Source organism: Myotis nattereri, assembly GCF_964212035.1.
Source record: "Myotis nattereri genome assembly, chromosome: 6".
In the NCBI taxonomy this organism is placed as follows: Eukaryota; Metazoa; Chordata; class Mammalia; order Chiroptera; family Vespertilionidae; genus Myotis; species Myotis nattereri.
The window spans coordinates 72,667,005-72,739,093 of NC_138081.1; positions in this window are offsets into that span (position 1 = coordinate 72,667,005).

Here is a 72,089-nt window from a genome sequence, read left to right on the forward strand (position 1 = left end):
TATTGCATTAGTAAAGCAATCCTATATAATAAAACTCTAATATGCAAATTAACTGAACGGAGGAATGACTGGTTGCTATAACACGCACTGACCACCAGGTCAGTGCTCAATGCACAATCTGCCCCCAGGTGGTCAGTGTGCTCCCACAGGAGGAGTGTCACCCAGCCAGAAACTGGGCTTACAGCTGGTGAGCGCAGCAGTGGTGGCGGAAGCCTCTCCCACCTCCACTGCAGGCGGGCGGTAAGGAGCAAGGGGTCCCGGACTGTGAGAGCCCCGGACTGCGAGAGAGATGTCTTCATGCTGACCAGCAGGTGGACATCCCCTGAAGTGTCCTGGACAGTGAGAGGGCTCAAGCCGGGCTGAGGGACCCCCACTCCAGTGCATGATTGTCATGCACTGGGCCTCTAGTTTTAAATAAGGTAATAACCTTAGGTTAATTTTTTTCTTGTGATCTTTATGCCCAAATAGGTTAAAATATCATTTAGGTGGATTTAATATAATTAAAATACCATTTTAGACAAACTAAAATCTGAAAACTTAGGAAAACAAGCTATTTTACTAACAAGAAATTTTACATTATAATTATTTGTTGCTTATATGATATTCAATTTTAACTGCATTCCTATATTTATTTTTGATGAATGGCAGCCCTAATTCTGGGGAACATTAGGTTTATCATGTCACTAAGATATACAGTCACAGAATTCATTCCAGTGCTTCAAATATTCTAAGCTTTAGAGCTGAGGTTGACTCTGTTTAACTTCAGGCCTGTTATAAAATGGATTTCATGTCTAGATTGTCTAAAATAAATTGATATTCTGATTTGTTTATTTATATCCAGAATTTTCAGGAATAGACCTATGTTTTTTAGGATGAGGGTGTGACCCAGTTTTTGTAATACACCTCTCAAATTGCTATGTAAATAACTGGGTTATCTAGACCTACTGACAGGGCAATTATGATATCTTGACTGAAAATATTTTATACATGATAGGGAATATATTCAGTACATTATGAATAATTTTGATAATAACAGTACTGGATTATAGCTATGGTTAATTAAAGGATCCTTTAGCTTCTATTTTCTTTATTTTTTTCCATCACTATTTATCACCTCTGTATCCTCTTCTACCTCCACCCACCCCCTCACACCCCTCCTTGCTGCAATCATTACACTGTTGTCCGTGTCCATGAGCTCTCTCTCTCTCTCTCTCTCTCTCTCTCTCTCTCTCTCTCTCTCTCTCTTTCTCTCTCCAACAACAACAAAAAAGGTCCTTTGGCTTCTAACATATGGTTTCAAGCATGCACAACATTTCTCTACCTTGAAGAGATTCTTAGATCTTTCTGGCATTTGTTCCTAACAAACAAATGACATGTTTACTAAGATCTCTCCTCCTTTGTAGATGTTTTATTTAGAATCCAGTGTGACAGTTCTGCCTGTACTAAATGTCTTATTCTACAGCATTCATAAGCATGTGTTGCTTCCCTGCCAGAACAGAGGCTGTTAATGATGTCCATAATGCTCCATCAACATGACTTAAATTCAAAGATGCTTGCATGTGTAATAATCACACTGGAAAAAAAAGTGATAATTAAGATTCTGAAGTACAAAAGGGTAATGCACTGTCCTCTTCCCCAGTAGGGAAGTTCATTAGCAGTGGAATCATGTCATTTGCCCATCTGTTCATAATTGCATTCACCCCAGGAACTAAGTGAAGGAAGTGACATCACATGGTCCTTATATCCACAAGTCCTTAAATCACATGTATGTTCTCATCTGCATGGATAACTGGGGGAAAAGACAAGCAAAACAACAAAACCCCATCAGCAACAATAACAACTAAATGAGCCCTTTCCAAGCCTAGCATAGGCAGATGACCTCATTAATTTTATAATCTTGACAAGATATTCTATCTCTAGGAAATCTCACAGAAAAGTAAACTGCTGCTGCTTCTGCATGCTATCAAGGCCATATTGTGGGGATAATTATCTTTCAACTGGTTGGAGACACACCTCTTGTTTGTATGTCCTAAACATCGGGTGCTTAGCAGCTGCTGTAATATCAGTGGGTGAATGAAGCAGGCCCTCATTAGATTAGCACTGAGCTGATGGCTGGTGCCAGTCTCATTATTATTGGTGACTAAACTGGCAGATTGTCAGGATGTCTCATGGCAAGATGAGCTTTTGCAGCTCTTTGTTCGTAGTTATTATAAACAATGAAGTGAAAGCAATCCCTTGGGCACAGTCATGTCTCAGAGGAGTTTTGTATTTTTTTTAAAATCTGCGATCAGCTTGGTAAACAACTTCTTATTTTTAAGGAACATTATTAATTGAAGCATGGACTGTAGTTTGGAACTTGAACTTATTAATTCTTTAATGTCACCTGTTCTGATCAGGCCCACCAGTTGAAAGTGTACTCTGCCTGTCTTTAACACCAATGAATATATAGGCTTCCAAGTGGTGAAAACCTGTTTTTCATTTTAAATAATCTGCAAATGTGAGACATTACATCATAGTCTTAAATGCAAAGCAGATTTTCTTACTTTCCTTGGAAAATAGTATTGAATCCAAAGCCTGTACTCTGCTTCATTGCAAACAAATTAGAATGGGTTAGGTCACCGGAATAAAATTATCAATATATCTGGAAAATGATTCAAAAGTGTTTTGCTCACAGTGCCAAGTGAATATTTGAAAAATTAAGGCTGGCATTGGGATTATAATATCCACCTGAGTAAATGAAGAAATGTGTCTGATAAAATGAAGTTTGAAACAATATCTGTAATATATAAAATAAAATAAAAAGACGGTGGGAGCAGTGCCTCACTTCACTTTACCGGGGTTAACATATTCAGAAAGCTGGATGGCAAGTAGCTTTAATCAAATCTTCAGAAATAAAAATAGATTTTGCATATTTAAACACTCTTACACTTCCTGGATTTAAGGCTCAGAAATCTCTTCTCTAAATTTTATGTAGGTATTATTACATAGTAAACGAGATCTGGGGAGCCTAAACCACCCAATAAGCTTGTCATTGTTTTCATTTTCTAAGTATAAGGCAACCTCCAGAAGCTGAATATATTTTTTCCAGTAAGGTATCTATAAATAGCTCCAGAACTAAAACTTTTCCTCTTCTGATGGTTTGTGAGGATTCAATGAGAATTTCTGTCTTCCAGTAGACATACCTTTTGTAGGAACTCCTCTGTATGACAAAGTGGAGCCATCCAAAAAAATTAACAAGGTTCAACCATTTTCCCAGAGAGCAGAAATGAATGAACTATAGATCTTAATATGCACAATTTTGCTTTGCCCTTAAATGAAAGAGACATGTGACAGTTCAAACTGTGTATACACAGACCTTTATGATACAGGAACCTTCCTGCATTATCTCTGTTTTCTGTCTTCTGCAACCACCACGTCTAAACTCATTACTATTTATCATACCAAACACTTAAAAGCTCATCTACAACCAGTTAATTCTTTAAGGCTAATTTCCCCTTAACTGACTAAACTCTGTCTTTCAGGAACCACTGTATCTCCAGGGGGGATTTGTGTGCATTGCAAAGTGAGTTCTTCCTTTTGGTGGAGTCACATGACATTTACTTTACCTGGGATATCAATATAGGAACTCAACCTCTAGATTTTTCACCCAAGATATTTTTTAAATATCAAAACACCTTTGATAATGTTCATTCCAAGTGCATTTTAATATTTTCTCTTAATAAGAAAAATCAGTTTTAAGGCATATATTTTAGACTTTAGTATCAATTTTTTTATAATTACATAAACACTCATACTTTTTAAGAGTCCATGTTATTTTGGAGGTTGACAAAATACTTTAAAAATAATGTCATGGCTTACAACCAGGTTGACAATAGAGTTTGCTTTAAATAGAATTAAATTAAGACCAATATTTTTTAAAAATGAAAAATATCACTTTCAAAAGTTAAAAACAATTGAAAAACTACATTAATATGCAAACAATGCTTTGTTATATATAGAAAATACTTGGTTTTTTAAAACATACTAATTTTGGTAAAGTTTTAGATAGCAAAACATATATATACACATTTACAGTCTATTATGTTCATAAGCAAGCTTTCATTAGTTATCAAAAACTACCATTAGGAATATTTGAACAAAAATCACTTTTAAAAATGCTGCTAATAATAAATATTTATAGATTTTTAAAGGTTTAAACATTAGTATGATTCTTTTACTCCCCACAAGTTGGGAAACTTGCCTTTTCTAAACCTAAAGGAGAAAGAAGAAAACATTCTCACAGAGTATTCAAAGGCTTTGTCTCAAGATGAGATTGAATATGTATCAGAAAATATTTCCTCAGTTTTAGGTCATATTCCATAAAAACATAAGAAGTAGAGTAATATTCATTTACTGGTCATATAAATTCACAAGCTTCTGTTATTCTAAATTGAACTCCTATAGAGTATATGTTTTAGTCACTTCTTAATGTGTGCATACACATGAGTGTGTGTTTTAGGGAGACTTTGAGTCCATAAATATATTTATATGGAATAATGAATTAAAAATTGCCAGATGGATATAGCTAATGTTAATGATATTTCTTATTCATAAAATTGACTATATCAACCCATAGTGAAGCCAATTTTACAGACTACATAAAAACATTAATTAAGTGAAATGCCACTTCATAATACCAATCAGAAAAGGGGCAAAATTATACTGAAAAGGGAAAATTGGAATGTGTTCAGAAGAATATAATTAAAAATGTATTTCCTATGCTGTGTAAACTATTAATAAATTGCCTACAGTCTTACTATAAAAAGATTAATATTTAATCAAAGGAAATTAGAGTGTATTTAAAACCACTAATAAGACACCAAGCAAAGAATTGAGTAGTAAGGAAACTATTAGCAGTATATTTCGATGCATAAACATATTAACTAAACATAGGACGATGTTCTGCATCTGATTATTCAAAGGCATATTCAAAGTCATTGTTATATGCCCTGTTATATAAATGATATAAATAACCACGTGATTTTATTAGATTCAATTTTATAATTAGGTTCAATTTTACAATTTTACAAGGAGTCTGCTATATTATAAATAAGACAATCTTTGGAAAATATACAGTGCAGTTTAAAACAGATCTGTATTCCTTATTACCTATATAAAGAGATGCTTAGCACCTTCAGGGTACTAATATGTAAAATGGCAATATTTGCTAGTGGAATACTACGCTGCTATAAAAAAGAAGGAATTCTTACCATTTGCTAGCAGCATGGATGGAACTGGAGAGCATTATGCTAAGTGAAATAAGCCAGGAAGTGAAAGAAAAACACCACATGATCTTACTCATTTATGGATAATAAAGAACATTATAAACTGATGAATAAAAAGATAGATATAGAGGCAGAGAAACATTGAACAGACTGTCAAATTACAGTGGGAAGGCTGGGGAGTTTTGTTGGGGGGGGATAAGAGATCAACCAAAGGACTTGTATGCATGCATATAAGCATAACCAATGGACACAAGACACTGGGCGGGGGGGGGGGGCGGGGGGCGTTGAGGGCATGTGCTGGGGAGTAGGGGAGGCCGGGGGAAGGTCAATGGGGGAAAAAAAGGAGACATGTAATACTCTCTGCAATACTTTAAGCAATAAAATAAAATGTTAAAAAGAAACAAATGCATATTGAACTATATGGCTCATAAAAGGCATGCAGTATATACTGGCCTCTCTCCCCATTCCTCCCACCCACCCTTTAGTACTTTATATGAGAAAAAATAAATCCTGCAAGCCTTTTCGATTTTATTACTTAAAATGAAGTTTCCTAGCCTCGGATCTTATTTATTTCTTTTCATTATTTAGTTATCTTACAAAATGCAGATTATCGTCTTATTTGTGTAAGCAATGTAATCCTTAGAGACGTTATAATTTCAAGTATTGAGCTTCTGTATATCAACGTTGATAAAGAAGATTTTATGCAAGACCAGAGCCTATGTGATAATCTCAATATAGTTGCATTATTTCAACCTGAATCAGTGAATAATTGGGCATGGGGACACCAGATATATTTAAAGCATTTATTCTGCAAAGACTTTGCATGTAATAGACAGATTGAGCCCTTGTCTCTGCAGTGTTTATACTTCACAATGTCCCAGTTATAGTTTCTTTAGAAATTCAGTACTGACTCAAACCCTAAGGATTATCCCTTTTTAGCCAGATAAAATACAAGTCAGGATCAATTATTCCTTCAATATTGGATCAGTTTAAACCTAGCCTTACTCTGATCTTGAGTCTCCAGTCCTTGGATAGTGGTCCCATCCCCTAAATGCTTGGAAGTGAGTTTCTGTCTCATACTTGGGATACACTGAATGGAATTTGCATGTCCTTGGAACATTTTCAGTTTCCTCTTCTTCAAATTTCTTCTCTCTCTCTCTCTCTCTCTCTCTCTCTCTCTCTCTCTCTCTCTCTCTCTCCTCTCTCTCTCTCTCTCCTCAATGGCAATGTTTGGCGCTTTACCCCCAAACTTAAACAACATTCTCTGGTCTAAAGTCTAACTTCTAACCCCTGCTGTCAGATATCTCTAATGTTATCTGCTTTGATCCACTCTCATTCTTGGAAAGAAAGTCTGAACCCCAATTTAATACATTTGTTGATTGTATTTGATTCTACCAAGACTTAATCTCAAAGAGCAGATTCAGTTTTCTAACTTTCTTTAAATTCTTTCACTTACCTGAGCATCCTCAATTATGATTAATATTTAGAGATCTAGAAGGTTCTCTTGCTTTTCAAAACAGCCTTGAATTATTTTATTCTGAAAGCTATTGTTCTGAAAAGTGAATACATTATCTCAGAGAAAGGGCTGTCTATTTTGTATGTTTTTGCAGGGAAAAAATTTTTCTGTAAGCAGAATGCTATCATAAATGAAAGAATAGAGTAATTATAAACCAAACTAAGATACAAACCCAATGTATATGTTCACACTTTTGTTATTCTTTCAATAATTACACATTTTTTCACACTTCTAAATTGCTAATGTACCTGAAATGTAACATATTGCTAGCAGAAATATATATGCAAAACATCTATTATGTCACATTAAAATCTGCAGCCTGAAATCAATGGAAATTTTTATGCACAAATATGCAAATTGTGTAGTTCTTTTTTATACTGTCTTTTGCTTTTACTTATTTTTTATTTTTCCATAGTAAACTTTTGTCATTTTTATTGGATTTGCCCTGAATATACTATTGCTTATGAGGCTAAATGATTGGACTTTATGACATATTCATTTGGTGCAGTTTCTTGTACTTAAAATTTTGTTTAAACTATAATACTGACATATTTTCATGCTGTGTTTAATAACTGGAAGCCTGGGAGCTGTGACAAATTAATCTCTCTCAGAAGTGAACAATAACCATGGTTCAGATGGTGTGCTTCCGTTCCACACAGAACCATGACCTGACTAAACTTTTCAAATTATAAGGTATATTGGATAATTCCTTCTTACTGGCTAATGCATATGAATACTAAAGGCTATTTCTTAGAGTTATTCAGACCTGAGTTTGAATCACTTCTTATTAACTTATTAACTGAATAGCTTTGGCTTATATATTGAGACTTAATTCGTATCTACAAAATATAGACACACACACAACCTTCATAGGGTAGTTTTATAAAGTTATATATGTAATAAGTACATAATCTTTGGTCAATTAGTTACTAAATATTTCAAATGACTAATATTCTTAAAAAGCAGGTGCTTTTAAAAGTAAGACTATATTAGATTTTCTAATTTTATTCTAATATGCAATAAATACATCTGATAAAATATACACAGAAATGTGTAATATTAAAACTATGACTATTCTACTCATTCAGGTGTGGTTTTGCCCCAACCATGTTGCCAGATCTTATGAAGACATAGTGGTCCTTGCTTCTCCAGAGCTCTCAGTGATATTTGGTAGTATTTGGCTACTTTTCCCTTTAGGATTTAGTCGTAAGCCTCATCTTACCTTTCTGTATATTCTCTTTCTTGAGAATCTCAACAAAAATGAACACTCACGTCAGTTGAATATTATTAAACAATTCTAGGATTAAACTTACCTCTTTATTCACAGAAGAATTAGAAATATTTCCTGAGATGAGAATTCCTTTAAGACTTATTTGCTCACATAACTTGTCTTTTATGAAAGACAAAATTTCACACTGCTTACCAATGATCAGATCTTCTGATTAAACTCTGGCAATCATTTCTTCCCATTTTAAGAACACTAATACTGTCAATTGTTACTCTTTTCTAATCAACTATTCCCATATTAATATATATATATATATATATATATTTATCTGCATTTAAACATGTAGACTCTTATCTTTTGTGAACCAGAATAAATGGAAAAATAATAAAACTTTACCTGAGCTAGCAATTTATTTCTCTTCTATATGTCAAAGTCACATTTCTAAAAGGAGTTTTCTTCAAAATTTTCTATTGTCATTTTTCACTACTCATTAAGTTCCCAACTCCAAATCTATCTTGTTCTACACCATCAATAGAACAATTTTTGACAAGGCTTTCTGGTTGTCCATATAGCTAAATTCAGTTTAAAAAACAATTTCCCTAATATACCACTCTCCCCGTTTTTTTGTTTGTTTGTTTGTTTTTTATTTCTGATACCAAATTTCCTTTGGTTATTGTCTATCAATACTCTTCATGAATTCCTTTTTTTCTGTTTATAAGAGTTCCTATGAGTTTGGTTCATGACAGGTTTTCTTATTCTTTTACGATAAAATATTTTTGCAGCCCAGATTCTTATTTCAAATTCATAAGCCCAACTATTGCTATAAGGAATATATATACACTAGGGGCCTGGTGCACGAAATTCGTGCACTGGGTGTGAAGGGGGCGGGGAGAGTGTCCCTCAGCCCAGCCTGCCCCTTCTCACATACTGGGAGCCCTCAGGCGTTGACCCCCATCACCCTCCGATCGTCTGATTGGCCCCTTGCCCAGGCCTGACGCCTCCGCCAGAGGTGTCAGGCTTGGAAAGGGGACCCCCATCTCCCCCCGATCACTGGCTCTGGCCCCCACCCAGGCCTGAGGCCTCTGGCCCAGGAATCATGCCTGGGCAGGGGACCCCCATCTCCCTCTGATCGCTTGCTCCACCCCCCGCCCAAGCCTGACACCTCTGACCCAGGCTTCAGGCCTGGGCAAGGGGACCATCATATCCCCCCAATCCCCGGCTCCGCCCCCCGCCCAGGCCTGATGCCTCAGCCAGAGGAGTTGACCCTCATCACCCTCCGATCACCAGTCACCGGATCGGCCCCTTGACCAGGCCTGAGGCCTCCGGCAGAGGTGTCAGGCCTGGGCAGGGGACCCCCAGCTCCCCGCGGTTGCAGGCTCCGCCCCTGCCCAGGCCTAATGCCTCTGGCCTAGGCGTCCGGCCCAGGCAGCGGGGACCTGCAGTGGCAGCAGGGGGTGCCGCGATCGTGGGCTTCGCTTTAGGCCCAGGCAAGGGACCCCTAGCTCCTGGGACTGCCAGCTTCGACCGTGCCCAGCTCCCATCGCTGGCTCCACCCCTACTTCCTGCTATCACTGGCCAGGGCGGCAAAGGCGCCTGATTCTCCGATCATGGCTGGGGGGCAGGACAAAGGCGGCCCCAGGGCTGCCTTTGCCCTGCCCCCCAGCTCTTAGCTCCCCCCTGGGTTTCCGATCACTGTCAGTGGCAGGGGGCTTCTTCCTGCTTTCCCTTTCGCCTCCCTGCATTGTGCCTACATATGCAAATTAGCCGCCATCTTGTTGGCAGTTAACTGCCAATCTTAGTTGGCAGTTAACTGCCAATCTTAGTTGGCAGTTAATTTGCATATAGCCCTGATTAGCCAATGAAAAAGGCATCGCCGTACGCCAATTACCATTTTTCTCTTTTATTAGTGTAGATACGTATATAACCTTATACATAGAAAAGATCTCACATCTCAAGGTTAAATCTCAATAATCTTCTTTTCTACATCCACATAATTAGCCAAGATCAGTATAGAGGATATTTCTTATAGTCCAGAAGTCTTCTTCATTCCTATTTCTGGTCAATATTTTCACTACTCTATTTCACTGGTTCTTGGAACTAATATAAATGGAATTATATAGTATGTATTCTTTTATGTCTGACTTCTTTCACTCAAATTATTTCTGTGAGATCCAGCCATATTACTACATATAGTAAATTATTTTTCATTGCTTTGGATTTTTCCACTTCATGAATATACCAAAATATATTTTCATTTCAATTTGATGATGATTGGGTAACTTCAGAACATTGGCTTCCATTAATAAAACTTCGGTGGACATTCTTGTACATGACATAAGGTTATGCAGACATTTGTGTTTGGAAATGTTTCTCTACATGATGCATTTCTTTCCAGGCACTTAAATTACTATATTTTGAGATACTTTTTAATAGTTAAGTGGTTATTTGGGGGGAAAGGAAGTCAGCAAAGTTCCTCACACCACCATTCAGCTTCAATTTCTTTTTCTTAATCTATAGATTTAATATTTTGTTTTTCTCTTATTTGAGCTTTTTAGTTTAACCTCTTGTGTTATTCTTTACAAGATCATCCTTGATATTAAAATATGCATATTAATAACTGCACTGTATATCAAACAATGTAAGATTCTCAAATAATGCAACAATTTTTTAAATTGTTTAAATCCATTATTCTCCTCTTTGGTTTTATGGTACTTTTGCTCTTGCTTTTAAAAATAGTGTTTCACAAAACTCTGTAACTCACTCTTTTAAGTGGAAAATATTCCTTTCTTGGGATAGATTTTCTCCCCAGACTAACAACTATAAAATGGAGAAATTATATAAAAATGCTTTTCAAATAACTGGGCATCAAGCTATGAAGCAGTGTGGTTCCTAAAAGTCAAGAAGACAAGGTAATATCTGTGGAAGCCTAGTGGACTACTAGAGTTGAGAAAAAGTTGAATGTTCAGAAGACCAAAGCAGCTAGAGTTCACAGGATAGCAGAATACCTGGAGGTTGAGAACTGCACAGAAAGATTTGAAAAAGATCCAGGGATTTGAAAAAGTTCCCCGTGATTTTCAGTTGAATAGTCATTAGTACATGCACATAAGGAAAATATCCATAATCGGGAAAAGAAAAAATGCAGAAGGATTAGAAGTAACAGCACTTGGGGCTTCCAAAGTGTTGGTAATAATGCCTGCTCCTACCACCCAGACTGGAAAACCACGCATTTACAGAACATCAGGGTATCAGTCTGCTTAGGCTGCCATAGCAATACTACGGACTAAGTGGCTTAACCAACATCCTTTACTTTGTCACAGTTCTTAGAGCTCCAAGTCCAAGATCCAGGTGCCAGCAGCATTGATATTTGATGAAACCTCTCTTTTTGGCTTGCAAACAGTCTCATTCTTCTGACGTCTTTACATGGCCTTTTCTCTGAGCATGTTCTACTCCTGTCTCTCTATTTTATAAGAGCAAAACCCTAATGGATTAAGGCCCCATTATTATGACCTCTTGTAACTTGACCTCTTTAAAGGCCCTATCTAAAAATGCAGTCATGTTGGGAGTTAGGGCTTTAACATTGATTTGGGGGAACACAAGTCAATCCATAAGAATAAATGCTTTTGGAGGGTGAGTAATTTGTCTTAAGCAAAGACTATTCCAGGCCCTCTAAACAAAAGTTTTAAAAGTAATATCAGAAAGGATCTAACTCTTTTCAAGTGACTATACCCCAGAAAAATGTTCAAAAATATTGTGTGAATATACACATTTTCAGCAGACAACAAGTTAAAATTAACACTATTTGGCACCCAAGAAATAACAAAAGACATGAAAGAAAGTAGAAAATTATAATGAACAACAAGAAAACCCACTGCATGGGAGAACATATATGCCAATGTTATCTCTGATAAGGGTTTACTGTAATCTCCAAAATTTATAGAGAACTCATACAACTTAACAAAAGGAAGATAAACAACCTAACCCCCAAAAATGGGTAAAGAACCTAAATAGACACTTCCTGAAAAAGGACATACAGAAGGCCAAGAGACATATGAAAACATGCTCAAAGTCACTAATCATCTGAGAGAGGCAAATCAAAACGACAATGAGGTACCATCTCACACCTGTCAGAATGGCTATCATCAACAAATCAACAAATGAAAAGTGCTGGCTAGGGTGTGGAGAAAAAGGAACCCTTGTGCACTGCTGGTAGGAATGCAGACTGGTGCAGCCACTGTGGAAAGCAGTATGGCATTTCCTCAAAAATTTAAAAATGGAATTCCCATTTGACCCAGCAATCCCACTTCTAGGAATATATCCTAAGAAATCAGAAACACCAGGATATATGTGCCCCTTTGTTCATAGCAGCACAATTCACCATAGCTAAGATTTGGAAACACCCTAAATGCCCATCAGCAGATGAGTGGATTAGAAAACTGTGGTACATCTGCACAATGGAATACTACACCGCTATAAAAAAGAAGGAAATTTTACCATTTGCAACAGCATGGATGGAACTGGAGAGCATTATGCTAAGCGAAATAAGCCAGTTGGAGAAAGATTAATATCACATGATCTCACTCATTTGTGGATTATAATGAACAATATAAATTGATGAACAAAAATAGATCCAGAGACAGAGAAGCATGGAACTGACTGTTAAACCTCAGAGGGAAGGCAGGGGAGGGCGGTTAGGGTAAGAGATCAACCAAAGGACTTGTAGGCATGCATATAGGCATTACCAGTGGACATAGACACTGGGATGAGGGCATGTGCTGATGAGTGGGAGTGGCTCGGGAGAGGTCAGTGGAGGAAAAATAATATTGTAATAGTTATGTTTGGGCAAGGAGGGGTACTTGAAATATCAGGGGGACCACTCTGTAAAATATATGATTGTCTAACCAGAAAAAAATAAAATAAGATAAAATTAAATTAAAAAAGAAAATTATAATGATAATAACAAGGAAAAAAACAATATTGGATTGAATATAAAACTAAGATCCTATTATACCTATAAGAAACACTCTTTAAATATAAAAACAAATTAGGATAAATAATGTAACAAAGATATACTATGCTAACATTAATTAAAATAATGCTGGAGTGACTATATTAAAATCACAAAAGTAGATTTCATAGCAAAAAACATTATTTTTCATAATGATAAAGTAGTTCATGAATGGGACATAATAATCCCAAATATTTATGTGCCTAAAGACACAAATTCAAATCATGTGAGGTAAAATTGCTAATAATTCAAGGACAAATAGACCAACCTACAATTATATTGACATATCAATACATCCTCTAAATAATTAACAATACAAGTAGCAGAAAATCAGAAATGATACAGAAGATTGGTACAACACTATTAACCAATCTGACTTAATTGACATTTATAGAGCACTCCACACAGCATCAGAAAGCACATTCATTTCAAATGTACATAGAACATTTTTATTAGGAGAGACCAAATCCTGGGCCATAAAACATGTCTCAAAAAGCTGGGAAGAATAAAATCAGGCGAGGTATAGGCCCTGAATTCAATGGAAATGCTATAGAAATCAGTAACAGAAGGATCGCTAGAAATTCTTCCAATATTTGGAAACTAAAGAACTCATAAATTAAAGAAGATTTAAGAAACAAGGTAAAGTTATTTTGTTTAAATTAAAAGACACACAGCATATAAAATTTTGTGTTGTGCATAAATTTGTGGAATGTTATTGCACTACATGCCTATATCAGTAAAGGAAAAAATTCTCAAATATTTTTGAGACTCAAAATGACAATTTTTGACCCAATAAACTAATAAAATGATAAAATTAAACTTAATTTAGGCCAAATAGAGTACATAATAAAGATCTGAGCAAAAATCAATGAAATCAGAAACAGAAAAACATTAGGGAAATTCAAAGAATTAAAAAAAAAAAGGTGCTATTTCAAAAAAGATCAATATAATTGATAAGGGAATATTATCAATAAAATTATGTCAAAATCAGCAACTTAGGTGAAATGGACAAAAACTATGAAAGTTAGCATAAAAAAGTAAATAAACTGAATAGCTCTATATCTATTAAATAAATTTAACTTGTAGCTTAAAATCTTTAGATTAAAAGATTCCAGAAAAGATGAATTTACAGTTGAATTACAACAAACATTTATAACACAAATTGTACAGAAATAATTCCAGAATATTGGAAAGAGGAAACATTCTATAAGATGAGGATTACCCTGATATCAAAACCCGACAAAAACTTATAATAAAACTACAGAACAATATCTTTTCATCTCAACATTTTTAAATCTTATACTTTCAGCATTCTGATTCAAAAACAGGTAACATCTCCTTCAGTTTATTAATTTGGACTAAAGAAAGTCACTTTTTTTCCCCAAAGCACTTTTAATATTTTTAGCAACATTACAATCACTTCCCTAAGTTTATTTGTAATATATTAATTGTGGCAAATATTTTAGTTCTTCTTATTTATATAAATAAATTCAGTACAGAATCACTGAAAAGAGAAAACTATAAAGTTCTCGAGGCCCACAATCTGAAGAACAAGGTGATTTTTCTGACATTATGAAGTAATTGAGTATTTCATATAGTTTAAGTTTCCAGAAAAAATAAAATGCAACTGTCAAAAAAAAAAAATCTGTAACTATTTAAGGGCTTTCCTTTGTTTTATATTGCTGATTATCACAAATTCAGTGGTTTAAAACAACAAAAATTTAATATTATCTTATAGTTCTGTAGATCAGAGGTTGAGGTAGACTCAGCTAGCTTCTCTACTTTAGATCACTCATGGCCAAAATCAACGTGTAAACTGGCCTGGGCTGTTAACTAGTGACTCTGGTGGAGACTGAGCTTCAAAACTCATTCAGATCCTTGGCAGAATTGTTAGTTTTGGGTGTAGGACCGAGGTCCCCATTTCCTGGCTGGCTGTCCTCCAGAAGTCACTCTCAGCAATTTAAGGCCACCTGTGTTCTCTGTCATACTATCCCTGCATCTTCCATCTGGCAATGGTGGTACAGTCTGTCATGCTTTGAATCTCTCTGACTTCTGCCATATCTCTCTTATTGCAGCTCAAGAAACTGTATTTTTAAAGGCTCATATGATTCGATTGTGTCCACAGAATAATCCAGAATAATCTTTCTATTTAAAAAATGTTTTTATTGATTTCAGAGAGAAAGGGAGAGAGATAGAAACATCAGTGATGAGAATCATTGATCAGTTGCTCCTGTACACCCCCTACTGGGGATCAAGCCCACAACCTGGACATATGCCCTGACCAGGAATTGAACCATGACCTCCTGGTTTATGAGTCTACACTCAACCACTGGGCCCCATGAGCTGGGGTCCATATTTTTTGGCATGTAACCTCAAATACTTTCTCAAAATCTTTTGTCATATAACCTATTATACATCACAGATTCCAGGAAGTATGGTGTGGATAGCTCATGGAGGCCCTTCTTTGTTCAATATGCAGAAGTTTCCATATATTCCTGATTTTTAAACAATAGCCCATAAAACGTAATTATATAAAATTAATGGAAAGAGTTAGTACGTAAATGGGAATGAGTCAATTATCTAGTGAACTAGAGGCCTGGTGCATAAAAATTTGTGCACTCACGGGGGGGGGGGGGGGGGGCAGGGGGGGAAAGGTCCCTCAACCCAGCCTGCGCCCATTTGCAGTCCAGGACCCCTTGTGGGATGTCCACCTGTCAACTTAGGCACAGTCCCCGTGGGATCAGGCCTAAGCTTGCAGTCAGACATCCTTCTGGCAGCCAGGGAGCCCTTGGAGGATGTCCGACTAAAGGCTTAGGCCCCCAAGGGATCGGGCCTAAACCATTAGTTGGACATTCTTAGTGCTGCCACGGAGGTGGGAGAGGCTCCTGCCACCACCTCTGCGCTGACCAGCCATGAGCCAGCTTCTGGCTGAGTGGCACTCCCCATATGGAAGTGCACTGACCACCAGGGGGCAGCTCCTGCATTGAGCGGCCATTCCGCCATTCAGTCAATTTGCATATTAGCCTTTTATTATTATTACTAGAGACCAGGTGCACAAAAATTTGTGCACTCGTGGGTGGGTACCTCAGTCCAGCCTGCGCCCATTTGCAGTCCAGGACCCCGTGGAGGTTGTCCACCTGTCAACTTAGGCCCACTCCCGGGGGATCAGGCCTAAGCTTGCAGTCAGACATCATTCTGGCAGCCAGGGAGCCCTCGGGGGATGTCCGACTAAAGGCTTAGGTCCCCAAGGGAGCTGTGATGAGGAAGCTGTCCCGCCCCACCGCCCTGGGTCGGTTCGCACACGGGATGCCTGGGCGGGCTGGCGGATTGCTGCTGCACCGCCCCGCCGCACACGGTCGGGTCGCACACGGGACACCCGCTGCCCCGGGTCACAGATAGCAGGCCCAGATGACGACGAAGCTGGCAGGATGGTGCTGACCCACCCTGCCTTCAGTATGCAAATTAGCTGCCATCTTTGTTGGCGGTTAATTTGCATATCGTGCTGATTAGCCAATGGGAGGCGTAGTGAAGGTGCGGTCAATTACCATGTTTGGCTATTATTAGATAGGATGAGCCTCCAGCATTATCAGCTTCTCTATTGAACTTTGTTGTTCCTTCTTGATCTTTAAATAAAAAAACACCCAAAGAAATCATTGAGCATTATAAAGTCCCCATTAAGAGATATATGAAAAATAGAATGCAAGCCCCAAACCATTTATATTGTATAAATAAACACATCATATTTGACTCTGAAAAAAATATGATTCCCAAGAATCAAGAGTATATATGCTTTTTAATTGCAATTGTGGAGGTTTAAATGTGATTTTCCTTAGAAATACCTTTTCCTAAAATTTTCTACATGACCTAATTTAGGGTTATGATGATCATTTATTTTATTCTATTATAAGGAAGATGTTAATGTGTGCTTTGGCAGAGAATGCAATAATTTCTTTTTTCTTTAAATCATAAATTTTATTATGCATTTATGATTCTACATCAGTGTTTTTCTTTTGTTCTTTTTCATCCTTCATAGCTGTTTGTGAGTTACCATTCCCCATTGTCACCTGCAGTGAGAGTCCACATTTACAGCAAAAAAAGTCAACTAACTCCACTGTTTTAAGTTTCTCCTTCCACTGTAATTATAAACTTGGTTCTGAAAAAAAAAAAGAGTAAAATGTGTGAAATTAATGTTTTAAATGTGAGTCAGTAGAATTTATAAAAGAAACCAAGAACTATCTTAAGAAGTCAAGGTCTTAGTGCCAGCCATTTTATTTCTGACTTAACCAGTGTGTTAAAGAACTGAGGTTTTTGGAGTCCTTTTAGTATGGGGGATTCTTTCTGTGTTATTTTTACTAAAATTTCAGCAAAAAAAACTTATGATAACTCATTTTCATTTTATAATTCTCTGTTATCTCAGCAACCGAATATCAACATTACTACATGATGAGAAACATTGTCTAGTTCCCATAAATTTTAGCTTTATTCAAAAATACTGATAGACACTATGTGCCAAATATTCTGTTTTCCGTTAATATTTTGGCAATAGTACCAAGTTTGACACGAGAACATTTTAACTTGGAATCCTAATTATGTTTATGTATTCATGGGTTTAAAATTATGCAGAATGCTTTAGATAAAACATATCCTAGCACATTTTCATTAAATTTGGTTTTAAAAGCATAGTTCACGTGATTTTCTCTAAATTACTAGCAGAGAGCCACTTTCTCAGACTGCACTTTTTTATATAAACTTTTTCATGAACCTGTACTCAATTACTTTTTAAATCTTCACTGAATTAAAATTATATAAACATATGAGAACATGTGTCTTCCTTCCAAAAAGCTGCAAGCAGTATCTGAAAGAGACTGGAATCACTGAATTTAGTAACACGGGGGAAAAAGTTGAAGTTAGTCCAACAGTTATATCCATGATGCCAAATTGCTGTTCCTAACAGGTTTCTTTTATGTTATACTGAACACCAGTGGATCTTGCTTCATGCAAATGAAATTAAGAGAAGGAAAATAAATACATACCAAATTTGAAAAAAATTATTTCTATAATGCAAATAGGGGACCATGATTTAGTAAAATAAACACAATTCTACTCAAATTCAGATATGCAAGAAATGCGTCATTATATTTCTGACATAATATTCAATTTGAATTCAAGATCCTATTTTCCCACTTATTTGGAAGGAAAAGTCATTTTACTGTTACTAACATTTCTTCCACAATGACCAAGACTTGAACAAAGTTCTGAGTTTGGGGTCTAGAGAAGAGAGGTCATTCAGCAAGTCTTGGTCTATGGCCCAGGTGAGCAACTGCGGGTTCACATGTTATCCTAACCCAGTGGCACCATGCAGGCAGGAAAAGCTGAGGCATCTATTCACACAGAGGCTTTGTATTCTTTTCCCAGACTGGGAGCCTTGGTGCCCAAGGTTCTGGCTTCCTATTTGACTTGACAATCATTCATCCCTGAAATCCTAACTCCAATTCCAGGATTCAGGCAGAAGTACTGAGTGTAGATCACAGTAACTCTTAAACTCTAAACCAAACTTTTCTGCTGATCTTGTGGAAATCTCTATCACCTCAACTTTAAAAACCCCAATACAAAAGTCATTAACCTACCTTTATCTTCCCCGCTAACAAACGTATCCATAAATCTCAGGTTTCTAAAATAAAAGCTAGAAGAGAGATTGTCTTCTCTTCTGATTTCAGCCAAATTAACAAGGAATGGGAAATATTTTTTTTAAAAAGTATAACATATAGCTCATAATTATATTTATCAAAAAGATTTGTACTAGTTACTGAGCAAGCAATGACAAAATATAATTAACCTCTCAATATGATTATTTTAATAAAAGCATAATTTGTTACCTATCTTATCCCAACATAATATATTTCTCAATTAATTTTCTTAAAATTACATAAATCACAGGATGCATACTCTCCTAGACCTGTTTTTTTCACCCTTTATTTTGTTGGACGGCATCTGTTTTGATATTCTATTGCATTAATATATCAAAATATAGTTATTATGTTATTGATAGATATTCAAATTGCTATCAGTTTTTTAATATTACAAAAGTGCTCTCTGGAGATAGAAGATAGATATTTCTGTATTATATATGAAATGTGTTATTTATAGTACATATCTAAGAATACAATTATTTTACCTGAAAATATGCATATATTTACTGTTACATATATGTTTCTATTTGCATATATGTTCATTTTTTTCTATATAGTTGGGTCTTTTTCTTATTGGTCTATAAATACTATTTATATAGTTTAGAAAATAATATTTTTCTATGCTCTTTTTTGCAAATATTTTCTGCTAGTATGTGGTTTATCTTTTACTGTTTTGTTCCATAAACATTCCTTAATTTTATTGCAGTTGGCAATTCATTAATCTTCCTTAAGACATGTTTTGTATGTGTGTGTGTGTGTGTGTGTGTGTGTGTTCCTTAGAGAATACAGATATTCTTCTATATTTGTTCTAATATTCCTCTGGACTAGATTTTAGGCATTCTGGATATAAAATTTCCTTTTTAAAAAATGTGAACCACTAAAATTAATAACACCATTTGTCGAGATGCTCAAAATATTCTAATAAACAATATCACATTAATTATCTATCAAATCTCTGTATGGATGGGTCTATTTATTACCTCTCCATTCTTTTCTATTGCTGCATTTATCTATCCCCTGAACCAAAGCAGATCCTCTAAATTATGGTTTTGTACTATGTCTCCATATAGAAAATGACTCCCACCCTAATCTTGTCATTCTTCTTCTTTATGCCTCAACGATTCTTGGTTCTTCTCTCCTTCATTATAAAATCTGCTTGTTCATTCGCATTTTTATTTTGGTATTTTGCTTGGAATTTTGTTGAAACTATAGATTAATTTGAAGAGAATAAATATCTTTAAGAAGTGAGTTTCTATCCCTAAGCATTTTTCTTTCATGTCCTTAGAACTTTCTTAATATCTTTCAATATATTTAAAAACATCTTCCATAATGCTTGCATGCATCTTTTTTTATCTTCACACATAATACCTCATATTGTTTCTGTCATAGATGGGATCTTCAAAATTATATTTGTCATTGCATAGAAGTCTAGGTGACCTTTTCTGTTAAATTTCTGTGAAGATAATACTATTATTTGTAAATGCTGATAGTCCTTTCTTTCTAATCATTACAGCTTTTTGTCCTTGGGTAAATATAAAAGCTAAGACCTCTCATAATAGGTAGAATAAATGTTTTAAAACTGGACATTTATTACTGTATTATTTCTGATTTAACATCAAATAAATAATTTACTGAGAGTTTTTGTAGCTAATTTTATCTGGGTAAAGAAATTAAATTTTTATGTCAATTTTGGTATGAATTTCTATCCTGAATATTTCCTGAATATTATAAGTGATATGATTTTGTTCCCTCTAAACTTGAATATAGCATTTTATTTTTGAGATTTTTCATTCAGTAGCACAGTGGTAAGCATTTGTATTCCATTAAATTTTACTTAGGATATCTTTAAATGGTAATATAACATGATCATAATTTAGAAATATTTATATCCAAGTAATAATGATTTCACACTAATTTCAGGTATAGATCTTCTTGATGAACCAAGGACAGAAAATGATAACTAAAAAGAAATTAAAATCATATTAGCAGAGAGATAAGTTTGATTTATCTTGTTGAACAATATTCATCTAAATTAAAATTCTAGCTCCTTGAAATATTTTGTAAATTATGATTTTCCTTAGAAATTCAAATTAAATAAATATGAAAAAATGCTCAAAATCACTAATTATCAGAGAAATGCAAATTAAAACCACAGTGAGGTATTACCTCACACCTGTCAGAATGGCTACCATCAACAAATCAACAAATGACAAGTGCTGGTGAAGATGTGGAGAAAAGGGAACCCTAGTACACTGCTGGTGGGAATGCAGCTATTAGGAAAACAGGGGTTTTGCATTTGAACTAGAGTAAATGTTTCAATTAATCTATTAATTAAAAACGTAAAAATGGAACTACCATTTAACACAGCAACCCCACTTCTAGGAATATATCCTAAGAAACCTGAAACACCAATCAGAAAGAACATATGCACCCCTCTGTTCACAGCAACACAATTTATAATAGCTAAGATTTAGAAACAGCTCAAATGCCCATCATCAGATGAGTGGATAAAAAAGCTGTGGTATGTTACACAATGGAATACTATGTGGCTGTAGAAAATGAGCATCTCTTATCTCTGCAAAAGCATGGATGGACCTGGAGAGTATTATGCCAAGTGAAATAAGCCAGTCAGACAAGTATCACATGTTCTCACTGATATGTGGCATCCAGTGAACAAAATAAGCTGATGAACAAAATGAGACAGAAGCATGGAACAGACTGAAGAGTTTCAGACGTAAGGCAGGGGTGGAGGGTGGGTGGGGAGTGATTAACCAGGGAACTTATATGCATATATGCATAGCCCATAAACACAGACAATAGCATGGTGAAAGCCTGAGAGGGGTGGTGCGGGATATTTTTACATCTATTTTTAAATATGAGCACTTATTTAAAAAAAATCAGTTGTATATGGATAGATAATTAAACCTTTTCCCATTGGAAAAGGCTAATGCACCAAGCTGAGTTCAAAAAGTTGCTAAGACCTCCCTGGTGGTCTAGTGGTTAGGATTCGGTGCTCTCTCAAAAAGTTGCTGCCGAAACCAGTTTGGCTCGGTGGATAGAGCGTCGGCCTGCGGACTGAAAGGTCCCAGGTTCGATTCCGGTCAAGGGCATGTACCTGGGTTGCGGGCATATCCCCAGTGGGAGATGTGCAGGAGGCAGCTGATCGATGTTTCTCTCTCATCGATGTTTCTAACTCTCTATCTCTCTCCCTTCCTCTCTGTAAAAAATCAATAAAATATATTTTTAAAAAAAAATAAAAAATAAAAAGATTTATTTAAAAAAAAAAAGTTGCTAAGTACCACATAGTCTGAATTCACACAGTCAACAATTTGACAACAGTTGGGTCCTGGCACCATTATCATTCAAAGGTGACAAAGACCAAGGAACAAATGGAAGAGGGAAGATTAAGAAGTACTTCAGTGCAAGATTGTGACCTTTCTTTTCCACTCCAAGAAAGTAGGGACCAAAGCTTTGGATCAATAACGTGTTTGAATAGTAATTTCCCAACATATTATTCTAGTAACTAAAGGTACTTGAAAAGTATGGAATATAGAACAAGGTGTCAGTGATGAAAGTGCTACCCCCACCAAAAAAAAAGTATGTGAGTTATATATAATTAGGAGTGAGGGTAAGTGTTGGTATAAATTGCACATTTATCTCAATTATTAGAAGAAATAAAACCACTTAATGTTATAACTCCCATAATTAGCGATTCCAACTACATATATCTAAAAGGATGGGAAGAAATACACTACTGTGATAATGACAGTTACATACAGTTGGTGGAAACATGGAAGGCTCTTATTTCCTTATTTTTGTTAATGTGGAAATTTTAATTTTGCCAGTAGAATATATATTATTTTTAATGTAACAAAGAGTCATTGGGACCACTTTGTGCCAAGATGGATTAGAGATAGTTCTCCCTACGCTAGATAACTGCCTTATGATACCCCTCCTTTTCTTGGACCCATCTAGTAGAAAAGAAAACTATTGGACATTAGAAATATTGTATCATAACACCTTATATCATCTTTCAGAAAGTCTATAATAACTAAGTCAACAGTTTTCCAGAAAAATCTCAAATTAATCTGGTAATCTGTAGACATTGATCATAGAATGCTTCTTTTTTAGTAGGCTTGCCAATCATTTTCAATGCTGTTAATTATCAGGGCCATTTGATTTCTCTAAATATAGTATGATTTTGAAATTGATCTCTCTGCCTCTGAAAAAATCAATTTTCTTCCTAACATAGATATACTTTTCTTGTACTTGAAGTAATGCATACAGGTAACATCAACCTATGTATTGGAAGCCCAGCTCCTTCTAAAACCTACATAAGTATTATGAAGCAGTCTTTTTTTTTTTTTTTTTTTTAAATCCTCACCCAGGGATATTTTTCCGGGTGAGGATTAAAGAGAGTGGAAGAGAGAGGGCAAGACAGAGAGAAATACCCATGTGAGAGAAACACATTGATTGGTTGCCTCCTGCAAGAGCCCGGGCCAGGGCTGGGGCCAGGGAGGAGCCTGAAACCTACGTACATGCCCTTGACCTGAATCAAACCTGGGACCCTTCGGTTTGCAAGCCGATGCTCTATCCACTGAACCAAACCGGCTAGGGCATGAGGTAGTCTTTCTGAAAGTATAGGCTAGAACTATTCATCTCTTATCTTATGCTTATCATGACATTTAAAGATAACTAAGAGATGAATATATTTATAAAAGAAAATACTGATACGTATGCATAAACAAGATTTTATTTGTGGGTACTTATGTATAAAATATGTTCAATGTAATGTATACATATGATATCTATGTCAGATAATGTAAAATACCTATTAAAGCAATTATTAACTTATGGTAAGTGTTATGATGTCATTTGCTTATTTATAGACTCACAGATCAATAGTCAGTTACCAGATAGGTTATGATTGGTTCTGATATTCTGACATCATTTCCTACTCTATCTTGGTTGAAAAAAGTAAAATACTTTTTATTCGTCTTAATATTGAATGTCAGCCAAAAACATTTTTTATTGACTATTAAAAAGGTTTCTTTTTGAGAGGAAAATGTTTTGAGTCAGTGTAACTCGAATGAAAATCTTTATTATGGTTTGGCTTAGTAAAATATTTAACAAAATAATCAGTTAAATGTAACCTCACAATCTGAGAAATTATGTTAAGTATAATACAAATGAGTTTCTTTCCTCTGGGGAAAAAATAGGATAGGCACAAGTCCACACAAACAAGTTATGTTTAGCTTAACATTGATTCCAACAAAGGCAAAATATTTTACTGTTTTTTTTTCAAATGTTATTAATCAGTTGATGTTACTGCCTTTAGTTATTAAATCTTAAAAAATATGATGATGTAGTTTATTAAATACAAAATGTTGAATTTATCTAAATTTTGTTTTCTGTAATGGTTCTGCCCTTTCTTCAGCTCATAGGGCATGTTTTTTACAAAATAGGGAATGATGTCATTTTATGCAGAGAATAATTTACCACCTGCTGGAAGGAGGAGGCATATTGTGGCAGCTGCATCACTGATTTGAAAAAGCAGCAAAATATAAATGTATAGATGAGTATGTCAGTGTAATGAGTGGGGAAGTGTAACATGCTTTCCCCAACAACAGCTGGAAAATTATCCTAAGCCTAAAATAGTATTTTTGGCTTCCAACCAAATGTTTCTATCTCTAGTACTACACAGAGCAGAAACACCACTCAAAAAAGAATTCTATGTTCTGTTTACAGAAGCAGCATTTTCACTGCATGGCACAACAGATATTGAAGGGGGTGAGAAGTAAGGAAAATATATGCTTTATGACCCTATTCGTTTTCATATAGGACTCAGAGTCTTCAGAAAAAGAAGCAAGAAAAAACGACCCTGGCACCCTTACTGTTGCCTTTTAAAGATTGGAATTGCATAAAGTATAGATTTTTTTTAAATAAAAAGATATGTGAAAGCTCCTTTGGAGCTTTATAAATGCCAGTAATAACTTCAGGAGTAATCTGTCTCCAACTAACAAATTTAATCAATTATGAATGAAAAGAAAGCTTTGTGTGTTCATAAAGCATTTAATAAATAGATGAGTTTGTGCAGAAAATACAATCTAATTATATGCGTCTGTAAATAATTTCTTCTTGCACAGTCTGTAAACAATGGCTAATATATAAATGTACAGCTAGATACAATTACAGGTGTGTGTTTTTCTTATTGTATTTTAAGAATAAAGGCACAGCATCTAAGGCCACGCTTTGTTTTATAACACATGGGGTAGCAGACATCCTCTGCCATCTCTACAGTGGCAGCAGACTGTTTATATTCATGTTCAATTATTTAATCAATGGCATTCTAAATGTCACATTTAAAAAGTAACACATATAAAAATTTAACTTAGAACATAGCCTTTAAGAAATTGATTCTTCTATACTTATTGATGATTCTCTTGGGAGCTAAGATATTATGTGATATTTTGGGGGGCAAACATCACATGTATGCTTAAAAAGATAGTGTCTTTTGTGGTATATAAAGTTGTATCTAGTATATGAAGTTTATTAATCCTGTTATTCACAGATCATACTTTGTTTATTTTGTGTATATTTGTCTATTGGTTTTCAAGAATGATATATTAAAATTTATGACTCCAGTTGGTTTATCTATTTCTTCTTTTTATCACTTTGTCAATTTCAAGGCTATTTTAGGCCATATAATGTCACTGTTATAATAAGAATTGATCTATTGTTCCATTGGTAGTATGTAATTTGATTTTTATTGATTTTTTTCTATAAGACCTATTTTACCTGATGTTATATTTGCTAGTTTAGCACTTGTTGGTTTGTACATGCATCATATAACCTTTTTCTATCCTTTTATTTTCCATAGTTCTGCATCATATTTATTGAGTACACCTTGTAGAAAATATACTGCTGAGTTTTTGCAGGGAGGAGTTGCTGATTTGTCTTTTGGCTGGTAAGTTTAGCCCACTTAAATGATTGCCATTACTTTTATATCAAGACATACGTCTCCTAACTTACAACTAATTTTGAGTCTTCCTTTTTCCTTGAATATCTCCTTTTTAAACTTTCGTTGGAAAATCAATTTCTCCCTATTGCTTTAAAAGTTATTCTATATTTTTCTATATTTCTTTATTTAATATTTTAAACTATTGTTATGCTTAATATTCTCATTGATATCTAAAAACTAAACAATATCTAGGTCTTATTCTCAGACAAATATGTACCTTTGTAAAATGCAAAATAATTTATTCTTCTTTATCCCCTTTTATTCTAACTTATCTTGATGTAATCTGGAAATTTAGTTCCAAATTGCATAACTATGAAGTGGAAATGATAATAGTGTTTATCTCACAGGGATGTTATGATGTTGGAATGTACATAAGTAGCATATTATTTCTATACATGATAAATAGTAATGTTAACAAGAAATATAATTTCTATGGATAATCACTTTTATTTCTTATTTCCTGATAAATCTTACTCCCTCAATGCTCTTTTTGCTGGTGTCAATTATTCAAATGATCTTTCAGAGAAAGGTTAATATGTGAAAATAGAGCTAAGAATATTTTTATTTTATATTAAATGCCATTCTTTCTGGTTATAAGATTTATAATTTACTCCATATAGAATGATAAATTCATTCATGCCTTCTTACACTTATTGTTGCAATTGGGAATTCTAAATTTTTTCAATCATTTATTTCTCTGAAAGTTTTCTGTTTTCCTTTCTATATATTTATAAACTTCTCTTTGTCTTTAATTTCTTAATTTCACTCTACTGTTTAAATCTGTTATTCTATTTAGCATCTTATGTGTCTTTACAACCTGAGGATGGGTATATTTCTTCAATTTTTAGAAAGGCTTAGTGATTATTTCTGCAAGTATTTCCTACCTTTCACAAATATTCCTTTCTTGAAATTTACATGTGTATATCTACACTAAAACTCAGTAATCAAAGCAAATACATTAATTTAGTGTAACAAGATTCAGAATGGGTAATATTTTTATCATGGGCAACATTTAGAATTGGCAGTACAATCTAACATATATATATATGGTTAATATGCAAAGTGTCCCCTTGGGAGTTCGACCGGGAGACCAAGAGTTTGATCACTCACTATGACATGTGCTGACCACCAGGGGAAAGTGCAGAAGAAAGGAAGGCCCCAGCCAGGAGCCAGAAAGCCCCGATCAGCCCTGATCACTGGCCAGGCCTAGGGACCCTACCAGTGCATGAATTTTGTGCACTGGGTCTCTAGTGTATTAATATAAACAGACCAACTTTTGTTTAAAAATAGTAAATGTAATTCGCCAAAAAAAAGTGTTATAATTTCTGGACATTTCAGTTGAAAATCTTCCCCATTTTAAAAAAGGCAAATGTTCATATTATAAATGCATATTATTTTTAATAAGCAAAAGCTCATTGAAATAAATGAGACCTTTGCACTGCTTCACCCAAAGCAATTTTGTGTAATAAGAGAAATTCCTTTGAGATTGTCTGTTATGGAATTCAACTGAAGCTCAGTAAATTACTTCTATATCTTTTGAAAGACCAATTTAAAGAAAATAAATGCAAATTAAGATATAAGAAGTAAAAGATATGAACCTGTTGTTAATGATGTCTTTTTTAAAGTGCAAGAATAATATAGCTATATTTTTAGATAAAGTCATTTGAAAAATATCAAGCTCTGTATGACTAAAATATTCGGAAACTATAGATGATGGTGCATTTATTTTGACCAATGCTAATTGTAATCATTAAAAGAGAAAACTCATTAGTTGAAAGAGGGCACACTCTATCCCTAGAACTTCATCTCTTAGTATATTTAGTCTCCCCATATCCATGGGGGATGCATTTAATTTTAGAGAGAGGAAGGGAAAGAGAGACAGAAACATCAATGTCAGAGAGAAACATCGATTAGTTGCCGCCCATAAGCTCCCTGACAGGGATCAAACCCTCAACCTAAGTATGTGCATGTGTATCAAACCCACAGACTTTTGGGGTACTGGATAAAGCTCCAAACCAACTGAGCCACCTGGCCAGGGCGTGTATGTGTGTTTTAATAGTCTGAAGAAAATTTTTTCTTGTTTCAGCAAGAAAAATAATTAATAGTTAAATTTATTAGCGGATAAATATAGGCGGAGTCTGAAAAAACAAGGTCTTATCACTAAGATTCAGAAATGTTGGCACATGGCAGTGATAGTATGAATGCTGGAAGATGTTAACCAATATGGATCATTTTGTTAATCAGTTTGAAAAATGTGTTCTTGCTTCAGACAGAGATATTATATGCAGAAATTTTAAATCTCTTTTTTAAAGTTATTGTTTCTGTTTTTAAAGGAAGAGTATAGTTTTTTAGAGAAAGTTTCATTTCCTGGGAGGCAAAACATTACATACACAAATTTATTATTACTACTACAAGAATAATAATAATGAAAATAGTAACGTATTTGAATTTGTGCTTTAATTGAAAATACCAATAGTTAACATAACAGCTGCATGTGTCCTAGGAGTCACAAAAATAGAAGTAAATTTAATGACAATTTAATTTACTTTTATAGCATAGAAAAATGCTATGCCTTTCCCCAGTCATTTCTTCAATATTAATTTCACTTTCAGCAGCCTTAAATCCTCATTAATATTGAGAGTACAAATGCAACTAATTAATCTGCTGAGTTTCCCATTGAGAATCCTGTCTCTAATGAGAAATAAGGTCAGAAAAAGAATACATATGATACTAAAAATGGTCATTGTAGTCACTTTTTATACACTAAAATAATACACTTATATTTTATGCAATTTCCTCATATTTAGAAATTACATATTATTAAACTAAACATTTTTGTCTAAATGCCTATGAGTCAAGCTTCTAAATCCACAATAGCTATGAGACAAACTATTTCCTTTAGAATATAATTAAAATATTTTCAGTTTCTTCTAAATAATTGTTTAATAGGTAAAAATATATTTTTTTCAAAAAGCTTAAACTCTTAAAATCAACATCTTAATTTAATCTCTGCAGATTTTAGTGTTGGGAATGTTATACAGAACATTTAATCTCAAAAGACAGTCAACTTACATCTCATGTTGGGTATATAATATGTAATTCAGATGTTAATTAAAGTCAGTTAATGTCACATAAAAACAATTATCAATTAGAAAATGAATTTAAAATGATCTAACATTTAACAAAAACAATTAAGTACAATTATCATTTTTGTTTACACAAGCAACATTTCTTGACATCGTTTTTATAGGACTATGTTAGGACAGATAGGCTATTATTTCCTACTTTGTGACTTACTTTTGTGTTTTGTAGATTTCAAATAATAAAAATGAATATCAATAACACATGTTTTAAAAATTTATTTTATTTTTCTCAAGTATGATAAAATACACATAATACAACTTAATCATCTTAACCGCTTTTAGGTATATAGTTCAATGGTCTAAAGTACATTCATACTGTGGTACTATATCAATTCTCTACAGTGCTTTTATAGGATAGAAACAGGGAATATTTCCTAACTCACCTTATAAGGCCAGCAGTATGCTAATGCCAAAACCAGACAAAGACAATACAAGAAAAGAAAACTACAGATCAATATATTTCATGAACATGGGTGCAAAATTATCAACAAAATATTAGAAAATCAAATTATTAATTTATTAAATGGGTTATTTGGCACAACCTAAGAGGAATTTATCCAAGGTATTAAGGGTGGTTTAACTTTAAAAATTCAACTAATATAATCCTTCATATCAACATATGATCATATCAATATGTGCAAAAGAAAAAAGCATGAGACAAAATCTAACACCATTTCATCATAAAAACTCTCAGTAAACTAGAATAGAGGGAAACTTTTTCAACTAGATAAAGAATATCTACAAAATCCTGATTTTTAATACTTAGTAGAGAAAAACTCTAGTAAAAGAGCTTTCTTACTAAGATCAGATACAAATCAAGGATGACCTCTCATTACTCCTTTTCAACATTATACTGAAAGTTCTAGCTAATGCAATAAGAAAAGATAAGTACATGCCGGGACCGGTTTGGCTCAGTGGATAGAGCGTCGGCCTGGGGACTGAAAGGTCCCAGGTTCGATCCCGGTCAAGGGCATGTACCTTGGTTGCGGGCATGTCCCCGGTGGGGGGTGTGCAGGAGGCAGCTGATCGATGTTTCTCTCTCATCGATGTTTCTAACTCTCTATCTCTCTCCTTTCCTCTCTGTAAAGAATCAATAAAATATATTTAAAAAAAAAAAAAGAAAAGAAAAGATAAGTACATAAAGAGTATTACAGATTGGGAAGGAAAACAATAAAATTGTCTTTGTTTGCAGATCATCTATATAGATAATTCAAACAATCAGCAACAACAACAACAAAAGAGCCATCCTAGAACCAATAAGTGGTTATAGCAAGTTTGTAGGATACAGGTTAATATAAAAATGTCAATCACTTTTCTAAATTCCAGCAATGAACAAGTGGAATTTGAAATTAATAATATAATATTTATATTAATACTCAAAATAAATACCTAGATATGAAATCTAACAAAATATGTATAAAATCTCTATGAGAAAAACTACAACATTCTAGTGAATGTGATCAAAGAACTAACTAAATGATCAGATAGTCCATGTTCACTCAATAGAGATAGACTCACTATTTTCACGATAACAGTGGTTTCCAACTGGACTCACAGATTTAGTGCAATATAAATAAAAATGTCTAAATTGTATATATACAAGCGAAAGACCCAGAATATCCAACACAACATTGAAGGAGAGGAACAAAGTGATGCTACCCAACTTTAAGACTTACTATAAAGCTACAGGAACGAAGAGTATGTAGTAATGGTGAAAATATAGACAAATAGGTAATGGAACATAATAGAGAAAGCCCAGGAACAGACCCCCATCTATAAGTTATAAAAATTAATATAATAAAGATCCACTTGATAGCATCTTCACTTGAGAGACAGAATATTACCAGTTTATTGTGCCTCTTTCAATTTCATTTCTCTCCCTATGAATTACCATATGCTAAATTTTGTCTTTATATTTCTTTGGCTTTTTCTGAGAGTTTTATTTGGTATACAATTTTTTTGTTGTTGTATACAGGGAAAAATATCTTCTCCATACCTTGATTTGTCTTTTCACTTTCTTCATGAGCTCTTTGATAAGAAACTTTCTTAATTTTAATCTATAATAATAAAAGCATAATATGCTAATTAGACCAGGAAGCCAAACGACCTTCCAGACGTCCTTCCGGACAACCTTCCGGATGAAGCCAGGTCTGTGAGGGCTGAGGCAAGCTGCTGTGAATTTTGTGCATTAGTCCTCTAGTATAATAATATTTAACCAGATCTAGTATATGGGATGGCTTTTAAATTTGCTTTAGAATAGTTGATTGTATAGGTTTGGCTATCGCTTCCATCAGAATGATTCTTAAGATACCTCTGTTACTAGATCTTCACATATATGAGAAGTCATAGCTATGAAAAGTATGTTATAAAAATAAAACCTTGGTCAAGTGGATGGAGACAGAAACTGTATTATTTAATGTCAACGTTGTTGAGGTGAATTAATGAAGCTATTCATTTACCTTTATTGTAGATGCTTATTTTTCCTCAGCAGACAAATAATGAAATGTGGCTCAGAAAGTTTTTTTTTTAATGGTTTCTCAAATAACAAATGTAAGTAGGTGGCCCTGATAACAGAGACTATGATTAGAATATTATCTTGATATGACAAATATTTCTTGAGAGTATAGGTGAAAAGTGCTATAAACGCTGGAAACCCCTGAGCAAATAATTACTATATCCTGTCCCTTTGGCTAAGACTTTTAAATGCTCATCTGCATAGTAATCAAATTGTCCCATTGCAAACTTAAGTAGAAACTTGGCAGACCGTCTACTTTCTGCAATGATAAGAGGGAAAGCTATTACCCAGTTGGAAAAAGTCCAGAAGAATTTTGTTTTAGGTAAGAGAGAAACAATTGATAGACTAGGAAGCAAGATTCCTTAATTTTCATTGTTGTCTTTTCCATTAAATTGTGAAGGTACTGGACTCTTGTCAACCACTGAAATTTAAAACACAGATGTTATACCTCACAAGAAAACCATCAGAGTTAGTTCCCACATATAATGAATGAGGCTATGCATTTGAGGCCCTTGAAGTCTTTTAAAGAAAACTGATAGTTATGACCATTATTAATATATAGATTGAAGCCAGGAAAACCTGATAACTAGTCAACTATATAGTTTAATAAATAAGGCATAAAGCCCTTATGACCGGACAAGAAATGTTTGCTCTTCAACTGTTAAGATCATAAAATATAGTGAAACTTTATTTGAAGTTCAAAATCAATTGTCTTCTGCTTTGTATTGGTGATTACTAATTTTGTTCAGGAGTACAGACTAGTAATTTATAATTATTGGGATGAAAGAAGTCACCAAACACAGTGACTAAACCTCAAAGGTGCTTTTGAAAGTGATTGTTTTTTTACTCATAATATAATCACTTCCCAGATATATTATTGAAAATAAGATATTAATGAAAAACAATGGTGCTGAAATCTTGACAAGAATGAGTAGAATTATCCCAGTAACAAAGCTAAATTTTATCTATTTCTTGTATAAAATATAACTGTATCCATGTTACTGGCAAAAGTAAATGGTCATGTATTAAAGTTTTGAAGGAGTTGAAGGACAGTGGATCAGAAGTCAATGAAAATAAATTGGTCTTTGTTAGTAAATATATGAGGAATTTATTGACAAAATAACACATTTAGAAGATTCACTTACAGTTTTATTTTATTGATGGTCTCACAGAATATGTAAAGAAATTAGGTAGTGACAGAATTAAAAAACAACAACACTATTTTAGGTATTCTCTTAGTCTATGTCTATTTATTCTAAAGGATTTCATGGTGTCATTTAAATACTCTGTTCCTACTGACTAATCATGTTTTCCATAGAAATATAGAATTTTGTGTTTGAAATTAGAGTTCATAGTGACTTTAGTACACCCATATCTAAATGCAGTGGTAACTCAGGGACAAAAAAATCCTTACCAAACAAATGGACAAAGACTGAAGACAGGATTTATAAGGTCTTCATGAGTAAGTCTTTAAGATTTCTCTGCAAAAATAGTCACCCAGATTTTACTTTGTAGAAAGGATACTTTTTGGTTAGTGGAAAATATCTATCAAGCATATAGTACTGGGTACATTTAGGAATATAAATAGAAAGTAAAGCAAAGCATGGGTCAGTAGAAAAATAGCCATAGAGATCAGTCAAGTTGAATCATGAAAGTCACTCACTGTATAAGAGTGGGGAAGACCAAGCTGAAAAGTAATGCTGATTTCATGGGAGAAGTTAACAGGAATGTTTTACGTCTAGGTCCATGATAGACTTAGAGGTCACTAGGTCATGGAGCTTTTAATAGTAACCAATCATTTGCATAAGAAAAGATTTCTGTGACAAATCCTTAGATATTTCTAAGAACACAAATATAAAGCTTCAAACTAAGTCAAAGTAACGTCTGAGATACCGTTAACATGTAGAGATAAGGGAACATCCCTTTTTCAGTCAATCTATAGGACATTATTCTCTTTGTCTATCATAGTCCACTATACCTGGAATGACTAACTGAATTGTTTCTGTGTTAATTTTCAGTGTTTTGCCAGTAGGATGCAAGTTCATTGAAGGCAAGTTCGCTATCTGTCCTCTTTATCCCTACATCCCAGCACCCAGAACAGTGACTTACACAGTGTTGGCACTTAGTGAGTTTGGTTGACTGTGGTAGTGTTCTGATTTCTGCATTCAGCTCAGGACATACATACTTTGGGTTCAGAATGGCATGTCCTCTGGATTATCAGTATCATTCTATTCTGTGTATTATTTATCTGTTGAAGGCCTGGCCAATTTGTTGTTGTTGTTGTTGTTGTTTTGTGTGTGTGTGGGGGGGTCTTTGTTGTTGTTGTTCAGAGATCGCTCAATCTTAACTGCATTTCTAGCAAATACAAATGACAAATGTTAATTATAGTTATTATTCATTTTTTGTTGGATAAACACTGGTTTCTAAAAATATGTTATTCTGATACTACTTCTTTAAAGCCCCAAAATGTACTCAGTGAACTTCACCAGTTTGCTATGCCAAGGTTTCAATACTTCTATACTACAGTTTCATCATTTTTTACTCAAACTATATATGTGTATATGTCAACACATATATTTTCATTTAAATAAACTGTTTTGTAGACAGATATATACAGGGTGTTAAACCTGTGTTGTTTTGGTTGTCTCACCTTCTGTCTCACAAGCTAATTTGAAATGACCTCACGGGTGTTCTGTAGTACTACAGTATTAATATAGCTTTAATGCCACAAACTAGAGGTAGAGCCATCATCTCTGAAGAGACTCCTCCTTCAAATGTCTCTGCGTTGCAAGATACGTGCAATTCCATCAGTGAAGGTTTGGGGCTAGGTTTTGTTTTTAATCTGAGGGTTAATAAATGTACTATTAGTAGTAGTATCAGTAGAATTATATTATTTAAGTGTATCCAAGGGAGTACAGGGATTGAAAATAAACTTCAACTTGGAAAAATTAGCCTAAAGTTCTTGCTCTGAAAAGTGGTTAGTACACTTTGCAAAGAACATTCTGTGGATTGTGCAGACTGTTTTCATTTGTATTACCATACCTGTGAATCAGTTTAAACTGTTGGTAGTCAGTATAAGAACATAGCATAATAATATTAAGCCTGCTGTTAAAAAGGCATTGCAAAATATAGGGCATACTGTGTTCGTGGTGGGTGTTGCTACTGGTGAAGGAAAACATAAACCAGATTTAATTCTCTTTACCTCTTTAATTGCTCCCTTTTTGATGACTCATTTATCATATACAGAAATTGAATACTTGAAATATCTAAATAAGCATTAATTCAATTATTTTCCCTTTTGATTTTTATAGCCAAAGTCTATAAGACTGTGATCTAGATTCAGATTCAATAGCAGATTCAAAATCACCAAAATCTAGCAGGAAAAATTAAAATATGAAGTATGCTAATGTTATTAGTATGAACATTATTCTGCTGGAGATTATTTGTTTTTAATTCCTGTTACTCTCTAACAGCACTCCTCAGAGACATTCAACAACAGTTATTAAATCAAACTGTTGAAAGATTAATAACAAACTTAGATAATTTTCATAGCCAAAGATATTATTTGAATATTGTATTTTCCTAAGAGTAAGATTTCTTTTTAAAATACAACAAGATTTTATTTGAAATGGTGTACTAGATATAAGCTATTACTCTAGGACTGATAAATAGAATAACACATAGGCTATTTTAACTGAAATAACATTTTGCTTTGTGTATTATGGACTCGTTGATTTAAAATATTTGTTTACATTTAAATGTTTTATTTTAGGACATGGATTGTAAGCAGTCAAATGATCTACAAGTATGGCACTATAAAGTATAATAGTTTAACTTTTGGTACATTTATTTTACCAAAGTACAATAAGTAGATTTTGATAGTTTCAGATATCTCAATGATAAGTAAATTTTTGAAAAATTTTTGACCTTTAGAACACATCCTAAGGTCTCACTCAGAAATACATTGATAAACTTATGCAGATATTTTTACGTCATTTACAACAGAAAATAAAAAGTTTGCACATACCTAATTAGTTTTTAAATAAACTACATATTATTATATGTAACTGGAATTAAAAGTATATTATTTCTTATATGATTGGCATATTCTGTTTTATTTCAAATAAAATAAGAGGAATTTGATCTCAAGAATTACAGTAGCAGATACTATTACTAAAAATACATCTGTCAGACTTCTGATTTTTAATTCAAAATGTACAGACTATTTGTAAAGGCATATGTAAAAATTACTAAAAAATAAATAAATCAAAGGTTTTGTTATTACCTGGTTTCAAGCATTTAAAGCCATAATAATCAAGCCCTAGCTGGTTTGGCTCAGTGGATAGAGTGTCGGTCTTGGGACCGAAGGGTCCAGAGTTTGATTCAGGTCAAGGGCAAGTACCTTGGTTGCAGGCTCCTCCCCTGCCCAGGCCCTGGTGAGGGCTCCTGCAGGAGGAAATCATTGTGTTTCTCTCACATAGATGTTTCTCTCTGTCTTTCCCTCTCTTTTCCACTCTCTCTCTAAAAAAAACCAAAAAACAAACAAACAAAAAAAAAACAATGAAAAAATATCCTTAGGTGAGAATTAAAATGAACACACAGTAATCAAGACAGTAGTATTATCAAAAGGATAGAACATATAGCCCAGAAATAGACTTACATAGATGTAATCAACAAATTTTTGAGAAAGTTTTAAAGATAATTCAGTGGAGAAAAAATATCTTTATGCATATTTCATCTCTTATATAAAATTAATTACAGATGGTCATAGATCTAAGTGTAAAATGTAAGACCTTAAAACTGTTAGAAGCTAACATTGGAGGGAATCTTCATGGTCTTGAGTTTGGCAGATATATTTTAGATATGAAATCAAAAGGAGGATTCTTTAGAGAAAAATGTCAGAATTTATAAATATTAAAATTATTTTCTCTGCAATAGATATTAGGAAAATGAAAAGACAAGTCAAAGCTTGGGTTGAGATATTTGCAGCTCTTATGTGTGATGAAAGAATTATATCTATAATATATACAGAATTACCTCACTATTATAAAACAAACAATTCCCGCAAAATATATATATGCAGAGATCTGAATAAACCCCTCACAAAACAACATATATATGGATAGCAAAGAAGCATATGAAAGGATGTTCAACATCATTAATCTTTATGAAAATGCAAATTAAATCCACAATGGGATATCACTCTATGTATATGATACTGGCTAAAAGCAAAACAAAAATAAACCTGGAAATATTAAGAGCTCTTAGGGATTATGAGAAACTGGAACTCATATATTTCTAAGAGGAAAGCAAAAATAGTAAAGCTACCTGGGAATATAGTTTGCCTTTTTTTTTTTTTTTAGTTAAACATGCTCTTACCTTAAGACTTAGTAAGTTCACCCCTAGATATTTACTCAGTGAATTGAAAACTTATATTTACCCAAAAGTATGTATGCAAATGTTTATAAGTTTTATATATAACTAGAAGCCCAGCGCACACAAAATCGTGCGTGAGTAGCTCGCTTGTGCTTGCCTCAGCTTGCTGCCTCGCCCATTGCCTCTTGTAGCTCGCTGCCCTGCCCTCTGCTACTCGTAGCTCTCTGCTGCTCATAGCTCTCCACTGCTAGTAGCTCGCGCCCTGCTCTGCCCACTGTGAGAGCCACTGCTCATTTGGTCATGACGGCGTTATGGCATGATGGCCATGGGCCTTTTATATAAGAGACTGAAAAATACTCTGGAAACAACACAAATATTATGAATGATAAACAAACTTAAATACATCCTCACAGTAGACTATTCCTCAGCAATAAAAAAATAAATAACTATGGATTTAGTCAACAATATGGATACATTTTCAATGCATTTTGCTAAGCGAAAGGAATAAGATCAAAAGGCAAAGTATTGTATGATTTTAGTCACATGACATTCTGTAAAAGGCAAACTATAGAAACAGAAAACATGTCAATAATTGCCAGGCATGGGTGTGGGGAAGAATTGACTATGAAGAAGCAGCGGAAGAAAATTCTGGGAAACAATGGAATTATTCTGTATAGTATTGTGGTGATAGATACATGGTTCAATGCATTCATCAAACCCACAGGACTATACACTAGCAAAAGTAAATTTCATGTATTCAAATTTTTGAAACAAGTCAACCAGATTGACAGGGGAAAGGGGAGACCCAATATGAAATGCAGACTGTAGTTAATATATCTAACCATATTACTAATAGGTGACATAACCAGAACAAAAGCATTGAGAAACAAAAGAGCTGCTTTAAGTTACTCATAAAATGTTGCTTTGACTTGATACTGCAAAACAAAAAATAATTGAACCTAAACATTGTGCCTTAGTAAAAAAGCTTGGAAGGTTTAGCAATTCTATACATTATTTTTGAACAAATTATGAAATATGCTACATGTAATGTGAGGCATGTTTATCACTATAAGAGAAAGAAGTTGTACGTAAACAAAAGAAGAATGATGTGGTGTTGGATTGAACTTGGTGATACCAGTAAAGGCATATTTTTATTATAGTATGCATACATATAGATGGATACAGAGATGGATATAGACATGTGTGTCTGTATGGCTTAGTATACACATACATTTCCTAACCTTGTAGGCCAAGAGATCCTAGAAGTGGCCTCTGCACTTATCAGGAAAACAGTACACGCATTTTGGTTTCTAAATACAATTCTGCAACGAAAGGAACCAGAGCTTCTTAGAGAAATTGTTGGGGCAGGGAAAATACAAGATGAATCTGGAATAACTTACCTTGGCAGAAGGTAAGGCAGCATTAGAAATAAGAACAATAGTAGCAACAACAATAATAATAAGCAGAACGAGTATAAAGAGAAGGAGACAGAGAAGGAGGAAAAGGAGGAGATGACAACACAGGAGCCAACTGGGGCGGAAGCTACCACTGGCTGAAAATTGCATAGTTTGATCCATAAGGTAAACAGTGATGTTAAATTGAATTATAACTCAAATAATATAATTACTCCTGAATCTATAGTGATATAAGTAAGCAATCCAATAAATCATTAAAGGCAGGAGGGGAAAAGGCAACTCTTCATTACAGAAGTATTTTAATCAATGCATGTAGAAGGAATGAAGGAAATAGAAAAATCACTATTTGAACACTATGTTAATAATTGCTGCAGGCAGTATTGAGGAATACTAAAATTAGTAAGAGAAACTTTAAAAAGAAATAGTAAATGTACATAGACCTGAAGTTTCTCCTTCAAAAATATTTATTAGTTACTGTGGTAGTTTTAACATGTTCACAAATTCTTTGAGCTTAATTACCTCTTCTTGAGCGTGGGCTAGGCTTAGTGACCTGCTTCTATTAAATACAGTACAGCAAGAGAAGAAGAAAAAAAGCAATTTTACAGTGAAGGGAAACCTATAAGACACAGCCATAACCAAGATATGGAGGTCAACATCACCAGTAGTGAAAATAGTGATATGTGTTCCCTGATACAAAGCAATGGGAGGGATGCATCACCTGCATGCTATGTTTCTGCAAAATTCATATGCTGATGAGAAAACATCAGACAAAACCAAAGGGAAGGACTCTTCATTAAAAAATATAAGAATACTTTTTAAAAATGTTAGGTCCTGGAAAACAGAAAGATGAAGAAAAATGTCAGAGTCAAAGAGACAATGAATACATAATTATATAAAACTAGAGACCCAGTGTACAAATTCATGTATGGGTGGGGTCCCTTGGCCTGGCTGGTGATCGGGGCCAATCAGGGCCAATGGGGGCCAGCTGGTAAGGGGGAGGGACTGCGGGAGGTTGGCCAGCCACAGGAGATTGGCTGTGGGAGTGCACTAACCACCAGGTGGCAGCTCCTGCATTGAGCATCTGCCCCCTGGTTGTCAGTGCACATCTTAGCTACTGGGTGGTGGTTTGGTAGTCTGGTTGTAACGGTCACTTAGGCTTTTATATATATAGACTAGAGGCCCAGTGCACAAAATTCATGCACTCGGGGAGGGAGGTCCCCCAGCCTGGTCTGTGCCCTGTCACAATGTGGGAGCCCCGTGATCGATTGCCCCAAAGAGGTAGACCGGAGCCAAGGGTCCTGCCTTCGCATGGAGCTGGGAGGCAGGACCCCCAGACCCTGAGGCAGGCCTCACTGGATGGAGCTGAGGGACACCCAGGCAGGCCTTGCCGCACAGAGCTGGGTGGAGGCGGGACTCCCAGACAGGCTCCATGCTGCGCACGCAGCATCAAGCCCCACCCCACCCACCTGCACACGCCCGCTGTGCACACAGCCATCTTGTGATGGCATGAGGGTATCACAGCATGATGACTACTTAGGCTTTCATTAGTAAGGATATATAATATATATATATATATATATATATATATATATATATATAGTTTAAGAAAATACTTAACTATTTTCAGCTTCAGCATATATTATATTTCAAAATAAACAAAGCTTTTTATGTACACAGAGTACATTTTTACCCATTTCAATATATTTTATAATTCAGAAAGGCTCTGTATATTTTTTAAAATATTTTGAACATTCATTCATTCATTCATTCATTCAATAAAAACTCATTGGTTGCTAGCTTTTTGCATTTGTAAGAGAGTCTGACTTCACATACATTATAGTCAAGTTGAAGGCACAATGGGACTTGCATTTGTAGGGAAATGTTCATGCTTTAAAAGCACAAAGGAGAGGAAGACCATCTTGAAGAAAAAATACCCCAGGTGACACCAATTTCTACTAAATACATATAAAGCAGCACTTTCAAAACTTCAATGTGAATGAACAAGAACTTGGAATCTTTTCAGTGGACCTGTTGTATGCCCTGAATTCTAGATTCTCTAACCTAAATAAGACCAATGCTGGTGGTGTATAGGTCATAGTGTGAGTAGCAGGCCTACAGAGTGCACATGCTTAAAATACCTGAAATCAGCCTCCAGAATACTGATAAAAAGTTATTCTAGTTTTTCATACAAACAGAAGAAAATAGAAATGGAAAGAGAACAGATCTCCCTACTAGGGTATACACTCCATGAAGGCAGGGATTTTTCTCTTATTAATTTTGTTATGATTCTGGTGCTCATAACTGTGCTCAGTACATAATAGGTAATTATAATATACTAGAGGCCCGGTGCACAAAAATTTGTGCACTCGGGGGGGGGGGGGGAGGGGGTCCCTCAGCCCAGCCTGTGCCCTCTCGCAGTCTGGGGCCCCTCGGGAGATAACGCCCTGCTGGCTTAGGCCTGCTCCCGGGTGGCAGAGGGCAGGCCCAATCCCTAGGTGCAGCCCCTGGTCGGGCTCAGAGCAGGGCCGATTGGGGAGTTGGGGCGCCGCCCCCTGTCATGCACAGAGCAGGGCGGATTGGGAGGTTGCGATGCCACCCCCTGTCACGCACAGAGCAGGGCGGATCAGGGGGTTGGGGCGCTGCCTCCTGTCATGCACAGAGCAGGGCCCATCAGGGGGGTTGGGGCTCTGTACCCTGTCACACACAGAGCTGGGACGATCAGGGGGTTGAGGAGCTCCCCACTGTCACTCACAGAACAGGGCCCTTCAGGGGGGTTGGGGCACCGCCCTCTGTCACACACAGAGCAGGGCAGATCAGGGGGTTTGGGTGCTGCCCCCTGTCACGCTGATCACGGTGCCGGGAGGCATATTACCCTTTTACTATATAGAATAGAGGCCTGGTGCATGGGTAGGGGCTGGCTGGTTTGCCCTGAAGGGTGTCCTGGATCAGGGTGGGAGTACCCAATGGGGTGCCTGGCCAGTCTGGCTGAGGGGCTGAGGGCTGTTTTCAGGCTGACGGGTGACTGAAGCTCCCAACCGCTCCTTTGTTTACCGTCTGTATTTGATACAATGTTGTGGTCCAGCTGGCTGAAGCCCCGCTGAGTAGAGCAGGTTTCTGGGGTTTTGTTTAGCTTCTACATTTGCAACATAGTTGCTTAGAGTTGCAGCTGAGAGGCCAGCAAGTCAGGCGGGGAACGTTGGAGTCCTCCGTCACTGAAGCAAGCAAGCCTCATGTTAGTTTCAAGGTGCCTGGCTGCCGACCACCATCTTGGTTGACAATTAATTTGCATATCTCTCTGATTAGCCAATGGGAAGGGTAGCGGTCGTATGCCAATTACCATGTTTCTCTTTTATTAGTGTAGACTAGAGGCCCAGTGCACAAACATTTGTGCACTCAGCGGGGGGGACTCCCTCAGCCTGGCCTGTGCCCTCTTGCAGTCTGGGACCCCTCGGGGGATGACCACCTGTTGGGGGCCAGATGTAAGCTGGCAAGGTCCTTGCACCTGAAGGGGCTAGCAAGGCTGGGACCCTTACCCACACAGTTTTCCCAGACTTGTGTGGATGGCGATTATCAGTAGAATGGGAGTAACATTTGTAGAATGAGAACAGCCTTTCATAGCTTGCCCAGAAGTCTGTAATTATTTACTGAGATATGCTGTACTGAGAACTTGTCCTTCTGCTGTATCTCTCCCTTAGAGATTAAGAGGAACAAAGAATACATTCCTCTTGACAGACCTCCTATTCAGTGTGTTGTGTATAAATAGGATTGTATAGCTAATAAACTCGCTTCAGTTCATCAAGAGAACTGGGGTCCTCCCGACCCCGCTTTCCTGTCTTTCTTTCTTTTCTCAATTCCCACCTCCCTGCCTCAGCCCGGCTCAACCCTGTCAGGCTGGCCCTGACAGATCTGGCGCCCGAGCTAAGGGACTGAGGAACTGGGAAAAAGACGGTGAGGAACTCCGTCGGGCTTGGAGAGACGACGTGAGGATCTCCTCCGGATAAAGAGTGCACTCGTTAAGGTAACGGAGGAGCAATTTTTTGATAATCGGGAGTAAAGCATGGGGCAATTAGAATCTAGAGAAAATGCCCTTTATGGGCAAATGTTAAAGTTTATGTTCAATAGTAGAGGAACTAAGGTTAATGACAAGCAAGTAGAAAATTTTTTAAAATTCATTCAGGAGGTCTGCATTTCCTTATCAAATTTAATACGGGATTATTTAGATCCCAGGCATGACCATAATCAACCGTCTCTTAAGCCAGAAAAAAAGGAGAAGCAACGTGATAGCACAAAACAGGTGTCTAAAAAAGACAGTATATTAAAAAGAAATAATGTAACTTTTAAAGACAATTTAACTCTTCAAGATGAGGAGGATTTTGAGGAAGCTGCTGCTCTTTGTCATGATGATAATACAGGTATTGTTCAGGCAAAAGAGGAGGAAGAATGTTTTTCTGCTGGAACTGAAGAGGGCAGTGATATAGAGGATGTGTTGAATTCCTTTTTAGAAACATTAAAGCTTCTTGGGAAGAAAAAGAGAAGCCGCGGGGGCCGTTCCCGCCGCTCTCCGCTGCCTTGTGCAGCACCAGTTCCACTTTCCCCTCTTCAGATGGCCTTGCAGGAGGCACGGAAGTGTGGTGAGGAATTGGGCATTCATGCCTTCCCTGTTATGGAACGGGTAAATCCTCACACGGGACAGCGTGAGCGTGCTTATGACCCGCTTCCTTTTAAAACCTTAAAAGAGTTAAAAACAGCCTGTGCTCAGTATGGGCCCACTTCCCCTTATACTTTAACCATCTTGGAAACTATGGCCTCAGAGGCTCTCCCACCTAATGATTGCAGAGCTATTGCCAAGGCTTGTTTATCAGGAGGGGATTATCTCTTGTGGAAATCAGAATATGATGAAAAGGCTAAGGAACAAGCTTCTCGTAATCGAGCTGCCCAGATTAATATTTCTTATGAAATGCTGGTAGGGGAAGGAGTCTATGCTGATACCCACAATCAAATTCAGTACCCCCAGGAAGCTTATGGGCAAATTAATGGAGCTGGGGTCAGAGCCTGGAAAAAGTTACCCACCTCTGGTCAGAAAACAGAGGAGCTCTCAAAAATTATTCAAGGGCCAGATGAAAAGTACCAGGATTTTGTCTCTCGGCTATTACAGGCTGTTGGCCGAGTCGTGGTGGATGGAGAGGCTGGCATGTTAATAGTTAAACAGTTGGCATATGAAAATGCCAACACTGCCTGCCAAGCTGCACTGCGGCCCTATCAAAGACAGGGGACTCTCTCAGATTATATCCGCATCTGCGCAGATATTGGTCCCTCATATATACAAGGAGTTGCCATTGCAGCTGCATTAAAGGGAACCACCATTGAAGGAATTCTTCAGCAACAATTTAGCACAGGGAAAAGTCAAACATACAAGTGTTACACTTGTGGAGGAACAGGACACATGGCAAAACAGTGTCCTTCTAATAAAGGGGTTAATAAAGGAAATGGCAGAGGTCCCAAACAACCTGGACTATGCCCTAAATGTAAAAAAGGAAAACATTGGGCAAATGAGTGTAAATCTAAAGCAGATATCCAGGGAAATTCTTTGCCTCAACACCAGTCGGGAAACTACCAAAAGGGGCCAGCCCAGACACAGCAAATAACAGGGGCATTGTCTATTTACCCTCCTGTCCCTATGCCGTCTCAAGACCAGCAGGCTACACAGCACCCAGTCTGCCCCAGAGAGCAAAATAGATACAAGAGCTATTCCGAGCAACCCCCGGGAGTGCCGGGCTGGACCTTGGATCCATAGAAATAAGACATTCTGTCTGCCCTGGGTGCTGCCCTTGCCTACTGAAATTAACAAAATATCATTAGATTTAAAACCTCCCACATAGAGAAGAAATGATGATTTCCTTCCATTTCTGATACAGCTATAGCAAATGCCACCAAATCTGAAATTTAAAAATACGTCTGGGATTTCTGTACACGTGTAAAGAGAAAACTGGCTTAGAACTAAGGCGCGCATCGTCCGATTTTGGACATTTAGATAGAGTTTTGAGCTGAAATCTCTTTACAAATATACAAAATAAAACCCAAGACTGATTATTTCCTAATAAAAATAGCAAAATTTAACCCAAAGAAAAAAAGGATGCTGGCTAGATTCTAGCAGCAGGATTGGCATTTCCATGATAAAGAACAGTTTTTAAATACTAATAAAGAATATTAAAAGGTTAATTTCAAGGCCAAAAAGGAAAGTTAGTAAAATTGTCTCTATTAAAAGAATTTACTAAAGAATATGCCTTAAAATAATAAATTGAATTTAAATCTCAAGAATTATTAAAATATATTAATTATAAAAATCTAAGTAGCCCAGGTAAAAGACGGCTACGCCCTTTAATTAAGGCTGGCTTCCCAAAGCAGTTTCTAATAGAGGAAGGGCTAGCCTCCCTTCCCCCAACAGAGCAGGTAGGCCAAAAATTTCCTGCCAGTGACAACTTTAAAAAAGAGGCTTGCTTCCCAGTTTCCCATCCTTGGTAGAAAGAATGTAACTAATTTGCATTTTAATAGTTACCTGTTTTCAGTGAATGGCACCCCAAGGCTTAGGAGTTTACTAAATTAAATTAAATATTATGAAATAACAAAATGCTATAATATTAATCTAAATGTCCCTCACAAAAAATCTAGAGGACAGAATTAAATCTATTTGATTATGTCATGTATTTTTGAAGTTTATTCTTAAAAATGTTACTGATTAAGAAATACTAAATATTTAACTTGCCAGCTAAGAGTCTAAAGTTCTGGTTACATAAATTGGGAGAAATCATATAATTATAATAAAATTTCAACATTTATCTAATTGAAAAAAGAGAATAAATTCTATAATCCCAACCAAAATTTTTAAATACAAAGATCAGTTTTAATTTAATTGATATCTCTTAATAATTATAAAAGGTATATAATCTTTAAATTATAAATACACATATATATTTAATAGTTTTTTAAGTTAGATTTCAAAAATATAATCAAGGAATGACTTTGGGACATTTCATGGGCCCTGAAATGTTTTCAAAAGTTTATTCTCTTTTCTTAAAAGATTTTTTAATAAAGCCAATCTAATATTCTTGAAATCACATAAAAAGCTTTATCAGATAAATATTAATAAATATATATTTTAAGTTTTTGCCTCTAAGAAAGGGCAAAACACGTTATCTTATTTAATATTTCTTAAAATACAGCAGTAGAATTTTAAGATATAATTTAAAATAACAAAAGCTCATTAATAATTTTTAATATTTTACAACAGCATATTAACATTTATTCCAAACAAGCTTACAAACTAATTGTTTGGCAGGAATTTAATGAAAACATAAAAGGATTTTATCCCTTCCACTGTGTGGAAGGCCGCCTGGGAAGGCACTTAAGCATTCTATATTGACCTCTCTTGCCCTTTTTGCCAAGGGGGTCCCTCTTCCAATTGTCCACAGCTGTTACCTAAGCTCTCTGTTCATACTGAGGTTGAAGCCTCATGGTGGCTGGTACCATGGATCTGTCTCTTGCCCAATGGCGTAAGCTGGGCCCTCTCTAGAGAAGAAACCTGGGTTCCCCATGATCAATGCCGGGGCCCCGCCAGCAGGCGAGGGGATCCAAAGGCAGTTACTGGGCATGGAGGCCACAGGGGCATACGCTACCAAGGAGACAAAACTAAACCTCACATCACCCTGCTTGGCCCCGGAGGATGGCTGGTTAGTCAACGACGGGTAAGACCCCTCTGGGAGGGGCAACCTAAGACAGGCACAGTCGCAGGGGGCCTCAGGGGAGAACTTGGGGGTCAACAGAGGTGGGGCAGAGATCCTCACCACCCCAACTATGCAGGGGCTTGAACACTTGCCCCTTCTGAGGGAGGTCTCCTGCCCCCATGGCTGCTGCGCTTCCCATGCCCAGCTCAGATCGGGACCCAGGTAACAGAAAGAGACTTAGCCCAGCCGAGATCAATACCCAGATAACAGAGACTTAGCTAACAGCAGCTACCCTATATATAAATCTAGCTTAACACCAGGAATGCTCAGAGCCTTTTCAAGGATGCAAAATAATCCTTTCCATTAATATTTACAGTGTAAACTAAGATTGTTATTAGATTATTAAATTTAACAGTAAAATAGTAGTCAAGTTTTCAGATTAATTAAATTTTACTAATTAATATAAGTAATTATTCAAAAAGTATTAACCAAAATTTTCATTTCATGGACAAATTGCTTAACATACTATAAACCTAAAGCAGTCATATTTTTATACAAAAATTAAAATTTAAAGTTATCTAGACTACATTATATAATTTCCAAAAACCTCCTAATATTAAAAAATAAAAAAGGAGGGATAGTGGAATAATAACCTGTTAAGTAAATGAAAACCTGTTAAGTAAATGCCTTAATTGCTTTAATATTTTTACTTGAAAATTAATTTTTTCATTTATAATGCTAATAGCAAGACACCCATGAAAAACATACGTGGTGTCAAAATAGCCAAAGGATAATCGTTCGGACAAAAATTAAAAGAATCCCAAGTCTAAATTATAGATATGATTCCTTTATTAACCTTTGGTCGAGAATACATTTGTATATTTTCAGAAAACAACTCCAAGACCATGTGGATTCCTGCAACAGAGAGGAATTATCAGGACTGCTCCAGCCACAGAATAGCAGTGGCCCCGTGAGACAACGAGAAGAGAAGCAGTCCAGAAATAAAGATGGTGAAGACGCCTTATCATGCTAGCAGTCAGCAGCTGTGCATCGCTGCAAGTTGCCCAGGACCAAACCAGAGAGGATCGGACCTGCATTGCCACCATTTGTCCACCATCCAGAACTGAAATATTACTGCTGACATGTACACATAAAAAACTGTCAGACACTAAAACATGAACTTCGCCTAAAAAACAAAGAAGGGGGATCTGTTGGGGGCCAGATGTAAGCTGGCAAGGTCCTTGCACCTGAAGGGGCTAGCAAGGCTGGGACCCTTACCCACACAGTTTTCCCAGACTTGTGTGGATGGCGATTATCAGTAGAATGGGAGTAACATTTGTAGAATGAGAACAGCCTTTCATAGCTTGCCCAGAAGTCTGTAATTATTTACTGAGATATGCTGTACTGAGAACTTGTCCTTCTGCTGTATCTCTCCCTTAGAGATTAAGAGGAACAAAGAATACATTCCTCTTGACAGACCTCCTATTCAGTGTGTTGTGTATAAATAGGATTGTATAGCTAATAAACTCGCTTCAGTTCATCAAGAGAACTGGGGTCCTCCCGACCCTGCTTTCCTGTCTTTCTTTCTTTTCTCAATTCCCACCTCCCTGCCTCAGCCCGGCTCAACCCTGTCAGGCTGGCCCTGACAACCACCTGCTGGCTTAGGCCTGCTCCCTGGGGGATTGGGCCTAAACTGGCAATCAGACATCCCTCTGGCAGCCCAGCAGCCCTCAGGGGATGTCCACTTGCCAGCGGGGAGCAGACCTAAGTTACAGTCTGACATCCTTAGTGCTGCTGAGGAGGCAGGAGAGGCTCCCACCACCACCGCTGTACTGGCTGCCGTCAGCCTGGCTTGTGGCTGAGCAGAGCTCCCCCTGTGCGAGGGCACTGACCACCAGGGGGCAGCTCCTGCATTGAGCGTGTGCCCCCTGCTGGTCAGTGTGTGTCATAGTGACCAGTCATTCCCAGTGGTTCTGCTGTTAGGGTCAATTTGCATATTACCCTTTTATTATATAGGATTTGAGTAAATGGTTAATTGATTTAAAGGCTGTCATATGGAAGATGGGAAATTGGTTAGTATGTAATAATTTTGCATCTTTATGCTTCAAAATTATGGAAATCAAATATGAAAGTCAAATATTTACTAGAGTTAGTAGAAAATTGAAAGAACAGGATAGACTCTTTTAACAATATATAAAAATGAATAAGCAAACAAACAGAAACGATTTCTGAGTTTCAGTAAATGTAACTAAATTCATCTAGGAAAAAGAAGGTAAATAATTTGGGGGTGAGAAAATGTTAAGATAACCATTACTAAAACTTTAGGAAGAATGTGGGTAAGTTTCTGTATGTACACAATTGCTTTTTTAGAGTTCTTATATTAAATTTTTTAAGGTATATTGTATACATTGTCAGAAAATTATAATCATCAAATGGAATAATTTACTTAAAGCACTAAGAAAGTCCTGGCACATAAGTGTTCAATAAGTTATCATTAATAGATATAATTAAGTAAAATAATTCACTGTATAGATAAATAGGTAGTCCTGAGGGGGATAATGAGAGTACAGTTTTTGGAGGAAGGACATTTTATTTTGAGTCCTGGATTCTTTTCTAATGGATTGTGAGACCCTGAGCAAGCCCACAGATTTTTCTGAACATTAAATAAGAAGGGAAAGGTTTTATAAACTCTGCAGTGCCAAACAAATATTACTTTGTATCAGCCAAGAAGAATAATATTTTCTAATCCTTTAAATTTCATGATGTTCATGTCATTCTGTGAAGATTTACTAAAAACTATACTGAATTGAAAATATATTATACTAAAATCCTAACATTCAGTCTTAACAGGTCCAGAATCTCATGGCCATTTTTACAGCTGGAGAAAGCTTCAAGAAAATGCGCTAGTGACTGGGAAACTGCATGGAGGGCACAGGAAGGAGCGTAGGTTGCGTTGATGTGTGTGGCTTTATTAAGGTATAAATCTTCCATTATTTTGCCAGCTAAAGGACAGATGGCTGCCCTAAAATGGAATCTGGACACAGCATCCACAGGCTGACTGTCATTATACACAGCAACAGCTGTGTTTAGCATATCTTTCATTTGAATTCCAGTTCAGAGAAAAGACAAAAAATCATAGCCTGTTTATGATCACCAGGCACTACATCTGAATGATAAAAACAGAAGGCTTTTCTAAGGAACTGAAATTCAAGGAGAGCATAGCCATGGCTGTTAGGAAGTTCAAGATTGGAAAAATGGACAATCCCAGACCTGTGGTATATATTGTGTTATATCGCACTCAGGAACTAATAATTCAAAGCCAAGGGGTCATAAGAAAGGAGATTTGAGGTGAAAGAGATTAGTATAAGACTGAAAACAGGAGAAAGCAGTTGGTCTGTGTGAAATTTTCAAATCTTATCATATTTTATACAAATCCATTTTGTGTTTCTGAGAATGAGAGCCAAGACCTCAATTAGTCAGCTCAGGGTGACATAACAAACCACCACCGACTGGGTGGCTGAAACCACAGGACTTTGTTTTCTCAGCGTTCTGGAGGCCGGATGTTCCCGACCAAGGTCTAGCAGCAGCAGATTCTGGTGAGGGTTCTCTCCATGGCTGGCAGAGGGTGCCTTCTAGCTGTGCCTCATGCTGTCGGGGCAGGTGCTGGGGGAGACAGAGTGAGCCCTGGTGTCTTTTCTCAGGACACTAATCCTGTCAGATCTGGACACAAGCTATGACCTCCTTTAATACTGATTACCTCCTAAAGGCCCTCTAGCCAAATAGGAACACAATTAGCACTTACCAAGCGGCTAAATGGATGTCATTGTACATTTTTATAATGCTGTAGTTTTTCTCCTGGAATATATCAGCAGTATGTTGTGGACAACTTGAGGATTCTGACCACCACCAAGTAGCATGCCTGCCTCGGGTCCCAGTTGCCACTCCCCAGATTATATGACCTGAGGCCAAATAGCTCTCAAAATCTTTGATTTCTATGTGAGAATATTCATAATAATATCTACCCTAAAAAGTTTTGGAGACAGGCATGTACAATAAACATTAATAAATATCTTAGGGAATGAATTTACTCAAAATAAAATTTTTCTTAAAATATTTTTCTTTAGATGTCAGCATTTTGAACTGCTAATTTGTCAAGAAATATTACCAATATATCTGTCCAAACTCGAAAAATATATCTGAAAAAGAGATATTTAAAGTATGCATATTCTTATTGGCAATAATGCTTGGTAAAGATTTATATGAGAAAATAATTCATCTGAAGAAAAATTATTAAAAGGTTTTCCTTGTTTTTTGTTTGTTTGTTTGTTTTTGCCTTGGCTTAAATGAATCGTGAATGATGCAAAACGATGGATGCTGCAGATGGAAAAGGAAAAATAATAGTAATAACTGACACGTTTATGGTATGAAATTAAGTTTTATTAAGTCCAATTTATAAGTGGTCAACATAACATATAGAGAGATTATTAAACAAAACCACACAGTTTGTACGCCATGGAGGGAGGATTCAAACCCAGAGGACATGGCCCCAGTGCCTATGTAGTAAATATGATAATTAGTGATTTGGATGTTTAAACTGACCACTCTAGCATGACTTTGCTGTACTCAAAGAGTTTTGTTGCCGTTACTAAGGCAATTCTAGAAATATGATTATTGTCAGCATACCCCGAAGTAATTTATTCCTAAGAGCCTGACATGTTCATCAAACACATAAGATGTATTCATTTAAGAAAATCAATTTATTAATTAAAATTAAAATATAGAAAGAACCTATGTCAGCTGGTCAGCAACTATCTTTTTCTATAATTTTATCAGCTGATCTTGAGTAAGTAGTTGAATTATGAGACCTGGGATTTTATTCTGGGGATATAACTATCAAGTAGGCACTTTTACTCATTTTGATTTTTTATGGCTCTCTCACCTGTTTAATGCTGCAGACACCCTAATATGCACCCCTTTTTATGATGTATACAGCTTCCCTCCTCCTGATTGTTTAACATGTTTTTCTTTCAGATATAATACCTTCTATTTTGTTAGAGTTCAGTTTTCTTAGTTATAATTACAATTAGTTACATCGTCTTGGGTTTATAACGTATTTATCTTTACTGGTCATGATTCTCTCTGAGTTTCTCAGCCACAAGTCTATAAATAAGGTATTGAGTTTCTCATCTTTATCTAATCTCATCAATTGTCTAAATATTTTATGAGTTTACTGATCAGAAGGAAGTAAGACCATATCTGAGGAATCTTCAATATTTTTCCAGGAAAGCCTGAGTACTGGCCAAACTATATTGCCAAGGTTGTTAAAGAGTTTCTCTGAAATAAATGTGATGTTATTTAAAAAAAACACCAAAAAGAAAACACACACACACAAATAAATTATGAGTTCAGTTAGTGCTGTGATTGAAATCTTTAAAAATGTGTAAGAGTGTGGAGTAACTGGTCACATTAGGGATCTCTAATTTAATCATATTGAGAAAAAGTGTTAAATTAACGAATCAAAACATCCTTTTGAAAATAATTCTGCATATATTTTGATAAATTTTCTCAATTAAAACATTGAATTCATGAGTTTCAATTCTATATCCAAAATATGAGTGAATTCATGTGGTTCTTAGATTTTTCTGACTGACTTATTTCACTTAGCATAATATTCTCAAGGTCCATCCCTGTTGTTTCAAATGGCAGTATTTCATCATTTTTATGGCTGAATAGTATTCCATTGCACAAACGTACCAAATTTTCTTTTTCCAGTCCTCTATTGCAGGACACTTTCATATATATCCTATTTAATAATAGACAAATATGGTAATTGATCATACCTTCACTACGCTTCCCATGGCTGATCAGGGTGATATGCAAATTAACTGCCAACAAAGATGGCGGTTAATTTGCATACATAGGCGCAATGCTGGGAGGTGAAAGGGGAGGGACGGAAGAAGCCGCCTGCCGCTGACGGTGATTGGAAACCCAGGTGGCAGGCAAGAGCCAGGTGGCAGGGCAAAGGCAAGAGCTGGGTGATTGGAGAACTGGGGCCGCCTTTGCCCATCCCCTGGCCAGTGATCGGTGATCGGAGAAGCCAGGCAGGGCAGGGAAGAGGCGGCTGCAAGCAGCCGCCTCTTCCCTGCCCACACACCCCCCGGCCGATATTCGGAGAAGTACCTGTATTTTTTTTTTCAAAGTACCTGTATTTTTAATAATTTCTTGACATGGTAAAAGAATTTTACATTATGATCTAAGGGTGGTGGGGTGAGGAGAAGGAGCAGCAGAACAATCCAACAAACAAAAAGGGAAACAGAAATGCATGGTGGAAGGAATTTGAAGGGTGGGTAGGGGCATTGCCCAACTAAAATGCAATTGGTTTGTTACTGAGTACTATTCATGGGAAGACAGCATCCTGACTCCTTCTCTATACAGCATATTGGGAGTAAAAATGATGCATCCAGGTGGAAATATGATTAGGGGTTGGAAGACAGGGAAAGAAGAAGTCAGAAATAGATGCTGAGAGAGTCACTGGCTGGCTGGCTGCAAATACTGATTCTCCAGTAGTGATAGAATAAAAAAGTGGGGGATATCTCTTGAAGATTCAAGAGATAGGGGGCAACTCTTCTATGGTTTTGACTTGCCCAGCAGATTTCCACATACACATGTGTACACGCCTATGTTTGCGTGCACACACATATACACATAACTGACTACCCTCCCTGGAAGCACAGAAGAAGAAGCCGCCAGAAGAAGAAGCCGCCCACCTTTGGTCCAGGCAACAGTGCCTATGGCTGGCTGCAGCCCAAGAGATGGACAAGCCACCCGCCCGAGGTCCCAGGCTGCAGCCATCCGGAGAAGCTTCCAGCCCTGTGGTCCAGGTTGCCAGCGCCTGTGGCCAGGGAAATAGGTTCCCTCTTCTCCTAATGCAGTCATTACTTCAATATTCCCCTTCTGAATTTCTCTCCTGTGCTGCAACCCAACTCCACTTTTCATCGGAAGGATATGGAACAGAGAGAGCAGTGTTAAAAGCTTACATTTTTAACCCAGTAATGTTGGTACTTAAACATATAAATGGAAAACTAGAGTCCTTAAGGTAACAAAGGCTACAAAGGACAGGGACAGTGCATGACCTATTATATCCAGCAATCCATATGGGGACTGAAAACTTTGCAATGATGACAATTAGTGAAGATATGAATCAACTAAAATAGTTGACAGGGAAAATTCTTCCATCTTTGAAAATATCTACATCAAATCTTTTTAAATAGATTTTCATCTGCATAATATAACACATTCTGAAAAGACCATCACCACCACCAATGTGGTCAGTGTTGTGCCAATAAATATTTAGTAACTGAGGGGACCCCTCCTGTGAGTGCACAAATTTTTGTGCACTGGGCTACTAGCATATATATATATAATTTGCCCATAGTATAAGAATGGATATTCCCTTAAAGATATTCTTCATGCTAGTATTTTGCCCAGTCTGATAACTTATGACTAAGACCTACTAACTTCAGTGCCCCCTTTATTTACCAAAAATGAACCATGAAAATTTAAAAAACAACATTTTTTCAATGACAAAAATATGTTTCCAATGACAAAAATATGTTTTAAATTATTTGTTTTTTATTTGAAAGCTCCCATGTCCAAATGTGTTTAAGACAGATAATTAAATAAAGTTACTCATTAAATATGGGAAAAATTGAAAAGCTTAAAGTACATTTTAAATTCTATTTATTGTTATTTTTAAATATAATATCAGGTTTTCTTAAACACTAAAATACTGTTTAGGTCTAAAATTGTACTATAAAATTAGGAATCCTAAAGCAAATATAGTTATTCTGAATGCATATTTTAAGAACTTATGTTAGTGTGAGAACATCTCTTCTTATTCCCAGATAACTCTCTAGTCATTTCAAACCTATAATAGATCCACTCTTACATTATGAAATGCAGTTTAATTGGCCTGGTGACAAATTGGTTCATCCTGAAGTTTGTAAGTAGTATTTAATGAGCCCGAGTGTGTAAGTGACACATATCCTAAGCATTCAACGTGTGTTTCTGTGCATTTTTTTACCATTTAAGCATCTCTTAAATTTCTAAAGAACATTATTATACAGATTTTTTGTGTGTTTGTTTCTTTGAAGTACAATTGGATTAGAGAAGGGAAAGAAACATTATAAAAGCATTATAAAAGCAAAATTTAATACCCTAAGATGAGCTAAGATACTTCAAAGCTACCTTAATAAAAATCAAGTGCAGGGGACATTAATGAGGAGGAATATTTCAAAACAGGAAACCGAAAAAAAACATCTCAACAAACACCGCCTAGAAATCATTGGTAAATGCAATAAATTACCTTTTACATGCACAAAGAAATTACCCAGGGTCAAAATAAAGAGGAAACAGAAAATAAAGTGGGTAATCAGATACTATTTCTGCCAGTCTTGGTAACAGAAAAGTTTGAGTATTAAATATTCTAGAAAGAGAGCATGCAGACTGGCTTATGGTTATTGAGTCTCTTATGTAAAATAGTAGTACTCAAAGTGTAATTCCCTTAATAAATTAGTAGACTAGAAAAGAAAACAAATAAACAAGAAAACTAACAACAATCAAAGTAAGGCAACAAAGAATTATCAGCTATGGCCAGATTCTGTGTGGGGTAAACCTAGACATATCTCATATTTTTAACAAAAAAGAGACATATCATCATACAAATGTGGTGTTAATTGATTACTATATGTTACCAGAATTTCTAAGGCAATCTACAACAATAAAAGACAAATATGCAAATTGACCGTACCTTTGCTATGCCTTAAGCCATGCCCACCAGCCAATCAGAAGAGCTATATGCAAATTAACCCAACCAAGATGGCGACCGGCAGCCACAGCGCTGGAGCAAGGAGGAGGCTTGGTTGCCCCAGTGATGGAGGAAGCCAAGCTTCCCTCCCACCTGCCCTGGCCGGCTCTGAGCTCCTCTCAAGGCTACAAAGTTTCAATTATAGAAGGTAATTAAATCCCAGAATAAAAGAAAAAAGAAAAAAAGGAGAGGCTGGGAGTTTCCATTGCCGGTGGGGCTTGACCAGCCTGAAAATGGCCCTCAGCCACTCACCCACTGGCCAGGCACCCCAGTGGGGACCCCCCACCCTAAAGGGGCTATGGCCAGCCTGAAAACAGCCATCAGCCCCTCACCCAGGCAGGCCAATCCTCCATGGGGTGAGGGTCCCCACTGGGGGTGGCTGACCAGCCTGTAAACAGCCATCAGCCTCTCACCCAAGCTGGCCAGGCACCCCAGTGGGGACCCCCACCCTGAAGGGGGTGTGACCAGCTGCAAACAGCCATCAGCCCCTCACCAAGGCTAGCCAGGCACCCCATTGGGGACCCCCACCCTGATCTGGGACACCATTCAGAGCAAACCAGCTGGCCCCCACTCATGCACCAAGCCTCTATCCTATATAATAAAAGGGTAATATGCAAATTGACCCTAACAGCAGAACCACTGAGAATGACTGGTCACTATGACACACACTGACCACCAGGTGGCACACGCTCAATGCAGGAGCTGCCCCCTGGTGGTCAGTGCACTCCCACAGGGGAAGCTCTGCTCAGCCATAAGCCAGGCTGATGGCTGCCAGTACAGCAGTGGTGGTGGGAGCCTCTCCTGCCTCCTCAGAGCGCTAAGGATGTCCAACTGCAGCTTAGGCCTGCTCCCCACTGGCAAGTGGACATCCCCTGAGGGCTCCCGGGCTGCCAGAGGGATGTCTGATTGCCAGCTGAGGCCCAATACCCCAGGGTGTGGGCCTAAGCTAGCAGGTGGTCATCCCGAGGGCTCCCATACTGTGAGAGGGCACAGGCTGGGCTGAGAGACACCCCCTGAGTGCACAAATTTTTGTGCACCGGGCCTCTAGTAATTTTTATAAAATCTACATTTTAGCTACATCTTATTTTATTGTTATAAAATCTACATTTTAGATACATCTTAGTAAAGCTGTAGAACTCACAAAAAAAAAACAACAATATTTTAATATGACCCAAAAAATCTCCCACACAATTTTTTAGGCTGACAACATATTTTTCAATGACAATGGGATTGGTCAGAGTCTAAAACTATATACTAAAATTGATGACAGAAATATTTTTCAACATAGCAGTTTTTAATCATATACAAAATACAGTGGGGCCTTGACTTATGAGTTTACTTTGTTCCATGATGGAGCTCGTAACTCAAATTACTCATATGTCAAATCAATTGTGAACGAGTGAGACATGTGATGCTGGGCTGATGTTGTAGCGTTCACTGCACCAACTAGCGGTGGGGTATCTGAAGCTGGCTCATAACCCAAATTTTAGCTTGCAACTCAAAGCAAAAAATTGGCCGCGAGATGGCTTGTATCTCAAAAAACTCGTTAGTCAGGACACTCGTAAGTCAAGGTCCCACTGTAATTTGAGAACATAAAAAAAAAAGACATTTTTGGGCAAATGAAAACAGAGACTTAATATGAAAGACCCTTACATAGGTAATTCCAAAGTGTGTACTTTGGATGGAAGAGTTAAAGCCAAAGGAAATATTCAGATGTAACATGATTAGTTAACAACAACAGCAAAACAATGTAAACAGATAGGTAAAACCAAAGGTTGAGTTAATAAAACAAGAATCAAAATGGTTACTTTTGTATGGAAATATAAACAAAAACCTAATATATTTTTTTAAAATAGTATGTAAGTAGCATTAGAGTTCATAGACGTTAAGAATTCTAATGTTCTAGTATTATTCAAGAGAAAAGTATAAAAATATATTAACTGTAAGCTCTACTAGAATAATATGAACATTAAATCTTTGATTATAACAATTAAAATAATTAAAATATAAAATATGTCCAAAGCACTAGAGGGAGAAGAATGAAAAACTCAAAATGAGGCAGAAATGGAATGAGTTATGGAAAACAATATGGAGAATCCAGAGTAGCCTCGCCAGTGTGGCTCAGTGGTTGAGCATTGATCCGTAAACCAAAAGGTGACCTTTCCATTCTCAGTCAGGCCACATGCCAGGGTTGCTGGCTCAATTCCAAATCAGGGGGCATAAAGGAGGCAGCCAATTGATGTTCCTCTCTCATCGATGTTTCTATCTCTCCCTTCACCTCTCTCTAAAAATCAAACATATATATTTAAAAAAATGCAGAGTAAATAGCAAGAACAATATATGATATTAATAGAATCCAAATGTATCAAAATTATAGGAAGTACAAACAGACTTAATTCACCAATTGAAGAAACATTTAGATATATGTAATATTTTAAAATATACACTCTATTTTCATAAAACACACAAAGACAGAATTTTTAGGATATAAGACTATATATATGATATATCAAAATATAATGACATTAATAAATAACAAATAAATTTACATTTAAAATAAAAGGTGAAATAGAATAAATGGTAAAACTGTTGCTAAATATAAAGATCACTGCATACATTAAAAATAAAATTTACTGTGAAGAAACAATAATTCTAAGAATGTTGCCACAAAATAATATAGCCTTAAATATATATATATAGAAGTTTAACTGTAAGTATATATAAAGCAAAAGTAAAAATGGTTATGTAAAGTTTTGAAATTCGCTAATATTGTGAGAGATTTTAACATCTTTCTTCATGTAACAGGTTGATCATGCCTCTTGAGGGTAAAATGCTTTAAATGACGTGTAAAGAGCTTGACTTAAGGACTATGTACAGGACAACTGTATAGGGATCGGGGGGGAGAGAAGTGGAGGTGGAGGTGGAAGACATCATAGAAGAGATAAATAGAAAAAAATTATGGAGGCGAAAAAAGTGTAGAATGGAATTCATTAATTATCAGAAAAACATAAGCTATAATTACAATGAGATACTTTTTATGCTCATAAAATTAATAGTTAAGTTTTAATGGAAAATTTTGTGACACATGGGATTTTCTATAATCGCTTGAAAAGACAAATTGAGAAAATAGTGTATTTGAAGATAGTAATAGCCTTTCCCTTTCCCTCACATACACTCTACGTCTTATGCATATTAAAATATGTAAAATGTTCTAAGCAACAATGCTTATAAAGCAAGAAGTTGGAAAATTTCTAAATGCTGACTGAAGAAAAAGATAAAGATTTTATATCTATACAGTGTTAAAAATCAGACGAAGGCATAAATTAGAGCTACATGTACTAGTGATACCATTGTAATTAGCTCATAATTACTGATAGGAAAGGAGCAAAGGGGGAGGTAAGACATTATAGGCATGTCATCTGGGCAGCTTCATGAGGAAGCTGCAATTTCACACTCCCCAGGGAACCACTAGCCCATTCCCCACAGATCACTGGGGAAAGGTGTGCAACAAAGGAGAGATGGACACATGCTCAGTGAAGTTGGGGTGACTAGGAAAGGAACCTGCCAATCACACCTAGGAGCAGAGATCATTGCCAGAATAGCTGTGGCCACTGCAAGCCTGTGAAAATTTGGGAATATGTAATCCCCAAAGGCGTTCACTCTCTTGTTGCTCTTGTTGTGCTTGACACTTGGCTCCTGGGTCTCTTTTGGCTCCTCCTTCCTTGCATTTGCCTGTGTTTCCTCCATAGCCATGTGGCTCTGACGATCCCACATGCAATGGACTGTTGGATTGTAGTGGGGAACAAAAACTATGCTGGATCAATATTGGATTGGACTCTGCTCCAACATGGAAAGGAAGCTCTGGACACTGGCTCTGATTTTAGCTCTGCTGAAGCCCTAGCTGCACTTCTTCCATGACTGGGCAAAGGGAAATGGGGCTTTGGAAACTCTGGGATTTAATTCCACAGAAATAAAAATCACTCTTTCTCCAGTGTGAGTATCAGCCAATTCTTTTTCTTGGGATATAACACGAATTCTACTCCCACAAGCAACAGGTGGGGTCAAGGACCCCCCAGTTCTATGGGTAACACCAGAATGGATAAATATCAAACCATAAATTTGAGTGGAAAGGATAAAAGGGTATGAAAAGTATTTGCATGGTTTAAAATTATGCATTCTGGATTAACCGTATTATATCCTCTTTAAGGGAAAAAATATCAGGAGTAAGGTAAAAATATGAGCATAAAAACAATAAATGTCTAATTCAGTGTAGTGTTTTGCTTAAAATGGGGATCCAGTTGGATGCAGTGGCGGAAACCATGCATTTCATATCCATTTGTAATGTTTTATTTTATAAGCTGAGAAGTGGTTACACAGGTGTTGATTATTTTATTCTTATGCCTTTGGGTATATTTGAAGTAGTTTGTAATTTATTTAGAATGTCGACTTCAGATTTCCCACTTTGGGTTAAAAAGGGAATATTCTTGCCATCAACCTAAGCATGAACATGTGACTTAAACAGTGTCTTTCTATAGCCAGATGAATCGGGTTTGCATTATTTCAATGACAGTATTATTAACAAATAACAGGAAGAAATATGGTAGTGCTAGACAGTACTATAAGAGATAACAGAAAGAAATAGGATATAACAAGATAATCTGACTAAAAATATTTAGTTTGTTCTAGAACAGTTTAAAATCCCTGTCAAGATCCCTCCCTGTGTCACCACTACCATCTCTCCGCTACTAAAGCCCTCACTCAGGAGCAAAAAGTTCTGGGGAAGACGATCTTCACAGATAGTTTTTGTTTGTTTCTGATGACCTCTGAAGGCTGGTCTTTTTTCCCTATAATTGACATCAGAAAGGCCTGTCTCCTCAGAGCACTGGCCTTATATGTCTAGAGGGATTTTAGAAAATAATATATGAATGCCACATGTTAAGATCAGTATCTCCACTAGAATATGCACACATTTGGGTGAGTTTTCTGGAAAGATGGAATTAGTAAACAGCCTTCGTGCCCACTCAGAGGTGCCTAAAGAGCCCAAGAAAGAAAGGACGGGCTCTGCATTTTTATGAAAACCTGTTTCGTTTCAACCACAAAGCAATATTGTTGGGTCAGTTGGTCACATCTGGGTTCTAATTCTGAATCCTTAACCTATTTGAAAACTTGAAAAACATCCTTGAACTATTTTATTAGTTTCTTTTTTTAAATTGTGAAACTAGAATAATACTTAAATAATAGGCCTCCTGTTAAAATTAATTATGTAGGATCTTCTAAAAATTGCTTCTTGTTAATAATTCAACCCTTCTGTATAATCTCCAAATCCAGCCAGTCTTCTATAGGTTGGTTGTTTCTTTCTAAAGTCCAAATTAACTTATGCTCTAAAATATAAGATTTAGAAGAAAATGATAAAGGCTGCCAGTTTAAAAAAGTGCCAACTGCAAATTCAGGCATTTTTAGTTCCTGCTCCAGCAACTCCTATTGCTTTGACAAGAAATAAAGAATTCAGATCAGAATTCAGCATTATATCCTTCTTCACTGCAGATTTTTTAAATTAGTTGCTGTTTCATGTTAAAAGAAGGCTAATTTTTCAAATATGTATTTACCAGGAAAGGAGGCAGGACAAATATTTCTGAAATCTTGGAATGCATAATAAAATTTTACAAAACTCACAGTCTGCCCACTGTAGGCTTATTGTGCAATAATGAATAAAAAGGACTTAATTAAAAAGCAAAACTAGCTTATCTTCAGTGTGTACCAGATAGTGTGCTGAATCTTTTAAAAGATTATGTCAAGTAAGCACACCTGAGCTGTGCCCGATATGACACATATTATTAGTCATGTTTACAGATGAGTAAAGAAAGGCAGTTGTTTTAGTTATTTGTACATGGGAGTGGCTGAGCTAGGATTTGAAACCAACTCCTTACCTACTGAGCCCATGTTCTTATATTCTAACTAGCACCCAGAAACCAGGGCTATTTTCCGTTGGCCCTGAACAGGACTTAACTTTCCATTCAAAGAATATTCTATAATGACAAACGATGGAAAGGCAGTACCGCCCTGAGGTCTCCAAACTGTAGCAATAGCTATCAATCACGCAGCAGATAAATAGATTTCAGAAGTTTTGTGTACAATATGTTCTTGAATTTGGGCTTAAGCTCAGACTGACATGCAGTATTTCACTGCTAATGTGATCTCTTTCTAGCAGAGGGAACATTCTTTTTTTAAATTGCATTGCATAACTTGTTTGCTTCCTAGCAAAACAATTTTTGAATTTCCGTATAATTTCTGTTAAATCTATTTTTAAAGTTGAAGCTTAGGTCAAATGCAAATATGAATATAGATTTATCCAGCATGCATAATTTGCAGTCTGTGTGGAACTGACTCATCTGTCTTCAGTATCTGGCAGTCACGTGAAGAGCTCTCCTGCTAAGAATGACCTATTCATCCTTCAAATAAACATCCACAAGAGGAAGAAAAACAATATGTACAGTTCCAAAGAAGGGACAAGATGTTGTGCATGAGCCGATGAACTTGAGTCCGTTCTGTCAACAATCTTTCAAACTAAAAATTCCTACTTAAGAACACACTTGGAAATGCTGAGAAAGTCAAAATGTAAGCAGTCAAAAACATTAGGGTGATTTTCCTTTTTAAAATATCACTGAGTGACCAAATTCATATACAAGTCTCTTGAATATCTGCAGGATTATTTTAGAACATGAATTATTAAAAAATGCATAAATATCTTGACATAGAGACATTTATTCTTCTATATTTCCCCCATTTTATTTCAGAAAAATACGTGTACTTCTCCCTTATTATCTATATTCTTCTCAACTGTATCTGTATCTGTAGAGATATGGGCAATGTAAAATGCTTCAGCTATTCTCTAGGTTTTTTTTCTTTTTTTCTGTTGAGGGAAAAAAATAAACGACCATGTCCACACTAATAGACTTTTTTAAATGGATATGTAATTTTCAGTAAAAATGTGGAGTAATGCCAAGTATAGAATAAGGCATTTTCTGGGAAATTTTTGTACATTTACAATATAGTGAGACTAAAAGGGTATGAACTGATCTGAAAAATCCATCTAGCTTTAAAGTGATAAAAGATTATTTGCCTGTTATGTCCTATATTTACAATAATTTTAGGATATGATTTGAAGGAATAATTTAAGAACATTAAGGAGTATAAATATTCTACCCCTAAATGTAAAGATCCCCCTTTTTAAATATCTGGCATGACTTCTTATATTTGTGTGAGTTTTTGTGGAAGAAATGCAGAATTACATTAATTTTCTAGTGAAAAAAAAATGTGAAGAGAAATCATCAGATAGAAACACCTTATAGCAATGGACAGGATTTAAGATAATGGGGATTTAGAGATACTAGAACCAAAGAATTTAACAGCCTATACACAGAAATTCACTTCTGTGGATTTATTAATGTAACTGAACACATTTATTTTAAGGTTATCCCATCTTACTAATGTAAAAGAAATGGAGTTCCATAGTATTATATTATTTCCAGTTTGGATCTCCTGATCCAGAATTTCCAGAGTAATATCACATTTCATAATACCCTAGTGGAATATTAACAATGACATTACATATGTGAGGCTGGAGTTAGGAATAGTTCTGAGCTAGAGATACAAATTTGGGTGTGGTCAGTCTATAAAAGTTATTTAAGATCATAAGACTGGATGATTGATGAGTCAATACTAATAGTAGCAGAACATATGTATGGCTGATAATAAGAAAACCTATTCTAAACATTTTTGAACCCATTCTAAGCATTTTTGAAATGCGTATTGATTCTATGAGATTGGTACAGTTACCCCGATTTACAGATGGGAAGCCAAGGCAAAAAAAAAAGTCAGAAACCTGGCTTAGGATCATGCTGAGATTATCAGGAGAAGGTATAAATGAAAAAAAAGAATTTATGTTTGATGAAATACAATTAAACTAGAGATTAATAATTCAAAACAATGTAAAACAAATCTTTATAATTGCCTTCTGATTAGAGATTTTAAGATGCTTATCCTTCAATTTTTAAAATGTATTTATAGGTGAACTCTGCAATGCTTAGCATAGTTCTCCATTGTATGTCCTTCATAATTGCCTTATAATATTTTCATTATTTCAATGTTTGTCTATTTTCTCTGCATACATCACTGATACAATTTTTGCCAACGTCTATTATTTTATTTGTTGCTTCCCACATGTATTTTAAATTAGATATTATGTTTTAAATTCTTCATAATCTTTGCATGATTCTACATTTCTTATTTAAATCTAACCAGTGATTTTTTGTCCTAATCTTGATCAATATGGATATCTCTCCCTGTTTTATAGTCTGTGTACGCTTACATTTTATTTATGATGTAGGTCCATCAATTTTTAAAAGTTCTTATATAAAATAGCCTAAGGAACTATTTATCTTCTGAATCTTCCATATGATGCTTTCTTTTCCTTATTTTCTAGTATCTTTTTTTTATCCCAAGTATTTTTACATAAATATTCTTGAGTGAATTTGCTACCAAAGCACCACTTGAAGTTGGCAATTGGAGGCAAGGTATTAACTTCCATCAGGATGGCAGCATTCTTGAATGATGTATGGGTTAAAAGAGAAAACAAAACTCTGCCATAGACAAAATCATCTTTGTCAAAGTGGCTCTGGTGATAACAAATGACTTATTTTTCTTCAGGCTAACATAAACTATCTCTATTCCACTATAATTGATGGATGGAGAGAATCCCCATAAGTAAATCGGCCCTGGATTTTGCAGGTACTCCATTATAACTATAGAGACTTGTAATTCTGGATCCCTAGTAACGTTGGAAGCTGAATTGTTCCTGTGATGCAATAAATGGTTTCCATCAGTATCGTAAAATAAATCAATTTACCCACTCTCACAGAGAAAATCCAAAGGTTCAATTAGGGCAAAAATATATGGCCTGAGTGGATTCCCTCCCCCCCCTTTATGAGAAATTATCCATTCAATTATTTTGGGAATCAAAAATTGGAATTTATCTGAAGTTGAATATTTCAAAATCAGGGGAAAATAATCAATTTGTGGCAACATAAAATAAACCTGCACTTAGCTATTAAATGTTATTTTTACACCAGGCACAGAAGACAAATTGCCACATTGTAAGATTTATTACCCACAATTTGCAGGTAAAAAAAAACAAAAACACCAAATATGTAAATTAACTGGCTTCATATACAGATTTCCCTAAGTCCATGCTGTCTGCCTCAGGTTATGTGTTGTTAAACCCCTCTAATAGAAGGCTCCTATGAAGTACATCAGCCTAGTCTGATGAGAAAACAGTCCCCGGAAATTCACCAGAATCAGCTAATCAAAACCACATCTTTTAACCATTATATTTTGAACACCATTTTAAAAATTGATAGAGATTTATCTTTATGTTCTTTAAGTTTAATTTTAAAATAGTTTGCAGGTAGTAAAGGTTGCATACCTTAAATGGCAAAATACCTATAAGACAATTCTCTTTGTATTAGATTTATAGTTATATTAACAAATGGTATTTTTAATAACTGTAAAATTTGGCTTTGCTCTATAAATAGAAGATTACTATAAAATTATTATTTTTACCAAATTATATAGCTGGCAATGAGTCATACCACAAGAAGAGGTGTTACATGTGCTGATTTGTTGTTCTCTTAGAATTTCAGTACTGACATTATCTTCACTTATGGCTTTTTTTTGGAAGAATATTTAAAGCGGGGAATAGGAAACATCTTTAATATTGTCAACAATAAAATAAATTTGAAAATGCTTTGTTGAGTTTTCTAAGCTAAATTCAGACAATATAGTGCATGAATGTACTTAATTATTCACTTTCTTGTTTACTTTTTTTGAGACCTGCTCTCTGTGTTTTAACCTTCCGAAAGATGAGGGCAGATTTTTAAAGTCCAAGATATTAGTATATTTAGGATTAGAAATTCCAATATGTTCAAGAGAGAATAAAATCACTTAAGTTTATGTGCATATTAATTTTGTGTTTTTGTCAACTTTGAATTCTCATTATTTAGTTACTTTGCAATTTTATTTTTCTTTTCCTTTCTGGAATATTTTTCAGCACCGTCATAAATCTGGTGGAATAAAATAAAGCTACCTTTCAAGTGACACAAATATCATGCACCAGGGAAACCTAGGGATGGTGAACTCTACTACAAAACAAATAAAATTGCTCTTTCTTTGGCAGCTCTTTCCTTTTTTTTATTTAACTTTTCGGCATTTGACATGAAAGCAACACAGTCTTATGAGAGAGGTGAAGCTAGGAGAAAGAGACAAAAGACGCCCAGGCAGTCTCTTTTGATCCCCAGTCCTGCAGATTTAACCAGATTAGAAAGTCTTCCTGATACATAATCTAGGCCATCGGTTCTCCCTGTGGTTCTAGAACAACGCCATGCCTGGCAACTGCAAATTCGCAGGCCCTACCACAACCTGGGGATGGGATGTCACAGAGTGTTTTCACAAGCTTGCTAGGTGAGTTTGTTACACACTGAAGTTTGGAAATACTGGGCAGACTATGTCACCAAGACTAAGCACTACATAGGGGTTTGAGATTGTACAATTAGAGTGATAAATAGAGTGATTTGTTTTCCTGGATTGTTGCTGTGGAGTGAGTAATTTGTGTGGCAATCTTTGGCAGTAGTAATTAGTTAAATCAGGGTTGCTCTTGGAGGTTCAGAATCACAACCATTTATTGGTCTTCTTTCCAGGTGTAGTCTGTCCTTATTACTTGCAAATTCCCTATTTGTGAATTTGCCCACTTCCAAAAATTTATTTATGACCCCAAAATCAATTCTGTTGTCAATAGCAGATATGAGCAGAGTGGCAAAAATTTGAGCTGCCCAACATGCTTGTTCCCTGCTGAGGTCAAACACAGTGATGCTATGTCTTCCTGTTTCAATATTTTATTTTTTTTATTTTATTTTTATTCTGTTTCAATATTTTAAACAAGTGTCCTTTTCCAGTGTGTTTGGTAATATGATTTTTGCTTTTCTTGGTGTTTTGCTCTTTAAATGGCCTCTCAGTGAAGTGCTAGAATGCTATTTTATTTTTCTAAGCACAAAAAAGGCAAGAAAGAATGTGTCTTATGGAGAAAATATTTGATAGATGACCTCCATTTAGACATTAAATTTAGTGTTGTTGTCTGTGAGTTCAATGTTAATGGGTCAATAGTGTGTATCAAACACAGCATTTTAAACAGAAACACTCATAAAACAAGATTATGTATTTATCAGTTGTTGGAAATGTTGTAACCAGATACTTGCAGGAATATAACCCTGTATTTTCACTTAAGCAATGGTTCAGTATTCACTAATTTATTGTTTATGACTTTACAGACATTTCTGCAATGAATAATGAGAATCAACTGTATATAATGTCATTTTCACAGTACTTTACCAATTTGCAAAAATAACAACTCTAATGCTGTCTTAATAATATTTTGTTCCAATTCATCTTAAGATTGATATGTTTGACTTTCAAACCCTTACACGACAATCCTTAATGGCTTGTACAAATCCTGTTTTATTTTTCCTTCAGTGATTATATAATTTAGGACAAAGATCATGTTCAGGAAAAATTTGACTACAAGAGCATCCAAATTCATCTCTATTATGTGATAAAAAGGAATGTGTTATAATTCTGATCTTTGAGGCACATGTAACAGGTGCAATCTACTCAATTAAAATATCCTGGAAGTTTTAAAGCTAAAAATGTTAAGGAAACAGATTGGTGGAAAAGGAGGTTCTGTACATCAGCTAGCTATCACAAGAAATTGTGTTATAAATGTGTCATCATCTTTAGATACATTAATATGCCAGGTATCATAGAATTAACTGGAACAACACCTATGTGCCAAAAAATATTAAGAGGAGAATTTACATTCAAGTGGCCTTAGCTTAGTAAGAAACACAACAGTTGGTCAAACAAATGCAAATCCTCTTGTGAAGGGCATTACAAAACTTGGATTATAGGTGAGAAGAAAATTATATCATGCTTTCTTTTTTCTTCTTCCAATGTTCTCATTTATTTTCTATTATACCCCTTTATTGGGCATTTTCTCAGCTCTTATGTTTCACAAACTTGTCTGATGATCCAAAGTGGTGATCTGTGAAGATGAGTTGTGAAATGGAAGGAGGATTGGAGGTGGGACCAAGGGAGAGTTCTGATAAGATTAGTGAATTACAAACATCTGAATCATGCACCAGTGTTGAATGGATGTATCAAATCTGCCTTTATAGTGAAAGCTTTGAATCAGTGGGTTTTACACAGGCTGACTAACCCATGTAAAATTAGGCATATTTCTTTGTGTCTTCTTTGGCAACTCAGAAAAATTAAAGAGATTTACAAATCATGTTTGTTTGTTTTTTACAAATAATGGTACTTACTATTTTATATGGCATGTTGAATCTAAAAATAAATGTTTTATTAGAAAGTTCATTCTGTATAAAGGGATCAGGTTATTTAGTAGAAAGGAATATTGTCCAGAAAAGAATAAATCACATAGATGTTAAAAAACTAATAATGCCAGCATGTAAAATATAGTGAGTAAATTGTTAAGACAAGATACTGAATGAGAATTTAAAAAGGTTCCACTCTCAAGGTGTATGATCAGCAATGTATTGATGATATGTCACAGTTTTTGTTTTTTTGAAGAGTTTTTGTGTAATAAACTGAAAATCAAGATATTCACAATTTAGGTTAATGAATCAATGGATGTCACCAATAAGTGCCATTCTGTCATAGTTATGATGTATGTAAATGATGTAATTCAGTCACTTTTCCTATACAAAGAATGGTCTGAAACTAGCAAAGAACTATATATTTAGTGTTTCATTTTCACATCTTGAACAGAAATCTGTCTTGGAGAAATTGCATTAGCATCTGCAGTAAGGTGCTGCATCAATGATTGGCTCCTTGAATTTCACCTCTCCTACAAAACCATAGTTCCAGTGTCGTCTTAAACAAGTCTTCATCCACAGAGAGGTTCTGATATAAAACCAAAACAAAACAAAACTAACCAATGTTAATGAAATGATAGATAATCTAAAATATGTCACAATTTTTTTTTTTAAATCAAACCAACTCACACAAGAACCTTTTAAAAATGGTATAAAAACCTGGACAAACAGTATGCATACTCACATCTTGCTATACAAAGGAATCTAGTGGTTTGATGGAGAAAAAGTTCCCAATAGAATGTTTGAGCTGAAAAGGAAATTATAGGGGTACTTTCAAGAAAATTGTAGGCCAGATATTGCTAAGTGCTTTGAAGATGAAAAACGGTTGCAGAAACCAGCCTAATTGGCAAACACTTTTAATCGCATGATCCAGTTAAAGAAGTCATGGAGAATTTTTATTTTTTACTTCAAATGACAAGAGTTTGTATTGAAATTAGAAAAATTATATGTCTTTAGAAAAAATCATTTGTATTTTAAAATATCATGATACAAAAGAAATCTTGAAATATTTCCACTGCTGCTTGGGTTTGGAGGGATAAAGAATATGAGCAGGATCCAAAGCTTATTGAAAAACATCTGGAGAACTACACAATAATATTTAACAACTAGAGGTCCGGTGCATGAATTTGTGCACTGGTAGGGTCCAGTTGGTTCACCCCGATGGGGGCTGATTAGGGGCAGGACCGGCTGGAGTGAGGAGCTGAGATTGTTCTGGTTGTTCTGGTCGTTCTTCCATTTGGTTACTGGGCTTTTATTATATAGGATTAGTCAGCTCAGACAGCCATAACAAAACATCATAAATTTGTGTGGCTTAAACAACAGAAATGTGTTTTCTCACAGTTCTGGAGGCTGGAATTTGGGGTCATGGTACCAGCATAGCATTGTCTCATACACCAGAAAGTGGTGGATCGATTGCCAATCAGGGCACATGCCCAGGTTGCAGATTCAATACCAGTCAAGTGAGTGCAGGAAACAATGGAACAATGTTTCTCTCTCTCTCCCTTCTTCTCTCTGAGATGAATTAAAATGAATAAGTAATTAATGTTCTATAAGTATGGTTTTAACAGGAAAGACATTAGTGATCTATGAAGTGAAAAACTCATTATAACACATATATACAGCATGACCCCATTTTTTAAACACGTATTTATTGGTTTCAGAGGGAGAGGGAGAGATAGATAGAAACATCAATGATGAGAAAGAATCATTGATCAGCTGCCTCCTGCACCCCGCTACTGAGGATCGAGCCTGAAACCTGACTGGGAATCATATCATGACCTCCTGGTTCATAGATAGATGCTCAACCACTGAGCCCCACCAGCCGGGCCCCATTTTTATCAACACCAGGCACATGACGTACATTGGCAAGATCTCACTCCTAGATGAAAGTCTGAAATTGCCCAAACTCTTTTGCAGCTAGGTTTCTGGATATGAATTCGTTTCTGCTGATTGGATGTGCTTGCCCAATATTTTGAAGGCAGAAGTGAGGCAGAGGCATCTTCCCGCAGTTTGGGCTGTTTGCTGCTGGTGATCATGTTTGCAGAGATGTGGAGGTTTTCTGCAGCGGAATCCAGGCTGTGCACAGACAGTTGTGGCAGAGGCAGTGCCCAGTGACCTGTTTTGTGGGAGCTGGAGGGCACTTGCGGGGGCAGCAGTTTCCTGATCCCTGGGTCACAGCTGTGCCAGAGTGTCCTAAAATTCAGTTCTGGCTAAGGGAGCAGCTCCTCCTGGTGGGCAGGGAGTCTTTCCTGGGGGCCCAGCCTAATACCCACTCCTCCAGCTTTCCGATGATTTCCCAAGCACCAATTCCCTGTGCTAAATTCTTTCCTGCCTAAAATGGCAAAGATCTAAAAACATTTTGGATCCTCTACTTTCAACAAAAACAATGCTGCACAGGGTCAGGTCTGAGAAGTGGGTGAGGTGCTGCAGAAGGTTCCCTTCTTGGAGTCTCAGCTTCCTCTTCTGTAGAACAGAGACCAAAGATTATCTGTTCATAGTTACTGAAGACCGTGACAGCTATGTTTCCCTAAAATGGCCACATTTCCCATCCCTGCTATGCCCTTGTCACTTTCTGTGACATCCTCTCTCTTGAAGCAGGCTGACCTCTGAAGAGCTGGTAGCCAGTACACTCGTTGCCTGCAGAGTTCCAAGGCCAAGGCCAAAAAGCGTGGGGCTGCAGCCCCGCCCACTCCACCAGGGTTTCCACCTCCGGCCTTGCCCACGGCACTCAGGGCTCTGGCTGGCACAAGGCCTTGCCCTCCTGGCACACTTCACCTCCAGTTGGTGGCCCAGAGACTTGCTGCACACCATGGCCCACCTGCTGGTGCTGCTGGGCCCAGCAGGTGGGGTAAGAGCCCAGGTCGGGCCTCACACCTCCTGGTTCCTGTGTGCTACCTACCCTTGCACCACGCAGCCCCTATTCCAGCCGCTGCTCTGACCAGGGCCAGATGCTTGGGGGACTGCTATGGCCACCAGGAAAGCCTCCCCAACCCATCCCCAACTCCAGTGCCCTGATCCCAGGCCCACTTCTGCCAAAGGAGAGCTTTTCCCTCACAGCTGCCTGAGATCAAGCACCTCCAATGTCCCTGGACCCCAAATTTTTGCCAGCCAAGGTGGTTGGCCGGCTGGCCCCACCCTGATCAGGATGTTGGGGGTGATCCGACCCAGATCAGTCTGGTTGGCTACTGCAATGCCTGTCATAGCCACCAGTCATTCTGGTCATCCTGGTTGTTCCGCTGTAATGGTTGCTGGGTTTTTATATATAGAGATATTTTCCCTGCTGTTCACCTCAAATATATAACAGAGTGATAGACTCTTTATCTGTCACTTCTGCTTAGTGTGTGAACTTCATTTTACAAAAAGAGGAAGTGTTCTGTGACCTGTAGTCTGATCATACACTGAAGATCAGAGTTATAAATCTGCCTCTAGACAAGTTCTATATTTCTGTGAAAGAATATCCTTCCAGTGAGAAGAAAGCACTGAACATGTTGCTGCAGCTTTTAACTTTTCACATGTTCACATAAACTTCTGCCTGTTTAACTGTCATTGAGTTCAAGGACAGCAATGTCACACCTTAGCTGAAAATGAGTCATATGTTTATTGTAAATTTGAATAATGGTGGGACCAAAGAAATCAAGCACTCATTTTACATTTATTAGGTAAATTTCATGATTTCTATTTGAGTTAAAAAACAAGTTATGGTATGTAGAATTATGAAAAAAATCATGTTACCAAGACATGTGCATAATAGTTTTCTGACTGATATATTGAACCTCTCATATCACTTAGAAGATGTTTTTATTTCAAACTCTTGTATTAAATTATATCTTAGGCTATAATTTTAACCATATGGTTTTAGTTTATGGTTTTAGTTAACTTATCATTCAACCATAATAACTCATTTCATGTTGTAATAACATCAAATAATATCAAGTTAGAATAATTATTTAAATATTTGTTTTATGAGTTATATATATGAAGAGGAAAGAAAATTTAATGTTAAGAAAGGTACACTAAACTTATACTTGCTTTTTTGTTTTTAAGAAAGTTTGGTCAAAAAATCAGTTTTAGCTTTAGGATGAGGAAAGGAAAACTGTTTTACATATCTTAGAGTATATAACTTTCTTAGAATTTATATAGTAGAAATTCATGACAAATCTGGTAGTTAAATGGACACTTAAATTTATAAATGCCCATCAAGTTGTACATGTAAGACCTGAGCACTATTGGAGTATTATTCTATAATAAAAATAAACTCATAATAAAAATCGGAATATATTAAGAAGTAAGCAAAGTAAATATACTAGATAAAAAATATATAAAAAAAGAAAAGCTCACAATTAGTGAACTAAGCAATAGAAGAACTTCTTTGAACTGGTAAGGGTTATCTGTGAAATACAGCAAATATTATTACAGATTCTTTCTTTTTTTTCTGTCAGAAACTATGAATGATGTATTAAATTATCCTGCTATGAGAGAGGGTTTGCCTACTTATTTTACAGTTCTATCAATCTACCAGGGACTGTAAATAGGTCCATAAAATTTTAAATCTGAAGAATTGAATCTTTCATCATTTTGAAATGTCCTATTTATTATCTGATATTTTCAGCTTTATTTCACATATCATTACTTGTCTATTTACTTATTTATTTAGTCTTTATTTATTTACTTTATGTATAATTTGGATTCTGGTTTTTGAAGAAATCAATATTGAGTTAGACATTGATTTTCCTTTATTCCAGCTTCATGATATATGTCTTTTAATTGGAGTTTCAAAATCCACTTAACTTTAATATATGATTATTATATGTGAGTTTATGTCTAACATC